Genomic DNA, 52327 nt, shown 5'->3' with positions numbered 1-52327 from the left:
TGTTGTCTGTTGTATTTTCTTTTTTCAAATCCGACTTTCCTATGATATACAGTAAGTAGCCACATCCTTCATATACAACAACATTAATCTTTGACAATATGAACATAAAGGCTTTCTATAATAACAACATAACAGCTGGAAAGCATTATAATAAACTACAGTAGTGAAAGCGAATCCAAGATTATGTTAGTTTTTGTTCATTGCTGTTTTTGTAAACCCATAACTTGCAACAGATACTACTAAACTAAAGTCTTATGGGGAAAAATAATTGCACTTATGATGACAAACTCAGGTTATGTCTAAAGAGAATAACAGAATGTTCACCAGAATCTACTGAGCACTTTTCTAAATTCATTTTTGAAATACATTGATTAAGTGAATGTTACATATACAAGATTAAATCAATAATTAAAGCAAATCTGCTTTGGGTTCATGTAATATTTATGTTAAATGACAGAGATTCGCAAAACAAAAAAGTCTCTTGGGTATTAATGCTTCTGTATTTCTATGATGACTAAGGCTTCTAAATCTCTTGTAGCTTCTTCTAAGACCTAGATCACCTGTCATTTGTCTTCAGCCCACACCGTTTCTCCGCCTCAGCCTTTGTAGCAGACTGGGCTAATGGGCTAACATAATTCACTTCATTGCACAGGCTCCATGCCGATGAATATAACCAAGTGGGTTGAAGAAAAGGGGGTGGAATTCCTTAGCCTGCCCAGCATCTGTAGCAATCCCCAAATGGCACTTTCACTTTGGTATGATGTTGTTCACTGGTTAGAAGTAATTCAAACGGGGAAAGGGGGGGGGGAGGAATGTTGTTTTGTCATCTGAATTGTAAGTCTGTCTTTGAAATAACCTCAGTCATGTCATGCATTGACCTCCTGATGTTGCTGAATGTGTTTCACTTTGGACAATCTAACCTGCTGGTATCAGCCTACATATAGGAGATAGCCATGACGTTTGTCAAAATGCTGTGAACATGTAATACTTTGTTGGAGCTTGTTAAATATTCCTGTGTCCCATACATTATCAGAAAATGTTGATGAAATGTTAATTTCTCAGTTTGCCCATCATCTTTTGGCCAGAAAAGGGTGCCATTGTTATTTATAAAAAAATTAAGACATCCGATGTTGGCTGCTAAGTTGCAATGTTACTTGTTAACACATATATGGTAATACCACAGTGGATGGGTCAGAGATGTTTAAAACACATCTACATGTGTATTACAAATAATCTGTTGAAAGACTACATTATAGTTGATGGGGGAAAAAATATGATAAATGCAGCTTGGTTGACATGAGGTTTGTGTAATCGAGGCTGTGTCTTGATTTTTTTTAAACTTTTGACTGTATGTCTGATATTCATTGAATGAAAAGTGTTTGTTAGTGGGAAGACTGGGTGATGCTGTAAGATGCTGTACAAATCAATGCTGTAAGACTTGAAATGACAGGTTTTCTGTAACTCAAAGGCAAATGCATTTCCAATATACATGTGTCTGTTCTGAAGCAGCCCGAGCGCACCGGCCCATAGAGCATGACTGCTTCCGACTCTCTTTAACAGCATGCATGCTGTAGTAGGTAATCGTGCTCGATGGTGCAATGGGAAGAGCTTGTTCAACACAAGTCCACATCATTTATGCTGCACTCATAGCAGTATGTAACATTTCTCCGAAAGCCTGTTATTAATACAGATTATTTTTGTAACCTGAAAGCCTAGAGATAACATACCAATGTTGTTATCATTAAAACAATCGCCTCACAATTTATTCTGTACTCTAGATGAAATCTGTATTATTTCTGTACATTTCTGAATAAAAATCCTATGTATCTTTTTTGTGTAACTGCTAGAAATCCTTCATCAAGTATCCCTGTGCAGTTTCTAACAACCACTACCGCAACTGCTGTTGTTGCAAGTGCCAGTATGCTGTTGTAGCAAGTGCCAGTATGATTATAATGTTGTTAGCGCGAGCTGCCAACTCCTCTCAGCCGCCGGCCTAAGGGCTTATCACACCTTATCACCGAGAGTAGCACTAAGCCAGGGGAAGGCTTTTAATGAGCGAGGCTCCTCCTTCCGCCTGATAAGCAAAAGGCACAGGCGCCCCCCGCCAGCTTGCCTGCTTCATTAAGTTTGGGACACGTTTTAATTAAAACATGCACTTTGCCCAGGCACTGGTGCAAAGTGTCCAGAATATTACTCGGCGGGAGGGCCAGTGGTTCAGCGGAAATCTCCTGAGGAGGTGAGACATTTTTTGGGAGGGCGGCGGCAGTGTTTCAAACCGGAGACAGGAAATGAGCGACGGGAGTGACCTTGACACAGGTGAGCGGGGAGGCAGTGAGCCAGAGAGGGGGGAGGCTGGTGCCTCTGCGGCCGAGTCCCCTGCCTCTGAGGTCTGTCAGACTGGCCACCCACCACTACCTGAGCGCCAAACGTACTGCAAAGCATCGCAGGCGTCCTCTGGCGGAAGTCAGCCTGACCTGGATAGCAGGCCCAAAGAGGACACCTCCGATCAGAGAAGCTTGTTGCAAGGAGTGGGCTCCGGCCTGGAGTGTCCTCTTTTGACGGTCAAACTGGGGCACCCAGACGCAAGCTCCCAGTCTCTGCAGTGCTTAGTCACGGCTAGCCTACTTTCGGGGTGCCACATCTCGACAGAGGACGCTGAACCGGTGGAGTCATCAATTAAGGTGACAGATGAGGTCCAACAGAGTCCCGTACATCTTGTCTCAGGCATGTCTGGAGAAGATAATTGGGGGGGTGGTTGTGATGGGGACGATGTCCGGACAGATGAGTGTCCAGTCTGCAACGAGTTGTACTGGTCTACGGCCAAGCACCGGGCAGCTTTGCTCAACTGCGACCACACGTTATGTGAAGACTGCCTATCCAAGATGGTGCGGCACGCAGCCGACCCGAGCCGAGTCCGGTGCCCGCTCTGTCGCCAGAGGACCCCACTCCTCCGCTGGGAGATCCGGCGCATGCAGGAGGAAACTATGTCCCACGGAGCCGTCATGGCGGCTGTAGACCTCACTGACCCCTTCCTTGGCTCGTCATCGTCACCGCCGCCCAGCTCCAGATTCTGCACAGCTTTAGAATGGCGGCTGAGAGCCTGTGCCGAGTCGGAGGTGGTGTGCGGGTGCTTCCAGCGGCCTCGCTGGCTGGCGCGGGCCGTGGGGCGATCGCGGCGCTGCCACTGCTGCTACGTGGCATTGCTCCTGGCACTGGGTGCATCCGAGCTGTGCCTTCTCCTGCTGGTCTTTCTCCCGGTCGTTACGCTCGTGCTTCTCGTTACGCTTGTTGGCAGATAGAGGCCGGTTTCCGTCATGTTCTGCGTGCCACGTCAAAACAAAGGGAAATGCAGATGAAAACAGAAAGGGCAAAACATAGGAAAGTGGGCTTAATTATGCGTTTCGGGAGTTAATTAGGACACTCCACAGACAGACTGGTGGGAGACAAATGTTGTCATTATCATTAAAACGAAAGACTACAATTTATTATATATGGATGAAATTCTAAGGTCTCTAAATAAACCTTTATCCAAAGTGAGCCACACCGAGGTTAAATACTCCTAGTTGCTCATCTGTCTCATCCATATTACTACACTGCCATCCCTTTTACATTTTTGAATGTCATCAGTCTAACACGGTCATGTCACTTCAAATGAAAAACATCTAAATATGGCTGTGTTAGGTCAAGAGCCCATTTAATAGCCCACCATATTTTGCGGCAGACAGCAAAACACTTGAGCAGCTTTGGCAGCTGCCGGTATTGTGCCACTCTTACTGTATTCTCTTTCAGTGCACCAGTTTCCAGATCCTCAGATCTTTGCTGCTCATTTTTTTTCCCCTCAGTCTTTCTGTGGCCTAGTTCAAAGCGGAGTTGTTGCAGCTTTATAAATATCCAGAGCAACCTTAAGAAACGATCCAGCTATTTCTGTGTGGAAGACGCGCTCTTGTGCTGCAAAAAAAAAAAAAAGCATTTGGAGCCACTGGCCTCTGAGTTGGTTGGCCTTGTTTGAGCACTGAGCAGTTCCCTCTCTCTCCCAGCTTTGAGTTGGACGCACGAAACCAACATCCTCATACCCCGGGCTTCAATTCACCCTTCAGAAAGAGAACTGTATAAATGCAGGTTTAAAAAAAAAAAAATTCAAATGATTATCTCTCTTTCTGGTGACTAATGATAAACAGAGATGTTTGCTGCTGGACTGTAACATGGCATGCGAATCACTGACTGTGTTACTGGTGAGGACGGATATTCTGATGTGATGTAAGGATCAGACCATCAATAATGCATGTTCACTTCGCACACTACATGAGAGACATCAGCCCACATGCAGCCATGGGAAAGGCTCTCATCCATGCCTTTATCACTTATGTTGCATGCAATAACTCCCCCTCCCCCGCAATCAGACACATATTATTTTAGACATACACTACTACTAGGAGGCTTCTAAACTGGCAAATAAAGCAGAATGTGTTGTGCAGTGCAGAGTTAGCTCTTGCGTGCTTGACTACAAGGCAAGTGTTACAAAGAATGTCAGGATCTCAATTTCTGACCACCTCTATTAGGCTTAACTCTTTCATTCTACTCTGACATGCCAATAGTTTTGAGATACAGTGGACTGTAGTGTAGGTCAGTAGTCATTGCCCTTGGGGGATTTGTATGTATAGTGTGTATCTTTGACCTACTGTGTGTGTGTGTGTGCGTGTGTGTGTGTGTGTGTGTGTGTGTGTGTGTGTGTGTGTGTGTGTGTTTGTGTTAACTGTCTGATGGCTCCCATATGTTTCAACAACAATCAACACAACTCTCTCCCATTATTCACTGTTTTTGGCTTCTCTTTGCATGTTTTCACCATTTTTACACTTGAAGTGTTTTGTTGTGATACAGTGTCTCTTCTTGGCTAGGGATTGTGTTATATAATGGCTGCATTGCAGGCAACCCCAGATGTATTGATGTGTGGAGTGTTTGGGGAGGCGTGGTGCAGTTGAACCGAACACAAATCAGGCCAACAAGAACCTTGTAGTGTGGCCAGCCCTTTGTGTGGTTCACACAGCAAGCAAGGCCCCACTTATACACAACAATTTATATGAGCCGTGAGAGAGCACTCCTGGACTCAACGATGATCCCAACCCAGACTGCCAGCTCAAATGCACAACCCAGCTCAGTTGGATTGGTTCTGTGACAGTTATAGGCTTTGTGACACTTTAACTGCGCGTTTGCAATCTGATCTGTGTGAAAATCACAACCAGTCACCAAATTCCACGTAGTGTCTAGGCTTTAAATGTGGTTCTGGATAAACGTTTAATTTAAAGAACAAAAAATAATTTAATTTAGAAAGCGCTTACGTCAATAAATAAATGTTAGCATACCCATCACAGAAAGAAGGTATGACAACGCATCGTTTCCTCTATGAACCATATCTCTGTACTGAAAATATGGCCTATTTCATGCGGGGGCTAATTTATAATTTAACATGCTGTAGATCAATTGTGACCTAATTTCTTAAATCCTCTTTCATTTCGATTTCATCGTGTTCTTGACATTCACATAATCGGGCGCCCATAAGAGCCCGTGGCAGGGGGGTTATGATTATTTCCCGCTAAATGAAATATTCATCAGATATTGATTAGCATATGTGTATAATGCCAATATTTGCCATTGCACATTGGACATGGAATGCCCACACACGTTTCCTCAGGATTAGATTGAATCCATAGGATCCAAAGGTTCTTTCATAATAAACTAGTTTTGTGAGGGAGGACGAGAGTTCGCATGTGTGTGTGTGTGTGTGTGTGTGTGTACGTGTGTGTTTGTGAGGGGTTGTGTGGGTGGGATAACCCACACTCTGGCGCTGTCACTGAGCTATACGGTTGTTTTACTGCCTGGATGGGTGTTTATTTTGGCAGCTGATATGCGCTACCTTTAACGGAGGCATTTCACACGTCAACAGGAATGTCAAATTATCTTATTAATATTCCTTGTCGCCGGTAGCCACAGATTCGGAATTCTCAGCAACCTCACACTCACGGGAGGGATGCTTGTTTCCTTGGTAACCACTGCTTTTTTGCCACCGCCACTGATTTTTTTTGCCCTTTACTTATTTATATGTTAAACTTTGACTCTTACCTCAGTCATCAGTTAACTCAAGGTACGTTTCTATGGATACATTCATATGTCGCCTATACTGTCAACATCTAAATATATAAAAACTCCGTTTTCCCAAGGATTGTTCAACAAGGCATCTGCAAATGCTTTAAAAGGAAGCGCTGCGAAATTATTCAAGCATTTTCCACTCTATTCTTTTCCTCTATATAACTTCTTTTGTCAGTCTGGAGAGAGGACATTCAGTGAAGTAAGGACTTGCAAGTTTGTGCATGATTGAGAAGGTTTAAATATGAATGACGTGGTTGCATAATTGATCTGCCTTGAGGATGTGGAGACGCTTCGCACCAGTGGCGGCAACAGCGGACTGAAGGTGTTTAGCCTTTGCCTGTGTGTGTGTGTGTGTGTGTGTGTGTGTGTGTGTGTGTGTGTGTGTGTGTGTGTGTGTAAAAACGTAGAGTGAGTAAGTAGAGGCCTATATAGCCTACTGTACTACAAGTAATCAAACAATTCGTCCTTCGTTTTACTCATAAATATAAATAAAGAAGTAAAATGTCTCTCTGTCTTCGTCACACACACACACCCACAGAGAGAGAGAGAGAGAGAGTAAGAAAGAGAGAGAGAGAAACTAAGCATTGGATTTACACTAGCTTCCAAGGCTCGGGAACAGTATGTCCATGTTGGTGTTTTTGGCAATGCTATGGGGTAGAAATAAATCACTCATTGGTTTCTTCTGGTCCATGTTTAAGAACATTTTACATCATATTGCCAGTTGATCTAATTGGTTACATCATGCCATTTAATTTAAGCGTTCTTCAGTTTGATTTTAAAATACTTATGATTTTATAGAACTAGAGTAGCTGCATGTATTAATGTTACATTCTACATATGAGCATTAGCTATAGATTTTTATTGGAAACAATATGTTCTGATGCAATCCCTTTGTAATCACCAACATTTTGTAATTTAATTACATCTAGTTTCTCAAACTATAACAGATTACAATTACATTTACCTAACTCTGTTACATGTAACTAATTACTCCCCAACTCAGTTGGCAAATCAGTCCTTGATGCTGAAGACATTGGACCTCCCTGATTTTGCATCTGAATAGGACGATACTCGCCCTTTTGCAATAATATGCTTCATTTACTGAATATAATGAGCATTCCAGCCGAACGCCAACGTGAAAAACGGAGGAGGAGTTGAGGGGTCGGTTTGAACACGGTTACGCGCATTTGTCGGCGCGGGCACAGCTGTCAGCACCAAGGACAGCAGCTGAGCCCGGAGCACCGCATCAGTAAATGTGATCTCCTCTCTGCCGAGCATACGCATTCAGGCAGCGGACAGAGAAGCGGGCTATACCGCCGGCCGGAGGCGCATACCATGCGAAGACACTGACTTGAAAAAGCATGTAACTTGTCTGAGCAACTTAAGAAGGGATATGCAGGAGGAAACAAACGTCAGAGACTATCAGGATGTTGAAAACGCGAAGATGCAGCCAGTTTGCGCATAGGCAGTGGTTTGACGTCCAGGACCATGCACATTCCACCGCAAACGGAATAGCTTAATTGTATTGTATTAACGTTTTCTATAATTTTTGTTACGTTCTTGTGCGAGCATATGGACGGCTTGCAATTACGGTTTATGTAGGATAAACCGTGCCTTCTAAAGGCTATTCCCATATACCCACCGACAGTAGTGGGCGAAGCAACCGGGGTGCACTCTGCGCGCTGCTCGCTCACACAATGCGTCTGTTTCTGCTAGCCGTTTTCTTCTCGTGCTCCTGTGTGCGGGGCGGCTGCGAACCAAAGATTGTGAACATCGGAGCCGTGCTCAGCCAAAAACGGTACGAGCAGGTGTTCAAGGATGCGGTCACGCAAGCTAACCAGGTCTGGGGCAGGGACAAATTCAAGCTGACTGCAATCTCTGTCACCCACAAACCCAATGCGATTCAAATGGCGCTTTCCGTCTGTGAGGACCTCATATCAAGCCAGGTGAGAATGTGCCTAGAGTCGGTTTGAGTTACGTTCAAGATTTTTTCACTGATGTGTTCTTATAAACGCCAACTCGCCATTCTTGACGAAACAGATTGTCATGGCAAAAGTAATAGTCAATTAGTTGGTGTGATAGGCTAATGTGGTATCCTAGTTACCGTCCTGAAAGTGTTAGAACAATGTCCTCACTCATGCGTAAAGTAGCGTGGTGTAACAGAGAAGGTGATATCAGTTGGGGGTGAAATACCTATGACAGTGTGATGAGATTCATTACGCGTGTCGTTCGAATGCTGCTGCGGGGGAGAGAAGGGCAGCTGAGGTCGGTGCGATTCCAGAAGCGCCAATGAAAAACAGACACACACAGACACACACGTCTTCAAGCGTGTGTGAGTGAGAGATCGTTAAACAGCCGTATCTATTTTTTTTTAGGCGTTATAGTTTACGCCTCCTACAACTACTATGACGAGACGCATTTGCCCCAAATTACCATATCGATTATGAGGTACTCTCAATAAACCGAGAAATGCTTTGTTTTACTGGACTAACAGCAAGTCAGTAAATGATAGTTCCCTGCTAATAAGGCAAATCCGAATTTAAGTATGAGAAACTGAGATGGGGTTGAAAGAACTCTTCCACTACTAATGATGTGCTTAAGTAATGTCTGACATAACAATTGCATTGTGAGTAAGATTGAGATACAGTTTAGAGGACTGAAAAGAATCAGTGAAAATAGTTCCATACGGAGCAGGAGGCTTGAGGCGGGTTGCCACATGCCACACAGCCATACTTCTTTGCGAGCAGCTGTAGACTCGATGGAGCGCGAGGAGCAAGCTAACTGTGAAGTGATTGACGCACTCGCAATTACAGCTTTACGCCGCAGTTGCTACCTCCACAGCCCGTGCCATACTGTATTGCGGCGCCAAAAAAAAGAGGCCAATATGGCCGCATCTGCAGTGATAGGAATTTCAAGAGGTAGGAGTGAGTTAGGGCGCTAGAGGCTGAGGTAGGCTGCATTTAAAACGCTATGTAGGTGACAACAACATCCCAACATGATATCAGGTTGTGTAACACAATGAGACAAGACAGCGGGCTGAGCTGTACACTTTTGTACTGAGCTTTGAGGCAAACAAAATTTTAATGGACTAGATGCTTTGCTGACAAATTCTTCAATATGTATATGAGTCACTGTCTCTGGTTCTATTTAGCCAGGGAAACATGAGAGTGCATATATGTAGGGAGTACCTCTTGCATGATCTGTTTGAAGCATTCCTTCATTAGAAGCCTGCCTCCACCAAATCAAATTAAGTGCTACATTTTAAGTGTTCCTTACAGCAGTGATCTCATTTAGAAAGTGCTGAGAGGAACAATTCTCTCTCTCCCTCCTTCTCTCTTCTCTCTCTCGTTCTCTCTCCCTCTCTCTCTCTCTTGCCCCAATCATCCATCACATCACCTATTACTTAAAGCTGTCAGCAGACCATGGCCTTTGAGTGGTGGATAGTAGTAGTTACTCATGGTCATATCTCCCATTTTGTGTGTGTGTGTGTGAGAGAGAGAGATACCAGTGTTGAGACTCAAGAGTGGTGTGTGCGGTGGTATCTCTTGGCTCAGCAGTGGGTTTGCTGTACTGTGTGTGTTGGGATGGCTTCTTCATGGCAGATGGTGGATGCCCGTAAGCTCTCCCTGGATGAGGAACTGTGTTTGAGGCCCAACCATACGGCCCGGCTTGCTTACAATGCCATCATGGCTTCACACCATGCCAGTGTATCCCACCCCCACACAATTTTTTGGTGCTTGTTTTTCAACTTTGTTCTATGATTGAGATCGAATTTCAGTCTCTACTGTTTACAGAGAGCCATTGTCCAGATTACCCTGGTTTCCTAAATGTTGGCCCATCGGTGCATATTCACCATCTGTAACCGAATGTAGAAGCCCAATGCAATTGGCAACTATGTTCTTCAGTGGTTTTAATCTTGTTTGTTGGCATGATGGCTAGTTATTGGCTCAGTTTGCCTCTATTACCAAAGAGAACAGAAAACAGCGTACCACCGAAAGCTAGCGCTTCTGTCAGTCTATGCTCGGCGGGTGGCCAATATTGACTGGTTGGCTGCTGAAGCCTCCTCGTTTGTCTGCGTCAGTCCTAGCCTGAGGGGGCTCTTGGCGCTGTGCCGACACGGTGGCTTGACAGAGGTCGTGTCGGAAGGTGTTTACGTCTGTCTAACCGGTGTCCACAGGTGTACGCCATCCTGGTGAGTCATCCTCCACAGTCCAACGATCACCTCACCCCGACGCCCGTCTCCTACACGGCCGGCTTCTACCGCATCCCCGTGGTGGGCCTCACCACTCGCATGTCCATCTACTCCGACAAGGTGAGTCACAGAGGAGAGCGGGGGAGGGAGAGGAGAGGGGGGAAAAAGGATTGCTGAAGAAAAGAGAATAAAAGGGGATTTGAGAGAAACAGGAGGTAATGGGCTGGGAATTAGCAAAAGTGCAAAAAAATGAATTGAAAAACATTATTACTCACTAGAAAGGCTTGGTTGGCTTGAAAATAGGGAGTATTAAGCTACCAAATAATGGAGAGATGAAAGAAGGAGACAACGGATAACTGAAGGACAGAAGCTTATTAAAGCACAGAAGTGGCGGGGAATGGACAGAACTGAAATTCAAGTCTGTTTGAGAGTTTCACGTAGAAATCAGCCCTCTCAGAGATAAGACTGTTCAAGGACATTTTGTTTGTGAAATAGAAAAGGCCCTCTGCTGAGTAAAATTCTATTGGGCACGTCTCTCTCGGAGCCCTCGCTATTCTCTACTTTACCCGAAAATTACTACCTTTGTTTCTAATCACATTTTTCCTTTTTCCTATCTCTCTCTCTCTCTCTGTCTCTCTCTCTCTCTCTCTGTCTCTCTCTCTCTTTCTGTCTCCCTGTCACCATTTCTCTCATCAGAGCATCCATCTGTCATTCTTGCGAACTGTACCTCCCTATTCCCATCAAGCTCACGTTTGGTTTGACATGATGCGCGAGTTCCACTGGAATCACATCATCCTGATCGTCAGCGATGACCACGAGGGCCGAGCTGCCCAGAAGAGGCTAGAGACTCTGCTCGAGGAGCGTGAGACCAAGGTGAGACATAATGAGACATAGCGAGCGATGGGCTGAATATGTGTGTGTGGGCGCATGCGCCTGTGTTCGTGTGTGTGTTGATGTAACTATCTCAAAGGTCTTCTCTGTTACGTAGTTATTTTCTTTTCTGTTCTGTGGCCACATCTTTCTTCTTCTCCTTCTTCTCCTATTCTCTCTCTCTCTCATCGTTTTGTAACTGTTGGCTAACCCTCTAATGCTAGAGGCATCAACAGCGTCTAATGTGGTTGTAATCTGACAAGAGTCTGTACATTTTTACCCATTTCACATTGCTTTCTGCCATAGTCAAATTCTCCTGTGTCTTTCCACTATGGGAGCAGTAAGAAAGAGTTACTTAACCTGGGGCTCTGCAAACCATCAATGACTCCCAAAACAGTTTCAAAAACATCTCAATCTTTCTACACATCTATATGGCATTGAAGGCGAGTTAGTTTATGGACCGCTTATTTCCAGAGTCATGTCATAGCAAAATATAAAGTGAATCAATTAATCGCAACTTATATAGCAAACTAAATTCTGTATCAAACAGCTGCTGTTTCTCATGTGGAGTAGCTGTCGTGAGTAGAGTGTGTATGTGTGTGAGCAGGGTGTGTGTAAGCAGGGTGTGTGTGTGTGTTGGGGGGGGGGGGGGGGGGGGCGATGGAGCAATGTTTTGCCTCAACGGCGAGCTGACAGTCATGACTTGAGGTTATCTGACATCATGTCATCTCCCAGCTCCCCCAGGATTAGCTAGAATAAGTTTCATCAAGAAGCACAAGTGAGGGCCGTCGTTAATTACAGTCTGCCCCATCCTCCAACTCTGATGGTTATTTATGTCATTAATAGGATGACGTATTGGGTTTTATTCAAAGACTTTGCGCCTCTCCCCGGAGATGTTTTCAGATGGAGCCTGGCCTGGTTGAGATGTGAAGCATAGATGAAGGGCAAACTCATAAAATATAAAGAGCCACTTTCAGAAGCAGCACTCTCTGCCTCCATGCAAGATGCTGCCCTGAATCAGAGTATCAAAATTGCCTTTTTTGGGGCTTTTTTTTTATTTCTGGGGCATCTTGCCATTTGATATCTTGTATGAAGAGGGGTGGGGGTCACATAGTGTTTATATCGGTTCACTTCACTTTCCAGTGATCTGTGAATGAAAAATAAATCATGCGATTTCAGGAGCCAAGTGGGTATAGGATGTATGCATGTGGCTAGGATAAGGTGTGCAGGGACGGCTGAAAAGAGAAGCAGGACTATGAAAACATCCCAGTTCTACTCCAACCTTTTTTTTGTTCTTCATGCAAGAGCTCCCCAAATCAGGTTTTTAAGACCAAGTTCAGTGCATGTTGTGTAAGGCTTTGTGCCATTCCGCTCGGGTGAGTCACTGTCTGTCAGTTAAGAAAGGTTTGCCCCCAGATTTTATCCTCCTACCCCTGCCACTGATGCAGCAAGATCAGCCCCAGATCAGATGGGTGATTCACATATTATGTAAGGGAGTGGTGAAAACACTGCATATGTTTATATAAACAGTGACCTTTTATATTCCTACAAAGGTTTTTTTTAGAGAAAACATCTTCCTACTAGACGCCAGGAAAGAGTACACAGATGTTTGCAGGTTCAGGGCTTAATTTTGTAGTGCACTCTAACTGTGTGAGTTATCCCAAGCAAATCACCATAAATGAAGGCACACATTTCAACACCATATGTGGGCCCTGGGGCTTTTACCCAGAAACAGAAACAGTTACACACATTCTGTACTTGCTGCTCTGAGCTTCTATGGGCTTGAAAGATTGCATTTTCCATTGAGTTCTTGTACAGGTTGTGGAAGTCACATTTAGTGCTGAAATCTGCATGAACTGCGTTTTGCATGGATGCAGACGAGTTATGCGACATGATTTATTCAGGGATGTATAAGCTCTGTACGTGCAAGCCCTCCTTTTCTTCTGGGACTGTAGTCCTCTTCATGGGATGCTGTTCAATCCTGTCTGCTGGCTGCACTCTTTGCATCTCTTTGAATTATAAGAGAGCCCCAAAAGTGCCTCATCCAGGCTGACAGACAATGGGTTAGCACATCGCACAGCCTTAATATAGATTTCAATGTTTACATGAGATGTCGAGTTGAATAGCTGCTTGCACCTTCAGGAAAATTATCGAAATACATAACTGAACTAAGGTAAAATGAAGTGCAGCTCTGCTAAATTATTCTAATCAGAATAATTTCAGGAAGTTAGGTAATTCAGAAAGTCAGATTAGCAAAGCAAAGCCATCTATAATGAGGTCAAAAGAAGGAGATTAATATTAATTTCAGGCAAAATTAGTATATTTTACATTCTCATTGCACTAATCTGTGATTATGATGTTGAAGTGTTTCGTTGTTTTTTTAAATTGTATACGTGGCAGCATAAAATGAGAGCGAAACCGACATTTCAGATTTTCCTGAAAACAGGGCCTAGCCATCGTCCGATGTTGTTACAACTGAAGTGCGCTCATGTTTCCTGACAGCACCCCTCCCCCTCCCCAAAAAAATAAACTGTTTTGTAATCCAGCGCAGCGCAGAATCTAAGAGCCTCTGGCAGGCGTCATATCAGCCCACCACAGCCGTATGCACACCATTTTCAGAAAGTGTAGCCAGAGACGGCGGCGTCTGCCATGTCAGGGGTGGAGGTGGTTGAGTGAGGGAGTAGCTCATGGCTCTGGGAGCAGGGCGGACGAGATGATTTATCCCCTCCACAAAATGGTCACTCTGCTACTTTGAGATTTCCCCAGAGGCCATGACGTCACAACTCAGCTGCCTCAGGATGGGACAAGATGGTGCCGCGGGAGGCACTTAGCATCATAGCACACTTGCATACACACACACACACACACACACACACACACACACACACACACACCCACACTGGAGCCTGTGTTGTAGGCACACACGTGTACACACACACACACACAAGCACACACACACACACACACACACACACACACACACACGCACACACACAGACACACAACCACAAATACACCCATACACATACAGACACACACTTGCACCACTATGCTCACATTCTTGGCAGTCTGCCCGACTTGTGACAGGCCATTACTTTGTTGATTCATCTCTGCGTATCCAGCGTCCAACATGCGCCGTATTGATAGAGCTACGTTTGAACCAAGGCCTCCTTTATCAATTTCCCTTTGATATTTTATTACTGTCATCACAAATGACAAACGCACTGCTCGAGAGCCTTTCACCTTGAGATACTTTTCGCTTCCCTTCCACCTTATCTGCACAGTGCCATTCTGCAGGGGACATTGTCACAAACGCAGTTTCATAAAGATCCCAGCCCCCCCCCCGAGAGACAATTAACGTGATCGATACCGAATTCACTCAACTGGAACAGCATCATAACTCAGAAGTGGCATCATATCAAATGGTATCTGCAGACCTGTGGCAGTCTTTGATGTCTTTTGCAAGCCCCAACGTTAGGAATTCCAATTTAGCACAGAACAATGGGAGATTTTGTTGGATGCTTTGCTGCTCTTCATTTCAACTGTTTATAATACTCTTCTGTGTCTGCATATTTTCTCTGTGCACATTACTCATCAGAATAAAAAAAGGAACTATGAAAACCTCGACCAACTGTCCTATGACAACAAGCGAGGACCAAAGGTATATTTGCATGGTCACCATCGCACGCCGCCCACCAACTTTGTAAAAGTAGCAACTAGAATCCAGCCCCCAACCAGTCACTGGCCAACCCACAACTGCCCCTTCTCACTGCCCTAATCTTGGTAGCACGTTTTTTTTTTCTCTCTCTCGTTTCTTCCCAACTCTTATGATTTCAATGAAGAATGGATTGGTTTTGAACGATGATTATGATTTCGGTTTCAAAAGAAAAAAAAAAAAAGGAAGCTACACTCCGCTTTGGTCATTATCATTTTTTTTTTGTTCCTTTGATGAAGGAATGCATGTCCTCCAGCTCACCCCAGAGAAGAAAAAAGTTTGCAAGCCTTCTGGAGATCCGGTAGTGTTAGGATCCAGTATTTTCCCAGATACTACCGCCTCCCCCCCCCCCCCCCCCTCCTTTTTTTTTTTATTGTAGCACTTCCTGATTTTTTTTTAGTTTGGGGAAATGCAGTCCCCTCACTTACTCCTCTCTCAGCACCCCTTTCACCTGGTTTCCTTTCCGATTGCATCGGTCTTATTTTGACTCCCGGCCTCTAACTTGCACGTCCTTCTCTGGAGCCTTGACAACCTTCAGTTTGCATGCAAACAAGAAATAAATTGCAGATTTTTTTCTCTCTCAACCCTCTAAAGCTTTTAGGTTTTTTTTAGTTCTTTTTTTTTTTGGTTTTCCGTTGAACTGATTCCCTTGGAACTCTGTCCCATTTTTTCCTCTCCCCCCCTTTTTCAACACCCCCAAAAAAAAAAAAAAAAAAAGCAAAAGTGGTTCAGAGGTCTCGGTTCTGAGGTGGTAGGTAAGTAGACCTGCTTGACTGATTCTGTGCCCCAATCACAGGCAGAGAAAGTCCTCCAATTCAGCCAGGAGACTAACTTAACTGCTCTGCTGCTGGAGGCCAAGGAACTGGAGGCACGTGTCATCATCCTGTCAGCCAGGTGAGGACCATGGTTTGTGGGGACCATAAGACACTGCTCTGCCTTTGAGGCTTTATGGGGACCCAGTAAATCACTTCACCTTTCACACACTTACATGACACCTATGAAATGGATCACTCTTTTTCTAAGGTCCACACACACTAATTTTATGATGACCCCTATAAAACACATAGCCTCACACTGACTTTAAACACACACACACACACACACACACATGCATGTCTAGTAGGGATGCAACGGTACAGTGTGGCCACGGTTCGGTTTGTATCACGGTTTTTGGGCCACGGTAACGGTTCGGTTTCGATATATCAATGTTATCCTGCCGCTAACACGCATTAGGTTATATTTGTCTTTTCTATTTTAAGTCAACAAGGTGCTTCTACTCACACTTGCAGAGACAATGCAAGATGCAATTAAATGTAAAAAGGGCACATATTAAGTCAAATCACAAAATGTATTTTAAACAATGAACACTATTCTGGCCTTCTGTCAAAAACAGGCAATATTAAAAATAGTAAAGTGCAGTATACTGTAAAGTAATGTGAAATGTAAACATTGACATTATTCAATAAACTCAAACAACAAACATTGTCATTCACACACTTAAACCCTAGAAAATACTTAACTGTTATAAATACACCCTTAAAGAACAACAGAACAAACCTCCTCTCTCCTAGTCACTTCATACAGTTCTGGAATTATTTTGCTGCTGAAATGCGTGCGGGAGAGGATATTAAAACGAGGATCAATGGTCTTTATCATTTGACGGAATCCCGTGCCTAAAACTACTGAATAGGGCTGCATGTCTTTCCCTATGAAGACGCCCATTGAGTTGGATATTGCCTTGTGTTTTTCGGAATTATAAGCATATTGTTGCTGAAATGCTGCAGCAATGGATGGTTGTGTTTTCGGCGACAAACCGTGCTGCTCCACTTAGAGTTACAGCCGGGTGATGACGGGTCAAGTGGCAACATGTTGGATGTATTACCTGTGGAGTAGGCGATCGTAGTAAAGCAATGCTTGCACACCGTGCCTCGCTTGCTGACGATCTTTTTCCCTTTGTCATCATACTCCACACTGAACCCAAAATGTTCCCATACAGCTGATTTGTAAGATGACGATGCCTTCAAATTTCCTTCTCTCCGTTTCTTGATGACTCGCCATGATCGTGCTGCAACAGGGAAAGTTTCGTTTCTCCTCATATGGATCTCCAGCGTCTGCATTCAGAGCGCTGATTGGCTCTTGGGCAATTCTGATTGGTTGTTGCATGGTTGTGGAGCGCAGAACTCAGTCCCCTGGGTCCCAAGCAGTCATGGCTATCGCCCAATACATGCGTGCATTCATTATAACCACATATTAAATTAAAAGTTTAATGTCACCCATACCGTAATATCGCGGTTCACCTGGGTCAACCGAACCGAACAGGGCGAACCGAACGGTTCGATAAAATACCGAAAACCGTTGCATCCCTAATGTCTAGTGAGGACTATGAATTATATTCTTTGTTGTGTTGGTCTTGTGAAGACAGAAACAATGGATATATGTAGCAGAGCTCTCAAAAAGACATAAAATCACAATAGCACTTCCCAAATGACTCCTGACTTGTTCTACTTATGAAATACTTGTCTGTCTGCCTCCAGCGAAGAGGAAGCCGCCTCAGTATACAAAGCTGCACGCTTTCTGAACATGACGGGCTCTGGCTACGTGTGGTTGGTTGGAGAGCGAGAGATGTCCGGTAAAGCACTAAGCGAAGCGCCAGACGGTACGTATAGCCATCCCTCTCAAGCAGTCCTCGGCGACTACGGATGACATCAGAAAAATAAGCCTGGAGAGAGAAAAAACAAACAAAATAAGAACACAAATGCTGGGCCTTTTTCTGATGTCACTTCATTGTCAGCATCACACTGAGAGACATCATGGCAGAGAGCATTAGTCCACATGGCGTGAGTGGGTGTCTGTTGTATGTGTTTAGCGTTTAAACGTTTAAACATTGGATATGTTTAAAGGTTTTAAACGAGCCCTTGTTGAAGACACTGTAAAAGCTCTGACAGAGTGTTGTGTGATGTAGTGTGTTTTGTGTGTGTAAGGTTTTCAAAGAACTGTTCTTTGACTCAGCGTCCTTGCTGGTTGAAAAAACCCTGCATATGTTTTATTTCAATTCAAAACATATGCACGGGGAGGTCTGTCAGTGTGAGCTTTGAGAACATTACTGTATGTGTATGAAATATTAATAGAGTGGCTCTCATGAATTTATGAAGGGTCTTTGTCAGTCCTCTTCTTTGAAGTTCTGTGGTAAGCTATAACTGTCCTTTCTCTGTCCTCGGATACTACACAAGTCTGTGTTACGTCTGCACTTTTGTGGTCACTGTCTCTCCCAAGCACCCAGTCACTTCAAAAAACCCTCAGTCCGAGTCTCCTGTCACATCCTTGTTCAAGCACCTATGGTATCTAACCGTTCACTGTGCAGATTTTATTTGATAATATGAATATGTTGGTGTTTACAAATTGAGACACTGCTGGGGCCATTTGCAATAAAAAACTCAGCTGAAGTTGGATTTAAATATGAAGTATATATCGCTTCAGATATATTTCATAGATAAATGTGTTGGTCTCTCACTGATGCACTGCGAGGTGTTGACCCTCCAGATATATCTGTTCCTGTGATTAAATCCAACCTCAAGGGTCCGTGGTAGCCATTCTGGACAAAATCAATTGCAAACATGACCTTTCTCTGATGGTCTAGCGAGTTTTCATCTGGTTGTCTTTCCAATTCCCTGTGAATTTGAAAAACAGCTTATAAAAAGACTCACCAAATCACAAAATGGAGGTCAACCCTTTGTCCTGTAATGGTTTTTACAAGAGACCCTATGAGTTTTTTTCCTAACACTTCCCCCCATGTCATTGCAAAGGGGTGCCTGATGTTCAGCCAAGAGGAATTGTGGGTAATTGGCTTGTTTTCTGGTGTGGGTGTATGGCAGGTCTCATTGGCCTGCAGCTGATCAACGGGAAGAATGAGTCGGCACACATCAACGATGCGGTCGCTGTGGTAGCACAGTCCATCCAGGAGCTGTTCGAGAAGGAGAACATCACGGAACCCCCGCGGGGATGTGTGGGCAACACCAACATCTGGAAGACAGGGCCACTCTTCAAAAGGTCAGGCCACGAGCACAGTGAAATGTCAGCCTTATTATGAGCACACATGAACACGTCTATCACAGGCCATCCTTGGAGGAGTAAAGCTATTTTTAAACCCTGTACACCGCATGGGTCATAGGCCGAATACTATATCTGTTACTCTATCTGTGTGTTTGTGTATGCGTGTGTGTGTGTGTAAGGGAGACAGAGATAGATAGAGCGACTGTGTGTGTGTGTGTGTGTGTGTGTGTGTGTGTGTGTGTGTGTGTGTGTGTGTGTGTGTGTGTGTGTGTGAGTGTGTGTGTGTGTGTGTGTGTGTGCACTTCTAGTTACGAGTGATTTATAACCCAGTTGTATGGCTGTGGCTAAAAGGTGAAGGATATTCATTAGTCTCAGTCAGTTATGTCCTCACCAACACACACACACACACACACACACACACACACACACACACACACACACATACACAAACCCACACGTGTGTGCACACTTACAGATATTGAGCAATTATTTTCTGTCAGGGTGCTGATGTCATCAAAATACCCAGAAGGCCTCACAGGGCGGGTGGAGTTTAATGATGATGGAGACAGGAAGTTTGCTCACTACAGTATCCTCAACTACCAGAAGAGCAGACTTATTCAAGTTGGCATTTACAATGGAACACAGGTAAGCAGTAATGGAGATTCCGAATATGCTCTATTCTACATGCATTTCAAATATTAGCGACCACCTTAATTTGTAATTGCAAAGTTTATCAATCTCTAAACTTCCAGCTGTTCATTCTCAAATCTGACGTTGAATGCTGAATACATTGCCTGCATAGATTAGAGACGTTTGTTGTACCATAATAACAACTTTTTGCTAATTGAAGCTAATATGGTTCTCCTGGGTCTTTAGGTGGTGTTGAACAAGCAGAGGAAGATTATTTGGCCCGGAGGACAGACAGACACACCAAGGGGTTTTCAAATGTCAACTCGACTTAAGGTAGCTATAGTATTTTACTGTGGGTTCTTACCACCATTCAGTCACGATTACAAAAAAACATGCAATTATTTGGAATAATCCAAGATACTATCCCTGTTGGCATGTCATTGAATTGAATTGAATTGAATTGAATTGAATTGAATTGAATTGAATTGAATTGAATTGAATTGAATTGAATTGAATTGAATTGAATTGAATTGAATTGAATTGAATTGAATTGAATTTAATACCCCACAAAATGATTGACCACACTGTATGTTTGGAATGTTATGCACCGTGACCCCTTTGCTTTTGATGGTTTGATGAGATCCTGTGTCAACAATAGGAATCATGACCACAATATTACAACATAATCTCAGAAATATATCACAGTTAAGGGACATCTGTGGACTGAAGTGTTATCTTTGCAGCCTTCCGCTGCCGATGGGGATGTAGGTCATGTTGGGTGGAGAGAATGATACAGCGGCAAGGGAACAGCATTTCACAAATACCTAATCACTTCATCTAACGTAATTCACATTCCTGACGTCACTTGCATGAAGCAGACCAGTAGCCAGCACGTCTGATGCTTCATATTCTTTACTGAGCTGTAGCCGTACACAGGCCTTGCTGTGAGGAGCATCCATCATGTTCTGTGTATGCAGCAGAGTGCAGAGTTGATGCCTGAAGGTCAATTTAAATTGCACTGCCCGCGTGCAAACAATTGATGTCATCCTCCTTCACTCTTTTTCTCTATCCCTATCCCCTCTCTCTCTCTCTCTCCTTCTCCTCTTTCTGTCTCTCTCTCTCTTCCTCTGCTCTCTCCCTCTTTATCTCTCTCCCTCCCTCTCTCACCCTCTCCTCTCTGTCTCTCCCTCTCTCTTCCTCTCCTCCTCTTTATCTCTGTCCCTCTGCTCTCTCCCTCCCTCTCTCTCCCTCTCCTCACTCTGTCTCTCCCTCTCTCTCTCCGAGCAGATAGTTACTATCCACCAGGAGCCTTTTGTGTATGTAAAACCCACCTCTCTGGAGGGAACATGTGATGAAGAGTATACACCTAATGGAGTCTTAATAAAAAAGGTGATCTGCACTGGGCCGAATGAGACCATCCCAGGTAACATAACAGGGACGTTTATGATATCACTGTGCTTTTACTACGCCCACCATTCCAACTGGAGATGCATACATATATATGCAGTAGGTATTTATATATGTATGCATGCAGCAGCGTGTTCCATGTGCTGTGTGTGAGTGTGTGTGTGTGTGTGTGTGTGTGTGTCGCGGTGGTGCTGGTGGTGCGCATGTTGTATGTTCATGGGTGCATCTTTTCATCAGGGGAGGTGTGTGTGTGTGTGTGTGTGTGTGTGTGTGTGTGTGCGCCATGGAGAGAGAGAGTGTGTTTGAGTGATATTTTGGTTGCTCTCTTGCAAACCGTGTGCTCATTTGCTTTGCTGTGTTTGCTATACATCATAGGTTTGTATAGGTATGTTTGCGTGCGTGTGCGTGTGCGTGTGTGTATGTGCGTGTGTGTGCCTCCTGTGTGTACGTGTGCGTTTGCCTGTGCGTGTGTGTGTGTGTGCGTGTGATAAGGAAAGGTAAGTGCTTGTGTGAACTCTGTGGGTTGTACGTTAAAGATAGAGACAAGATTTATTTCTCAATTTGCCCCCGAGAGGCAGAATGTGAATTTGAGAAAAACAATTGCCTCTATTTATAAAGCGTGTGTTCCTGCTTAAACCTTTCTGCACGACTGGGTATACGGTTGTTTGTGTGTGTGTGTGTGTGTGTGTGTGTGTGTGTGTGTGTGTGTGTGTGTGTGTGTGTGTGTGTGTGTGTGTGTGTGTGTGTGTGTGTGTGTGTGAGGGTGTGTATATGTGAGCGTGTGTGTGTGTGTTTGTTCATCCAATCATTATACCATTCCACATTTAACCTTAGGACTGATGTTAACTGCAATCCTTCTCTGGTTTCATTATAGGACGCCCAATTGTACCTCAGTGTTGCTATGGTTTCTGCGTTGACCTTCTGATTAAGCTGGCAATGACCATGAACTTTACCTATGAGGTGCACCTAGTAGCAGATGGTAAATTTGGAACACAGGAGAGGGTGAGTCACCAGGAAGGACAGGGTATTAAGGATTTAAACAATTTTGACAAGAAGACTGTTAAGCACTGAAATTAAATTTTTTATGGTTGATGTTGAGTAGATGAGGAAAATCGTATTTGACAATTTGTAAACGTACTGATAATGTTGACTCTCGAATAACTGCCATGAGCTTTTAGTATAGATTGTTCTGGAATATTATGACAGCTGTTTGCTTTCGACTTTGAAACGCTGCTCAAAATCAATTACCTCTGATGGTGGCTGCTAACTGCCTGCTGTATTGAAGTGCAACTCCATCTTTGAGAGAGGACACTCCTAGCACATAGGCATGGCGTTTTTTTTTAAACCTTGAGAGCCATGGGAAAATAGTGATCAGTGCTCCTGCCATGGTGTGGAGGAAATGGAAAGGAAATGAAAAAGAGATTTGCTCCATCCATCCATCCTGGAGTGGCTTGGGGGTGAGCTCCCAGTGTAAGCCGACCCGTTTGGAGATCCCTGAGATCTTCCAAACAAGCAAGACGGGCTGCATGCAGCTTTTCCTGACACCTAGAGCCCATACTGTGAAAAGCGCATTCATCCCGTTTGTGCTTGTTTGAGTGTAGAGGAACTAAAAAGATTTCTGCTGAGAGGTTCAGGAAATACATGTATGTAACACTTGACATTCCTTACATGGACATCTTAACTAACATATTTATTATATTAATTACTATAATAAGTCATTAGTAAATGACAGGACATCGGTTCAAAAAAGAAAATCCTTCTCTTGTCATGGTAGCCTAATGTAGTCTATTAGACCTGAAAGGTTTTAGCTTCCCTTTTTGATAGCTCCCCTGAATAAAAGACCCCTGTCAGGCCAAATGTAGTGTTTGGTCTGGGACTATAAAACTTGTCTTTGTGTGTAGGTCAACAACAGCAACAAGAAAGAGTGGAATGGAATGATGGGTGAGCTTCTGGGTGGTCTGGCGGACATGATTGTTGCTCCGCTCACAATAAACAATGAACGAGCCCAGTATATAGAGTTCTCCAAGCCGTTTAAATACCAGGGCCTCACCATCCTCGTCAAAAAGGTATCAGTTATTCTCTTTGAATTCATCCTTCTCTCTGTGTGTCTTTAGTAAACATGTCTTAAAGAGATAGGAGCCAATAGGAGGCAGTGATGCATCATTTAAATGTGGTTTGTCTGAATGGATGGCATTTTTCCATATTATATTGGATAAAAGCAAAAAACCTAATGAATACTGTTAAAGAAATATATAATTTAACTTGAACTGTCATGTCAATAACAACAGGATGTATAATTAATCAGCACATTATTTAAAAATGTAAAGCCTTTGAAAGTCTTTGGCAATGTTTAGCTTCAATATTTAATGTGAACATAATGAGCGGTTTTCACGTATGCATTGCCTAGCTGAGGAACAACCTTGTGTGTAAGTACATTGAGAGCCACTTAACCCGGAGTCAAATTCCTTGTATGTGTAAACTTGCTTGGCCAATAAACATGATTCAGAATAGCCCTTGCCACTGCCCCATCATGCTCTTTACAGCCAGAGCAGCTTACTACACTCCTGCCACTTGCCCTATCCTCTGTGTGTCCAGTAGGGGGCGGCATGCGCGGGCGGAGGCCTGACTTTGTGTTCTGTGTGTTGCAGGAAATTCCTCGAAGTACGCTGGACTCGTTCATGCAGCCCTTTCAGAGCACACTGTGGCTGTTGGTGGGTCTATCGGTGCATGTGGTGGCGGTGATGCTTTACCTACTAGACCGGTTCAGGTACAAGGGGAACATTATGTGTGCGGATGCATGTGTCTGTGTGTGTGTGTATGTGTGTGTGTAAGAGAGTGTCTGTTTGTCTGTCTGAGTCTGTATGTGTGTGTGTGTGTGTGTGTGTGTGTGTGTGTGTGTGTGTGTGTGTGTGTGTGTGTGTGTGTGTGTGTATGCTTGTATGGGGCTGAATGTGTTTGTGAGTGAGTGAGTGTGTGTGTGTGAGTGTGTGCATGTGTGAGTGTATGAGTGTGTGAGTGTGTGAGTGTTTATAAGTGTCTGCACATGTGTGTGTGTGTGTGTGTGTGTGTGCTTAGGGGGGGGTGAAAAATGTCTTTGTTTTTGCTAAGCCTCAGGACCAGAGGTGGCCATGCATCATTGTCACTATCGGCGTGGAAATGAGGGTGGTTGGTAGACTGCATTCTGTGAGGCCATTCAGTTTATTTCCTCTTCACCTTGCACATATATCTGTCTTTTATTCTCTTTCATCCCCCCCTCTCTGTCTCTCTGTCTTGCGCTCGCGCTTTTGACTTCTGCCTCTTCATCTGTGTTGTTCTCCTCCTCCCTCTCTGTTTGAAGGGTCAAACGTCATGATGATTGGCGTCTGACAGTCTCTTGTGTTGTTGTTAGTGTATCGTTTTTCTTGAGTCATGTTGTTAGAGTTGTCCTCACATGATGTTACCTGTGTTCTTTTAACCCCAATCCCCCCTCAGCCCATTCGGAAGGTTTAAAGTAAATAGTGAAGAGGAAGAAGAAGATGCCCTAACGTTATCATCAGCCATGTGGTTCTCCTGGGGAGTACTACTGAATTCTGGGATTGGAGAAGGTAGCCAGACAGAAATGGCACGGCAGTAAAAAGACTGTTTACCCGATAATGATCTTGTCTGTGTTTTGCTGTTGAGAATACCACCTCCCCAAATGTATGTTTACTCAGAAAGGTACTGTTATTGTTGTCTTCATTGACATTTCTAGACACAGGGTACAGACATGTTTATAGACAGCACTTTACAAGAGCTTAGAGAGCCCATATGTCACAGATAACAGTTTAAATGCCCTTTTCAGTCGGGCAACCCCCCCTCCCTTTAATGTGCTCAAGTGTGTTGGCTGAGGTTTGCCTGGGCATCCGCATGCTTCTCAGTGTGCCACTCTTGTCTGCCCAGGTGCTCCCCGCAGCTTCTCCGCGCGAATCCTGGGCATGGTGTGGGCAGGCTTTGCCATGATCATTGTGGCATCGTACACAGCCAACCTGGCTGCCTTCCTAGTGCTGGATCGGCCTGAGGAGCGCATCACCGGCATCAATGACCCAAGGGTGCGCACTCCCCAGCCGCGTCGCCCCGTTATCCACTTAAGTCATCTGCACTGTCAGCGGCACAGTAGCCCTCCTCGTTAGCACAATCAGGACGATAAGCAAATGCGATCTTGTAAAGTGAGCAGCATGCGGTGCTCTGGGCGCAGCTCCTTATCAGTGATATGAGCAGGAGGATGAAAGTGTCATCGCTTCAGTTAGCTTCCTGGCGCTTTAGTCAATGCAACATCTAGCCATCTACCTACTTTGAGACACATATCTGATCATATTTTTCATATACTCTATAATATGATAGTACTACTGCACTCAGTACATTCTATATACTGTATACTATACCTATCACACTATATATAGAATAGGATAGACTTAATCATAATCATATCATTCGTCATCTGCTGAGAGGTAACCATAGTTGTGAATCCTAAATAATTGTTTCTTGCTGTTTTTCCCCCCCCCCCCGATCCTTAAATACATACACCATCCAAAACAATACCGAACCGCAGCTGAGGAACCCGTCGGACAAGTTCATCTACGCCACAGTGAAACAGAGCTCGGTGGACATCTACTTTCGGCGGCAGGTGGAGCTTAGCACCATGTACCGCCACATGGAGAAGCACAACTATGAGAGCGCCGCCGAAGCCATCCAGGCTGTGCGGGACAAGTGAGTCACCGCTGGGTCGACCGTGGCAGTCTGGCCGCACCGCCCGGCCCGGTCAGTCGGTCAGTCGAGGGTCCTGAGCCTCCCTAGGATCGCAGGGTGCAGCGGCGGCACTTACTGCTCGCTAACCTACAATCCAGGCTCACGACTCAAGCCCAGGAGAGGCCTACCTATGTCTCACTCATACTAACCCGAAATTTAGAACAACTGTCAAAGCTGGGCGACTACCAGATTTTCAAGGTTTTCAGTCCCAGCTTAATGACAATAACAGAGCAAAAAAGAAATAACAATTGGATGGAATCCAATGGGGGACGACACATCGGCGATACGCCCTTCCTCGTCCAACATTGGATTTTTCAAAACATTTCTTTCATTTGAAATTGAAATTAAATTGTTTAAAAAAACCTATTGAGACGGTGGAGGCGGACCCCAAATTGGGTAGCACACACACATGCACATACACACAAACAACAACAACATCATCGGCGTGCCAACCCAAAGGCTGCGGTGACAGGGTGGGAGCGGGGGTAAGCCGCGAGGCCGTAAGTGTGTCTTCTTCTTCTATTTCCTTGTTACTCACTGTACTGTTGCATCGTAACTCCCCCTCCTCCTCCTCCTCCTCCTCCCATTCCCTCCAACCCCCCCACCCCCCTCCCCCTGCCCCACAGCAAGCTGCATGCTTTCATCTGGGACTCTGCGGTGCTGGAGTTTGAAGCCTCGCAGAAGTGCGACCTGGTGACCACGGGAGAGCTGTTTTTCCGTTCGGGCTTTGGCATAGGCATGCGCAAGGACAGCCCTTGGAAACAGAATGTGTCCCTGGCAATCCTCAGGTCTGTCCCAGCCGAAGCTGCAAAAAAGTACACTCCGCAAATACCCACTGTTGAATTCCATTTTTTCGTTTCTCTCTGTTGTTTTCTTTTCTTCCTTTTCCCCTCACCTCTCTTCCTCATCTCTCTCTCTCACTCATCTTCTCTCTCTCTCTCTCTCTCTCTCTATCTCTCTTTGCACCGCCCCCGTTCCTCCCTCTCCCCTCCCATCCCACTCTGTCTGCCTCTGAATGTTTTTTGAGCATTTGTGTGTGTGTGTGTGTGTGTGTGTGTCCCTAAGTGTATCATCTGGTGGATGTCGTGTGTGTTTAGTGACTGGTCGGAGTGAAAGAGCATCTCATGGCTACTCCTACGTACCTTCTGGACCTTGAAAGTAACTTCTGACTCTTTTCCCCTCATCCCCCCACCCCCTACAGTTCCCATGAAAATGGCTTTATGGAAGACCTAGATAAAACCTGGGTGAGATACCAGGAGTGTGACTCTCGGAGCAATGCACCAGCCACACTCACCTTTGAGAATATGGCAGGTATGGTCCTCCTCTCGCGAGACAAAGTAATCTAAAAGAGATTGGACAAAAACTGCAGTGGTAAGGTACTGTAGCCTTTTTTTGTCCAATTCCTTTTTCCCTTTTTCTGTGGTTGTTTTTTTTGTCGCCGTGGGTGTTGTAACCTTCTCGTGATCTACTTCGAGTCGTATTTTCATGTCAGTGCGAAAATATGCCAAACTTGCATGGCTTAACAACCGTTTTGGACTGTGAACGTGGCAATCGATAAAGACGCACCAGTGCCCGGGTGGCGCAAACTAACAATTGTTTTCTCGATGTGTGTGTTTGTGTGTCATGCCACGTCGGTGTGTACATGTGTTGTGTGTCCTAGTTTGACGGTGTCACCTCCTTCTCTCTCATCCAGGCGTATTCATGTTGGTGGCTGGTGGCATTGCGGCGGGGATCTTCCTCATCTTCATAGAGATCGCTTACAAGCGCCACAAAGACGCCCGCAGGAAGCAGATGCAGCTGGCCTTCACGGCCGTCAATGTGTGGAGGAAGAACCTGCAGGTAGGGCGCTCTCCCTCTCACCCCCTTGGAGGTGGCCCTCTAGACTGCGACCGCTCTAGCAGGGCCCCTCCACTTCCGTTTTCTTCCTGTCCCTTCCTGAGGTCCGGGTATCCTCAAGTTCTGCTGTTTGGTTCCACCACGCTGGCCAGCCTGTGTGGAGAGAGTCCCCCAGGGATTATCCCTGCTTTCTAAATCCCTACTGGGGCACGACCAGTTCTGGAAACAGTAGGGTGGGCATGGCTGCTCTGGTTCTGACAGACCAAAACAGTGGCAGTTGCAAAGCCTGAGGCAGCCTCGGAATTATTTAGGTACCAGTCGAGTCCAGTCCAAATCCTGCAGTAATTGAGAACTGGAGCTCTGTCTCTTGTCTGTCCCAACAGGACAAGGAACCTTCTGGAAGTCAAGTTTTTGGTGGAGCTGCAACGCCATCTTTAGTATGTAAAACAAAAGCAAGCTAAGCTACGCTATCCCGTTGCCATATCACCTAGAGAGCACAAGGTTCAATATGAAATGAATGAAGCTATACTAAAAGTAAATAGCTCATGGAACCATCATATCAAAAATTGCTTCTTCAAATTCATTGCTATTCATTTTGTTTTTGTTATTCTCGTTTTGAACTATGAGGCGAAACAGACCATCATTGAATAAATATAACATGGAGTACAGTGGGTGTCACCCTAACTGTTACAGCAGTTATGAAGTGGGTGACCTGCAATTTAAACCAAGTTTCATGTCAGTTTACAGAAATAATTGGCCAAACTATTTCTTCACACATCATTATTCTGAGAGATACATGTCAAAAAACAAGATCACAGACATTGACATATTTGACAGAGAGAAAGTGACAGCAATATTAAGTTCAGGCATCTATCAGTTGTAATCCAGAGACTTCAGTTTGCTTTGATCAGTCAGATTCTTCGGAGCAAAGTGAATAAACCTCGGTCCCATATGAATAGACAGCTTAAGCTCACATCCCACTTGCGCCTCAGGTAGTCTGACAGCCTGCCATCAGAGACGAGTTAAAAATAGAAAACCAGACAAAGGAAGTATTTCAAACGCACTGGCAACATTACGAAAGCCTATCTATATTTCACAGAAAATCCATTAAAAACAGACATGGCTTCTGGCTCACTAAGCATGTAAAAAGAAAAGAGAAGAAAGACGTTATAGCCACGGCTGATGTATGTGCCCGGCGACCTCTGCTTTATCTGCCCCCGACTCCAATCGCTCCATCAGGGGGAGGAATTGGAGGTCTCTTCCCTCCTCTCCATCCCGGTGCTATTTTTGGCAACTCTCACTCCTTTTCTCTGCAGCAGCAGGAGAGAGGAGGGGAGGATGCAGGGATGGTGGAGGCAGGAGGTAGGGGGGTGGAGGTCTGAGAGGAAGCAAGCCTAGTTGCGTTTACTTTGAGACTGTGATACCAGTTGGGGGTGGGGGGGGGGCGGGAGTCAAGCAGCCACACGCTGGATCTTTTGTGCACGTTTGACAAAAGGGGCTCCATCACTGCCATTGTTGAGCAGGCAGTGGGGGCCATGGCAGGTAAGGCGATCACAGTCTCTTGGCTGTCTCTGGGCCGAGCGAGGTCTCCACTGGAAAGCGTCTGTCTGTCTGTCTGCTGCCTCCAGTCCAGCACATACTCTATGTCTCTCTCTCTCTCTCTCTCTTTGTGTATATTATCTATGTGTAGACAGACACACCATAGTCAACTGACAAATGCATGTAGCCTCATAACCTGGGAGGAGAAACGCACACAAACTGCTGACCTGTGTGACATTGCATGCTTCTGAGGTAGTTTAACAAATCCCTATTTTGTATGCCATTACGGGAAGACACAGTGCGGATACGATTGCAGATGCATCTATAGCTGGGATGCAATGTAGCGAGCAGATCAGCAGTTTGCATGGTCTCTACTGTATGTGTCTCTGGGAATTCCCCAGTCAGTCTACAGCTGTCTCTTTGACTGCTTGCGTCTCAGTGTCTATGTATGTGTATATATATTTGTCGGTACACTTCTGCAAATGTGGGCTCATTTGCACATGTGCACCTTGAATTGAGCGCTAATGGTAACTCCAGAACTGGGTACACTTCTGAATAACCCAACTCTAACCTCTACACATTAAAGCAACACGCAGGCCATGTTTGCTTTGCTTTACTGTGGAGAGGTCTTAACGTGCATGTGTGTTTCTCGGCCATTGTTGTCCCCTGTCTCACCATCGCCCTCGCTATAACTAGCGTCTTGTCCTGAGCTGCAGTTATTCAGAAGTGTACCACCTGGAGGGGTGGGAGTGGGGAAACGAGAAATGAAACAATGAAGTAATGATATTTCTGAACTGAAAGTGTCCAAAGGGCTACAGTACACCTTACCAGCACGCCTTACACAATAGCTGTCGTGCTAATGTGACTTGCACAGAAAAGGAAAGGTGTGAAACGTTTGGACATTTTGAACATTCCTTTTAGACTGTCATTAACTGGTGATATGAGAGGCTTATCCAAGTCCTCAGTAACTCCTCTGATGCATCTATGAAGGGCTCCCAGCTCTAGGATACATCATAACTAAGCTATCATGAATAAGATGCACAATTATAAGGGCATTGTCCAAATTCTCTAAATTTACTAATTAGTTTCCTGTGGTTCCTTCTTCCTTTAAACAACTTGAGCTACATAGTAGCTGTTTCTGTACCAGCTGTATGGATCACAACCACATTATGACTTATCATTTTGCTAAGATGAAGGACAGAGGTAGACAAAGGAGGAAAGAAAATAAGGAAGCTAATTTTGAGGATTGGAACCAAAGCCCAGAGTTCTAATGGATGTCAATCAGTGTACTTGTGTCACAGTGTGCAGCTTCCTATTGGTCTAGCATGCGTGGCAGAGCCGAGACTGTGCTGATGCAGCACTTCGCCATTGGTCAGGGTAACACATCAATCAAACCAGCAGATGCGTACATGACATCTGAAAAATATCAACAGGATTAGGAACTCTCAGATACAATAACATTCATCTTTCCAATAAAAAGCAAATGTGAAAGTCAGTTTATGAGCAGAGAAACAGGACTAAGTTAGAGGTACGTACAGATCAGTTTACTCAGTTTATTTTTTCATGAACATTTCTTTCAGATATTCCTTTGATTTCTCTCTTTTTTACTTACCATACATGTCTTTCTCTCATGGGTTATAATTTACGCACAGACCCATGAGTGCAGTAGAGTGGTGTGTCTGCCCCTCTACTGTGGTCTGTAGTAATATAATTTGCCACCATCAAGATTGTGCTTTGCCACTACCTCCATGAGCCGCACCTCATGGCATTCCCTCCCTAAAAAACACTCAGGACGTGGATTGATTGGGAAGAGAACACTGATCATGTGACCTGACGTAAGGGGATGTCCTGCTGGTCCAGTGCTGGCCTGGGGTCAAAGTTCACACAATGTTCATTTTCGCTTCTATTCATTCCCCCCTTTTGCTGCATGTGCTCATCAGAAATTCAAACCTCACTGCTGGCTAGTTGTAAGCTGTTACATATACAGTTACATTTAGAACTTTTAGGTACACACACATCCTTTCAGGTATGCATTATTATTTAGTTATTATATTATATTATATTAAATGATATGTACAGTATATTATTAAGTATATAGTTATTTAGTCACCCATACTCATAAGTCAGTTATAATCAGCTTAGTTATAAAGAGCAAATAAGACCACACATCAGCTTTAAAATTATAATTTGATTGAAATAATTGATTATTAACTGCTAAACAAACCTTTACCCTACAAAAGGTTAACCCTAAATGTAATCCCAGTCTAGTGCTCTGTGTCCAGTGTGTAAGGTGAATTTCTGTTATACCCCACTAGTGGTATAACGAATAAAGGGGGCTTATATATTTCTCCATTTTGATATTAATCTGATTATTTGTCTTGCAGTTATTCATTCATGCTATTTATATCTGCCAATGTGGTTTATATATTATAAGTGCTTGGCTTTTGATGTTTCTGCGGCAAGCTGCTTTCCTTTTTATTACTACTATTTTTTTTTTCGTTCCTTCAGCTTTCGCTTCTGAATCTTAGAGTATAACGATCTTATAGTAAATAAGATGATTATTCATTTATTTTCTTTTTTCCCCCCAATGCAGCCCTCTTCTTCTGTAGAGACACAGGATGTAAGGATACCTTAATATGACCTTTATTTCACACAAACACACTCAGTCTTGGTTCGTTTCATGCGCGTCATAAGGAGAGGTCTGAGAGTAGCCGTGGGGCACTTTTACGCTTGAAGGGAGAGAGGGGTCGAAATAGACCAAATCGCTCTGAGCATGATTTTTTCTTTTCCTTGTTTTTAATCACTGTTATACTGTTGAGTGGAAAGTGCCATAGCTGCAGATGAATATCTAGGACAGTTAAGAGGAGCTCTTCCCACTGGTTGAAGTGAATCTTTGTTTATTTTGTCTTGTTTGTGTTGATCTAGGGCAAGGTTTGCTCACTAGAAACGTAGATGCCTTAGCAGTGGCCTTTGATAATGAGGATGCTGGTAGTGATTGGGTGTTCAGAGCCCAAACACACATCCATCAATTGACAAATGTACCTCTCTGATAAACAAGCCCCTCTCCTCCCATCTCTAAGTATATTGGAGACATCCAGTGTCCCATACATCAGATAGCATCAGATAGTATCTTCCATCTGTTGAATGGGATCATCACAATGGAATGGTCCGCAATAAAGCGTCTTTCCAGAGATGGGCCTCATTAATGGTATGGTCCCCATCTGCCAGGTCACCTCTGTGAGATGACAGAGACAACAGTGATTGTATGTGCGCTCTTACGCATTAATGCAGTGGATGGGAAATGGGGACGGAAGGTGCGGTGTGATGGGGCTGATGGGGGGTGGAGTTGGGCGAGTGGGGGTGGGGTGGGGTGGTGGGTGTGGGGGGTGTCAGAAGGGTGTAGGTGGACTGACACTAGCCTTGTGGCACAGCCCTGGAACATGAATAATTCCTCTACATATATTTATTTTAGGATAGACAAAGTGGTAGAGCAGAGCCCGAGCCCAAAGAGAAAGCCTCTTTTAGGTCCATCAGTACGTCCCTGGCTTCCAGCATCAAGAGACGTAGGGCCTCCAAAGATACGGTAAGGAGAAGACAAAACAGAACCTTCCCCTCTTTTTCTCTACCACTCTACCTATCTCCCTCTGTCTCCGTATCCTCTTCATCCCTCTCCTCTTTCTTTCTCTCGCTCTTTCTCTCTATCCTTCGTCTTCTCTTCCTGTCCCATCTCCACTGGGGCGTTGTCCCTCACGCATCACACATGGCGACTGTTGCCATGGCCACGTGTCTGTCAGTCAGCCATCGTTTCGCCATTCAGACACCATCTGTCAGGACACGCCCCCAAGAGGATCCTAGACAGGCAGGCAGGAGGGTTAGGTCTCAGGGTTCAACAGGTCCACCAGGATTCAGGTGGGGGATTCTGGGATGCTGGAGGGTTTGTGGAGTAGGACAGGGAATGGACACATGAACTCCATTTTCTGTTTTTCAGGGATATTTCCTTTCTTTTCTTCTCTTCTTTCCTTTTCTTTATTTCTTTTTTGAGGAAGGGGCAGCCAAGGAATGTTCGGGCTGCTGTTTGCCCCCAGTGCTGACAAGTGATCTTTGTGTTGTGGTTTGTTTTCGTATTGTTTCGTCATGTTTTTTCTTTTTCCTTTTGGTTGTGGTTATGTTTCTTGTTCTCTTGAATCTGCTTGATCCTGGTACATATCAACTTGTCTTTATGTCACTCGAATCTTGCATTTAGTTTTGTGGTGCATTTGTTGTCTGGAGATGCATGCTTCGATGTTGTGGCATTCTGCCTGACTTGAACGTTTCGTCCCTGACATTATCCAAGATAGAAATCAACATGCCTGGTAAAACTAACCTCCTTGTTTTAACAGGAGACCGGCATTTCCAGTGCTCTACTATTCAAAATCACAATTTTTATTTTGTTATTTTGCATGTGATGAAATTAGGAGTAATCTTTTTGGAGGATCCAACATCGCAATTGTTAGTTTCTCTTGTTCTCTTATTATACATCTTACTGATCATTTCAGGATCCCACGGTGTCAGGTGCAAATCGGTTTGCTGGGACCCAAAAGGAACTTATTTGTTATACTTTGGCCATATTGTTCAGTTCTTATTTTAGTCTAGCATATGCATATATGGTCATCATGTACATTAAGATAAGGAGCATCATTTCTGTTTTATCTCAGAAATACCACACTTTTGGAGCCCCTTGTTTCTTCTGCAATCATACATAGCTGGCCCAGCCTGGTTTTACATAACTAACCTAAATACCAGTTGCCATTAGAAAAGCTTGCTAAGCGACGTCTGAGTACCCAGCAGTATTTTTTATTTATTTCATTAATTCTCTTTCTTATCACTCACTGGCGTTGGTTCTGAAAACACAGAGGTGCCGGTGTGGACTCCATGATTTCGATTCCTCTCTTTAGTTGTTAAGTTCTGTGTGTTATTTCTTCCCTGATGTGACACAGGTGTGTGAGCCTCCAGCCGCGTGTAGGAGTCAGTTGTATGAGTGTGGGAGATTTGTGGATGCAGGGTGGGAGGGAGGTAGAGGGAGACAAAACCCAAATCAAACTACGGTGAGAGGAGGCGTCCAAACCAGGTGACCAAAGACAGAAGACAATCGACAACAACAACGACAGCAACAAACGCACTAACCCCTATTGCAGCCATCCTTTTTTTTCGACCCATCGTTTTTCTTTTGATATCAATGTTGTTTATTTCCTATATAAATGGATATCTATGGATTTGTTGAGTGTCAGTGTCTCTACCCCCTCCACTCACATGCCACACAGCTCCTCTCCTCTTCTGAAAGCATGCCAATTTTTTTTCTCTATTCGTAGAAGTAGTTAATTGTGGTTGGTCATTAGTAACAGTAGTAGAAACGATGTGTGGTGGTAGTAGTGGTAGTCGAAGTGTTGTGTCTTCTCTTGCTGATACACTGTCTCTCGGCAGGGGGCGCTGTGGGCAATGATTGGGAATGCTAACAGCGAACCTCCGCAGTGATAATGAGCCCCTTATTGACAGCGGTATTGAAAGCATTCGGATGATGATGCAACTCCACGGTGCTGCGAGACGAGCATTTTGGCGCCAGCCAGTATTGCTGACGAACGCACCTGAGAAGTAGTTTCTCAGCAATATCGGAATGGCACTGAACACCATGCTCAGAGTGTAGCAGTTGCATCATAAGTTTCTCTTTTTTTTAAAGATAAAAAAAGTGAATGCAGTGTAAGCTTGTCCTGTGACGATGCTTTGCCCTGATGGAGAACTCCATCACCGATTTAAACACAGAACAAAATTAATTATGCAATGTGCAAAAAATACATGCAATAGAAAAAAAAAGATCTCCGCTATTCTAAGTAGTTATTGCTTCTTAAACGAGAATCCCTCTAAGAATCAAAATTAATTTCATTAGAAATTATATTTTGGATTTTTGTGAAGGACGTAAGTGATTATAAAGATCTGTTTTAACAGGTCATTTTAGTATGGAGAAATTATTTGATTACAGGTAAAAGGCTTCCAGCATATGTTTCACCATACACTCACTAATCCAAGTCCGTTGATAATAGTATCACTTCAGTGAGTTTGATTATTCTGGAAACATTTGAAACGCACACCACTAATATGGAGTGCCAGTACTAGCAAGGTGGTAAAACCATTCTGCACTTTTGGTAGCTTCACAAAAACCTGTTGTAATAAAGTGCTTACAGGTGATGTACCACATTTACAATAGATAAGAAGAAGATTAGTCACCTTCCAAATTATGTGTTTTACTGTGGAGGAAGTACCCTTACTTATTGTAACATGTGGTCGCTGCCATAACTGGTATCCAATTTTATGGCTCACTGCGTCAGTTGAATTTCTCAAAGCACTAGAAGCACTCTGAGATACTCACCCAGTGAACAGATTCTCTGCATCATGCATCTGGGTTTTAGGGAGGCCCAGCATTGCAGAGATCCTCGTGTGAGAATTTACGGTAGCCCTTCAGAGCAGGTTGCTTCAGGAACAGAAAGAAGGACTCCATTGGTAAAGCTAAGGATCGAACTTAATATGTCAGTAACTTTTACGTTACGTGCAACTCACTGTTGATTACTTGTGATCACATCAATCTGCCAGTTATAATGACTGGTCGATATACCTTGCTTTACACAATGGACGTCACTTTTCCCTTCCTGAATGTGCTCCTGCCGTCCCCCTCAGGTATTGCCTAGAAACGTGGCCCGAAATTTCAGAATCACACAGGATTAAAAAGGCAGATATCCGACGCATTGCACACAAGGTCATATGGCAACATGCTATTTTTACAATCATGACGACTGATTGGATTATGATTGCCAAACTATGCTCTAAAAAAGTCCTTGTTTCAAGACTAAGAATTTGAGCAGCTGGCGCTACCTCTGGTGGGATTTGAAGGGCCCTTGAATTAGTTTGTTCAAGTATGTGTCCAGTGGTTACCTTGCATAGCTTGTGAACTGACAGCATCTTTTTTTGTTTTTTTCCTACCTTCTCTATTTCCCTTGTTCGCAGCAGTACCCACCCACAGACATCACTGGGCAGCTCAACCTGTCCGACCCGTCTGTGAGCACGGTGGTGTAAGATCGAGAGTGAAAGACAGAGAGAGAGGAGAGGGAGGAAACCTCCACTCCTAACCGACAGAGAGAGAGAGAGAGAGAGAGAGAGCGAGAGCGACAGGAAGTGGAAAGGGGTGAGATGAGGACCCACGCCCAACTCCCCCCTTGTCGTCTCATGGATCCATCACGACTTGAACATTGACCCGAAACCTCAGCCCCCATGTCTGACGTCCCCCCGGGACTTTCCAGTGGAGCCAAGAGAAGATACACCCCCTGCAGGGGCGGAATGTCTCATCAGAACACTAAAGCTGTCAGAAACAACGCTTGACATTGCACTAGGCCTCTAAGTTCGAATAGATTAGAGCCTTGTCAAAGACACACATATTTACATACATGCACACACACAAACATGAACACATACACATAAACATGTTGGAAACGTTAACACAGTGCACTTTCAATCACAGTTTATTTAGTCTGTAGATATTTTTTTTCTCTTTTACTTTTTCTTAATATGTACAATCAATTGAATTAGTCTAATAGGTTATGTTAATATACAGGTGATTAATATCAGACTTACAGCATTGTACATATCAAATCCATATTGTAGCCATTATTGTTCTTATTTCTCCAAGACAGTATAATCTGTATTATTTTATGTGTAGTATTTATCGTATTTTTTGCAGACAATATTGTTTCTCAGATTAATCTATCTTCATTTTAACAATTCAAACATATTTGCATTTATTTAGAGCTAGGCGAGTTTTAATTCTATCACATACAGAATTGCTATCTCAATATGTAATCAATCAATTATAGCAGATAGAACTGCATGTAAACACTTCCATGGTGCGAAATTAATTTTTGTGCATTCGTTGTTGACAATACCTGATATTTTGAACAACTAGTTAGAAATGATCTCTTCCCGTGCAAAGACTCTTCATAGCTTATTGGGATGTTTTTGCACCGCACAGACTTGCACAGAACGCATGGTCCCCCAGTTAGGACCCATGATTTTGCCCCCCCCCCCCCCCCCCATCAAAAACAAACTGAGCTAGCTTGCAGATTTCAACAAAGGGGATGGTTAGGCAGGCCCGAGTGATGTGTCACAGTATTTGCATGGCGACATACATCACTAAACATGTCTCTTTTTTTATTTAACTGCCAGTTTAATAGTAGACTTCCAATACTTCATAGCCACATCTACATACTCTCTCTCCTATACGTTCTATAAGTCCCAGTGTGCTTTGCTGTCTGAAATGATACCCTCTCTCTCTGCCTGTGATCTTCTGCATAGTATTTCTCAGCCTCACTTTCTTCTGGGGTGCATCAAATGTGTCAGGATTAGCATCCAACCAGCTCTTGGTCCTTCATGTGAAACCCTACGCATGTGCAGTCACCCCCAGGGGTGATCTGCCCTTGTACTGGCTTTTGCATGAACTCCACCAAGAGAGTGTCTCCATCTTCGGAGAGATAATTCTGGGGACTGTTGCCTTCTTTAAAATAATTCTGCCGGTCCACTTTGGTTTGGTGTTGAAACGGGCCGTTTCCCGAAGACTGAGACGGAGAAAATCCCCTGCTTTGTCAGAACACACAGATTAGACGCACACAGACTACCCCCAAGTCCCACCACCCCCCTCACCCCCACCCCAAAAAAAGATGTGCAATTTGCAATACAGCACTTTAATGGGAAGTCTTTTTCTATACCATCCCCACACATGACTCCAAAAAGATATCTGTATAGACATATATGTGCATACATTTTATGCTATTAGTTCAGTATATTTAATCTTCATGTCACATGAACGAAAATGTCCAATGAAAGATACCAGTCTGAACAATGGACATGGTTTAGTTGTTATTTTTATTTGCTATTTATTACTTTGAAGCTTTGGGTGTTTTTCATCATTTCAGATGTGTTGTCCTTGAGCGACTCACTGATTAGTTAAATACATACAGGACAGACATTTGATTTGTCATTACATCTATGAATTTGTGTTAGTATTTCTATTGTTTTGGGCCATTTTTTTCTCATACAGGCCTATGCATGAGTGTTTTGAGAAAGTTTTCTATCCTCTGTGGATATGTAATGATGATGCACGTGATGAATTAATACACAGTGTTCCACTTTTCACCCTGTTGTCAAAACACATGTATTCTGAATGCACTGTACATAGTAGTTAACTTGGTCATGCTATTGAGGAGAATGACAGTGTTGAGGAGCTGGCAGTATGTTAAGATGCTACATGCATTCACAAAAGCTCCCACATGCCATGCCATACACCCTGGCAAAGGGATTGTTTGTTTATTGAAGAAAAAAAAACACATAGATCAAACAAAAAGATTATTTACTTTGTAGTTTGGATAAGACAGATCTTCTAATGGAACACATATGGTTTGTAACAATACAATTGTAAATAAAATCTATTTATATGTGCCGAATTAAAAAGCGATTTACCTCACTTAGACTTTTTTGTTACTCTGTTATTTGTATGATGTAGAGCTCTCCATGTCACAGTGAATTCCTTTAGTTTGTTTTGGATGTACTGCATCTACAGTATAACCTGATGTCATGAAGTGAAAAATAGGAGCATTTCGAATAACTAGATTGTTTTCATCAGGAGGTACAAACCCTTTTTAAAATACCCTTTTGTGTTCTCAAGCACCTTAGAACTGCTGTAAGCGATGTTAAACATTTCTTGCAAACCATCCTGTCTACGAGTTTGCTGTACATTACTAACAAGGAGGCAGGGATACTTATCTCCAGATTGGTCAATAGTGGGAGATTTTTGTTGTTGATTATAGAGCTGAGAAAATCCCAAAGATCATTATATGCTAATTTAAAATGGTAATTTTCCCATACAAATGACACTACGGTAACAAATGTGGGTATAATTTCGAATTACAAAACATCTTGAGTTAAATCATTCATTCATATAATAAATTCATTCATACAAAACATTTGCATCATTTAATTCTGGAGCTGGTGAACCTGCAAAGATTTTTTTTGTTTCAATCACCCTGCTAGAACTCAGGCCTAGAATGACAGTTATATTTGACACCTCATACTGACACATACTTTATTGCAATTGACTATTTAGTGCAACTTTTTAGGGCACTTGTGGTATGTAACCTATCATATCTATGTAACACATTAACATTGCCAATTAATGGTGAGTAGAAAAGCTGTCAGAACTGTCAGAACCAATTTCTTATTCCTGAGTATTTCATGAATATAAACCTAGGGTAAGATTCATGTTATTAGCATGGCTTTTCAATAAATTCATCACGACTTTTTATGTACGTTGCCTATGATATATTCTGATGATGATGCCCCATGAATCCTTGACCCTGTACCATTCACTAGAGGAAGGGACCTCTTTGGCACATAATGCCTTTATTTGTTGACTCAGTGATAAAGGTTTACTCCTCATGTTGTGTTCTGGTAAGAAGTGACCGCTTTGAAACTTAAGTTAAACTTAAAGGGTTAAACTTAAACTTATTTAACTTAAAGGGTTAAATAATTGCCAACAGGGAGAGACAAGCCAGTAACATCAATGCAGGGGACACTCAGGTGACAAAGGTGAAAGAACACCACCCATGGTGCTAGATGGAGTACAGCCTCCTGGGGGTGGATGGCCACCCCTACAGCTGGCCTCCATGAGGCTACCTTGGGCCCCAGGGTGGGTGTTAATTATGCAGTTTGACAAATGATTAGACTGAACACATCTTGGAATATTTAACGAATGTTGAGTTCTGAGAAATTAGTTAATATCTCAGTCTTCTGCTCAAGTTACCACACGTTCCTCTGTTCTGTGTCATAGCTCTATATAATTATCTAAATCCCTGTGGAGTGTGAGCCTATGGCATTTAAGGACACTGCAGACATGCTGGTGCAAAGGTATGTGGCACTAATGCAAGCTACAGTTATGCAGTCACAGGTAGATCACTCAGTCATTGCAAAGACAGCAGATACACCCCCAGTGCGAACTAGAATATGCTAAATGCAAAATGTAGTTTATGCATTCACAGGGCCTCAGCTGATAATATTTAAACTGTGCCAAGTCCAACTGAAGGTGAGGTGAATCTCAATAAGTAGGCACCAGATACAAGGTCTGAAAATTATGACACCTTAATGCTTCGCCTCACCTTACTCCCAGGGGTTTGGGAGTGGGAGTGAATGTGATGTTTAAACTTCATTGCAGTGCAAACCTTTCTATAATGTTTGACCTGAAAAGCATTCAGGTCACAAGTATAGCCTTTGTGTTGTAGTGTGACATTGATGTTTCATAATCCACAGCTTGACAAGCAGTTTAAAAGACACGTTACATTTCAGACACCTGTCCGCAACGAGTGACAAAGAGTGAGACATATTTGAAAGATGAGGCTGGAACAGGCCAAGCTGGTTTAATAGGAAATCACATCACATTCACATTGCATCTTCTGTCCTCCAATATCCGCCTCAAGTTCAGGTACAGGTGGAAAACAATCCTAGGTGTAAAATGCTTCTAGCCAGTGCTTCTTGTTGAGTTCCAGCTGGGTCCATGTGAGGGGATAGTGATGGGAGATCACCTGTGGATGGCTTGGTTCCTGCTGCACCATGTGTGAGGACTTTGGGGTGGTGGAGGTTTTGAGTTTTTTTTTCCTTGTGGTTTTGTTTTTATCTTGAGGTCAAAGCAGTGTGGGTATTCAGAAACCCAAAACAACAACTGTTTACAAGAGTATGACTAAGATCTTTGAGATGACATCCGACAGGCTAAAATCTGCCGTACCACTACTGACAACGCTGGGGTCCTGTTGTCTTCCTATTCAGTGTGTTTTGCCACTCCCAGGGTCTTGTATTGTATGGGGCACTGGAGGTACACTAATAAAGTTTAATTTCCCAGGATTGTGCAGTGTATGTGGAACGGGACTTGCCTTTAAACCTGAGATCTCTGAGTCTGCCTCGATTCTTCTGGGTAAGCTCACCCCAATATTTATTCACAGCCTAAATATAGGCTTATCGTACAATAATGAGCATAAATTGGTAGCCTGACGTTGTCATACTCATAATTCTAGTCAGAATGTGAGTCTGATACTGCTCCATTAGGCTGTGATTTATGGGGCGCCGTTTGTAAAATGTTGCACGTTCTAAAATTCTGCTCAGTTTTGGCACATTTAGCATTATAATATGGGAAAAATAGCACGACAAAATTCATATGTCACTTTTTCAAACATTTAGAGAGAAATTCATGTAAATTCATGCAATGACTCTTCCAAGGATAATTTTTGGCAGTAGCCTAACACAAAGTTGTAAAGTAAAATAAATCTTTCATCTAAATGTTACTGTTTACACCCACCTACAATGTATCTCATGACCCTCAGTGATTACATATTTCCAGAACCCCCTCTATAACAGCAGCCTACCCGTATAATTTCTACGATGAGCCTGACATAAACCAACTAACTCGACTTCGCACTACGTTACCCATGAATCATCGCACACACATGTATACCAAACAAGCAACGTATTTCAAAACAGCTCTCGGTCTCATATAAAACTGGCAAGTGAAAGCGAAAACAGAGACGCAGACTCAGCGAATTCATCCGATCCACCTTATTATTATGTGCTGTGTTTACTTGTATGAACTGAACTTTGATCTAGTTCATGAGAAGTGTGAACTTGCTCAACATTGTTGACATCACAATCGGCTAAGTAACACCGTAGGTCTGAACTCACATCAAACGCCTGTAGAACCTGATAATGTAATAATTTCCTGATAACGTAATAACCCTGATAATGTAATAAAAAATCCCTCATAAGTCCCTAAAAGATGTAATAAAACCTGATAATGTAATAATATCCCAATAATGTAATAAAGTGCATTTCCCAATAATGTAACAATCGCCATACCAATAATGTAATAAAATGTTACATTAATTGGAAGTTATTACATTATCAGGTTAGCCTCAATTTTGCAGAACCTGATAATGTAATAAATTCCTGATATTGTAAAAACGTTGGTCAGTGCATGATGTTTTGCAGTATATAGTGCTTAGTAATTTTTAAGGGACATTGCCACACAAAATCAAAAGAGAATTTGATATAAATCAAATAGCGAAATGTCAGCTATTGATGATCAATGAGGACTTAGAAACTCAATGTTCTATGTGCCCATTAGCTGCCAGTCTATAACATACCAAAACGTTCTTATTTTTTCTCTATTAGTTGATTACCACTGAATATCCCTTTCACCATTGTACAAATTGTGCATTCGCAATCATATAAAATATATACTGTATCTGCTAATAGTGAAGCAGCAGGTCTCTGGACAGCTTCACTGTTTGGACCTCTGAAACTGGAGACCTGATGCTACAGCACCAACCAAAGTTATTACAATATCAGGTAATTATTACATTATCAGGTTCTGCAAAATTGAGGCTAACCTGCACTTTATTACATTGTCGGGGTATTATTACATTATCAGGTTTTATTACATGTTTTAGGGACTTATGAAGGAATTTGTATTACATTATCGGGAGTTATTACATTATCGGGAAATTATTACATTATCAGGTTCTACAAACGCCTCTACACCTCTCGTCGTGCAACCGTCTTCGACATTTGATTGACATGTAAGTCGCATTTCAGCTTAATTCACCTTAAAATAAATAACAATTTCAGTCAATATTACAGTGCCGAAAAATGTTCCAAGCATTAAGTGTGTGTTTTTTTGCCTTATCGCTCAGCTAATTAAACAGTCCTTCTTAAGACTGAGGAATGGACACCACCAGTGAGCCTTTTCTTAAGAGCCTTTTCAGCAACTCCTGTTCCTTGGTGAAATCATGCATTTGGCACGAAGGGGAATGTAGGCAATCCGAAGAAAATGCAGGATTGGTTCCAGACGCACAAGGAATGCGTTGCAGCGCACCTCACCTGTGCTCACGAAGACGTTTGCTGGTGGCCGTCCTTGTTTCTTTGGCTTTAGGTGTCATGATTTTGCTGCTAATTTTGAACTACAAATGTGTAGTGGTCTTGCGCACCTGTTCCCGAAATGACGACCCCTACGTGCCTAGAATTTTGAAGTGAAAAACTGAGAAACAATCTGGACGAAGAGGAGTATCACTCAGAATGATAAATAACCCGTTTCTCTTGCGGAGAATCATTCAAATTGCTTCCCATTTGTTCTAGAAACGTTCCGTGTAAATCTGTAATTTCATAATAAGTCTTACTACAGCCACTGCGTCTTTATGTATGTCTTCATAGGCTATAATAGATATAGATAGTGTTGTGGAGACTCTTATTTTCTGGTAAGGAATCTGTAGAAGCCGCTGTGGTGCATCTAATTAAAATGCCTGAGAATGATGTTGACTCCAGTTTGATATTTATTAATAAATTGAATTGAATGGAATGGATATAGGGTGTGTTGGTGTGTGTCTGTATGTGTGTTTAGGTCATGTATATGTATGTGTTTGTGTGTGTGTATGTGTGGTTCTGCAAAGAAACAGAATACAAACTACTTAGCAATAATACTATATGAATCTCTCAATATACAGCTAGTCACAACCTAACATTCACAATAGCATTAATCAACAAGTTTGTCATCTAACTAAATTCACACTACTACCTCCATTAATCACTTACTATTACACTTATAATTGCATTATATCTGCTAAACAGCACAAGTTACACTAAACATATCCCTAACTCGCTAACGAAGATTATATACATTTATAATGTAACCGCGACCGGCATTAATTAAATATACACCCGCGATCGTACAACGGATTTAAATATCGATGCTCGGTTATCTAAACACATACTGTAAGCAGAATAAACTAAGCATAATAAAGGAACATTATTAATACTTACAAGTATCTGAACGCACACGATTTAAATGATAAAACTTAAATGGTAACTTTATGCAAACCAACTGCCTTCACACCAACTTCACAACTGCCTTCACTGTTCTCCTCTTCCCGCGACTGGGTACCTTAAGTGCAAACATCTTCCTGACTCCACTCTGATTGGGTGCACGAGTGGAGCCATGAGTATGCACGCACTACAGGAATGACCCAACAACAGCGAGAAGGCTGTTCATGTGAACAATCTAAGGGCAGATCATCAGTCCTTTGTAACAGATTTTTTTGTTATCTGCGTTGTTTTATTTTTGTGTGAATCATAAAGTTGTTAATTGGTAAAGGTGTTGAGCAATTCACCACAAGGTGGAGCTGTGTACTACTACTATTATTCAAGACAAGAAATCTGACGATGTAATTTCGGCATGAACAGAAATACAAGTAGGCCCAGGGGAGGCTGGGGTAAGATGAGCTAGTGGGTTGGCCCATCACCAGTATCTGAGCAGCTATTTTCATTCTTGTACAGCTTGCTGTCACAACTTATTGTGCAGGCCCTGGTGATGTCTAAACAATACTATTGACATGCAGTTTTGACAAGCATGCCAGCATGTGTAGTGAGACGTTGCAGATGATTCCGAATCCTCTGTTGGTCACCCTTTCACTGGCTCCCTGTAGCTGCTAGAATTAGGTTTAAATCATTCACTTCCTTTAAACCCCCCCCCCCCCCCCCCTTAATCCCTATAGGTTAGCCACTGGATTGGCACCTGCCAATTTAAATGTGATTGAGCTTTACTCCTCCTCTCGACCCCTTCGCTCCTGTGATGAGCGTTTATTGTCTTCTCTCAGCAGCAAGAAATTGCAGTAAAAAAAAAATTAGTTTGCGGTACCTTGGTGTTGGAATGACTTAATTAGTGCTGTCTGATCCAGTAACAGCCTGAGTTCATTTAAAAAGGGCTTCAAAACTTTTAAAATTATCATCTGTCATGAGTTAATTTGCTTGAGGCCTACTCAATAGGCATATTTTTGGTATTATTGTCATAATTAATAATAGCTAGTGCAGTGCCCGTAGGAATTATGCATTCTGTAGTGCAGTGGTTCCCAAACTTTTCTGGCTCACGGCACCTCTAAACATATCTCTCTCCATCCACGGCACCCTATTTTTTATGTCATATTTGTACTTTAGGCCATTTGATTTAACCTTGTGATGTGTTGAATAGGCTATAACTGCTTTTATTAAAGGCATTACATTAAGAAGGTGAGGTTTATCTCATTTTTGTTGTATTCACTTTTGAATAAATAGTGAACAGAATATGAACAGACAACGTCTGTCCCTCTCACAACTATATCACAGCCAAAACGTATGGGTAATAATCGAGAAATTAGCTGGCAGTAACAAATCATAGCAGGAACAAACCTTCAGACAACTTATCAACTTAGTGGGACACATGTGCCTGTCTCTGACTGCATAGTTTGTTAATGCAAGGAGGGATTGTTGACAGTTCAACACGGACGTCCTGTTCAACTGACAGCCTTTGCCTCAGGTGTTGCACTGTCCACAATCCCTCCTCCCATTAACAAACTCTGCAGTCAAAGACGGGCACATGTGTCCCATTAAGTTTAGCATGGTTGTCCAGTTCTTTGCAAAATAAAGTTCTCTGTAAATTTGTCCTCATCCACATACTGTATCTCACGTTAACGATCATCTGGCAAAGGCCACTAACATCAGTGGACTTGTCTATTTTAAGCGCAAATGTCCCCCTTAGCCATAGTTTCTCACTCAGTACAGATTCCATGTTCCCCGACATATCATCAATGCAACGTTTGATCGTGTTATCAGAGAGGGGGATTTTTTTCTGAAGTGTGTGCATTTTAGATTTGGCAAGCAACTCGGCAAGTAAAAAAATAGTCTTTTGTGCCTTATCAGACACACGCACGGTAGAAAGCATTCGCTCTGTGTGGTATTCTGTGTTTTAAGTCTTTCAAAATATTCTAGTCTTTGTTGTGGTGTGTCGGGTGCTTGGTCTCCAGGTGCCTTGCCAACTTGCTAGGCACTATGGCTGCATTAGCCAACGTCTCCCTGCAGAACTCGCAACATACTGGAGGTACAGGTCATTATAATGGCTCACTTTTCTATTTGCTAAATTCAATTCCGATGTTTGTTACTGTGGAGATGGATGCACTCTCTTTAAAAGTGTATCCATTGCGCCTACCTTCACTGCTGTCAATACGGAATAACAAACAAAGTCAACTAGAGAGCTGTTGTTGATGTTACGCCCTGAATCAACTGTAAACTGTAGCCTATTGTTGTTTGTGCTGCAAATACATTTTTTAATTTATATAATTACAATAAAATTAATTTTGAAATTGATATATATTAAATGATCAAGCCTTGGGCCATTCCACGGCACCCCTGAGCATGTGTCACGGCACCCACTTTGAAAACCCCTGCTATAGTGTTAGCAGACGTAGGTGTAGCTGTTGGGTAGTGTAATAGCAAGACATATTTGCACTCCACATAGGTAGGCTACAGGTTACACTGAAGTGTTATTGTGATGCATGTTTCCTTTTCATTAAGAAATGTTTTAATGTTAGCCTTTTTGGAGATATACCAACAAATAAAGTTTGAGATTATGTAGTGGATGCAGTTGAATATAGATGTCAACGTTGCTGTCTAAACTATAAACTAAATGTCATAAAGTGTCATGAAATAGGATCACTTCTTTATTGTAAGGGTAAGTGTAGGGTAAGAATGGTCATGCAGTTGGACTCAAATGTAGGTTAATTTTATTGAATGTATGTAGCCTACTGTACTGTATGACATAACAACATAATTTACAGCGAGATTTGCGCTGACTGGAGATGGCGTTACTATCCCCCACCCGAATTCAGTGCACAGTGCACGTTCGATGCACGTCAATAGGCTAGCTAATTTCACAGCAATTAACGTGAACAGGTTAAATTTACTTACAGATGAGCAGGCCTACTCCAGACGTCGAAGTGTGTGTTCATCGAAGTGTGTGTTCCTCATGAATAGCCTACACACTATAGGACATTTTACGCCAAAATCGCTGGTCTATGTCACAATGTATTGGCTCCCGTTGAAATGCATTGGGTTTAGAAATCGCGTCGCTAAACCCAATGCATTTCAATGCACGGCAAACGGCAAACGGTATACTAATAAACAATATGAATATTTTTGATGGATTACGATTCCCTGTCTGTTAGATGACTGTACAACAGTTTAATAACGCTACACGTTTGATTGTGACGTCACTACCCATAATGCCGACGGGAGGGGAAACGATAACCCATTGTTTCCTACGGGAAACGGTAAAATACAAATATCTCGAAAACTATCATTTCAAAAATCTTCAAAATCAAGGATGCACAGGTTCATGACATGCGTAAGCTACATGCGAAATCTCATAACTAACGTAACTACCGTCAGTGAGATACGCCCTAGACTGACAGACTGACAGACACACAGAGATTCCTGGATTTATAGATAGACTAGTGCAGTGCCCGTAGGGGGTAACATCTATGACGACGACTGTTCTATGACTATGACATCATTCACAAAAAAGTGTCCCGATGTATCTGTTGTAATTCGTTTGTACTTTGTTTTCTCATTATTGCAATATTATAAACCTCAGTCTGCATTTACCCTGGCTGGGAGAGGCTGTCATTCGGAAGATACTGTGTGTGATCGCCTTTGCTCTGTGTTCATTAAACCTGTCAGAGTGTATGAATAAAAGGCTGGGTTCCAATCAAAATCACAACGCAAGAGTGGAGTACTACACCGCTAATACGGTGACATGGGTTTGCACCGTACGGCAAACGGTAAAATACAAATATCTCGCGAACTATGAATTCAAACATCTTCAAAATCAACGATGCACAGGTTCATGACATGCGTTAGCTACATTACTTTAAACTTAACATAAAGAAGCTTAAAAATAAACGAATAGATCAAATCAATCACTGTCTTAAGATTACCTGAGCAAAAGTCTGTATCTGTTCACCAAGAAGAATTTGAATGCGGACCTCCTCGTATCCAACGCTATTCTGAACTTTGAGTGAAGGCAGGATAGTTTAATATTGCTAGGCGTATATTGTTTGATTGTGACGTCACTACCCATAGTGCCGACGGGACGGGAAACGATAACCCATTAGTGGCTACGGGAAACGGTAAAATACAAATATCTCGCAAACTATAATTTCAAAAATCTTCAAAATCAAGGATGCACAGGTTCATGACATGCGTAAGCTACATGCGAAATCTCATAACTAACGTAACTACCGTCAGTGAGATACGCCCTAGACTGACAGACTGACAGACACACAGAGATTCCTGGATTTATAGATAGATAATAATTATTATTGGTACCTCACATTGTTTCTTATTTTTCATTACGCTTATTTCTATTACTGCCCTTTTTGTTTTTATTGTATCTGTTCTCTAATGTCTTTTTTAATGTTTGTATATTGCTCTGTACCTGTACCGTATTGCATTTATCAACCATACATAGCACCTTGGTAGTGCAATTTGAATGATACTGTACATTTTTCAAGATGGCAGGCATGATTGGTATAAAATTTGAATTTCAAAAAAGTTTGTAGATTAGTTTTATAATCTCAGTGTTAAATCATATTTTTTTTAAGATGGAGAATTTCAATTTAGAACTTAAGAATTGAATAGAAAATGTTGTAGAAAGTGTCAAAGAACTTCAAACTTGTGCATCTTGATGGTCAAGGATCATCATCTTCTTGCACAAGACTGACTGGAAGCTCTGCATTATATGCCAAGAAGACAAGGCAGAGGCATTGACATGTCCTTTGCGGTCCAAGCAAACAGACAAGGGATGTGGATTAGGGGTGGGAAAAAAAAAACCTGCAATTAAAAAAAACATCCATTTTATGTTGAAATGCAAGCTGCATCGATTATTGCATTGCTCATAGAAAGTAAAAATTGTGACAAGAAAAAGCTTTTTCTCTAATAAAGCAAATAGAGAAGGTAATTCATCTGTAGATTTTCTTTAATTCTCAAACACAAAGTAGGAAGTGATTTTAGACTCTGAGTTGCAAACTCAAATGATTTAATAGTCGAAATGCATCAATCGTTTTATCGGTTTCAAATTGATAATCAATCGATAATTGCATTTCAACATAAAATGGATGTGTAAAAAAAACGATTATCGATTATCAATTCTAAAACGATAAAACGATTATCAATCCATTTCGACTTTTAAAACATTCGAGTTTGCTACTCAGAGTCTTTGCTACACTTCCTACTTTGTGTTTGATAATTAAAGAAAATCAACAGATGAATAACCTTCTCTATCTTTTATTAGAGAAAAAGCTTTTCCTTGTCACAATTTTGACTTTCTATGAACAATCCAATAATCGATGCAGCTTGCATTTCAACATAAAATGGATGTGTAAAAAAAAAAAAATTACAAAATTACAAAATCGATTATAAACTTTTCTGAATCGAGAGAGAATCATTTTAGGGAGAATCGAGAAAAATCGAATAATCGATTTTTTTCCCCCACCCCTAATGTGGATACAGTTCACTTGCAGAGCATTTGATTCAGTTCAATGAACTTGCCCATCTCCCTTTAACACTCACACTTGAAAGACTGGATGAGGGCCACTGTATTGAAGCAGCCATGATTGCGAACAAAGCTTAATACCATAAAAAATGCAGGCTGAAGTACAATAAAGTTTAGCTGCAAACACTGGGAACAGGCAGTGAAAGGCATGACCAACAGACAGAATACAAGCACACACAGTCCAAGTCACCAAGTCAGGAAGACCAACCTAGAAGGTCTTGATGATAATGGTCAGGGAAATGCAGCATCAGTGTCCGACATTGTGTTTGCTGAGCTGGTCCTTTACATAGAAGAGACCAGGCAAGATGAGGAGACAGCACCAATCTTCAAGCTATCTGAACTTGCCCAGCTCTAAAAGACACAAATTGAACAGGTTGGAGTAAAGGTTGATACCAGACTTAACTCTGCATGACTGAGGGAGAGGATTAACCATACAACAAGGGAAGATGGCCTGATGGCCTTTGCAGATGTTGGTGCTGCTCTTGCCAAAGCCTGAGCAGGACAGTGACAAAGATGCTGTGCACATCGCACATGCTGCACAAATTGTCCGCCATCAGATATTTGACGAGGCTAAACTATTCTATGGTTTCTCTGAAAGATGCCAAGAGTACTCTGTGTCTCTGTGTCTAAATTGTAAATAGTTGTTTTACTCTTGTGATCAAAATCTTTTATCTGAAGCTATCCATTCAAGTTTCAAGTTTATATAAAACAGTTTATAAATTGTAAATAGTTATTTTACTTGTGTGATCAGATCAGAAACATTGGGCCTCGATCATTTTCTGAAATTCTTCTGAAATGCTTCTTACACGACTTTGTAAGAACGTCGTAAGGAAACACTTTTGAATGAAATTGCAAAAATAAAACAATTCCTGTTTTAAATCACACCCACTTTTGATCTAAGACATGCCCACTTCCTCTCTAAACCCCGCCCCTCCGAGGTTATGGTACACAAATTAAACTAATAAGGTCCTCAATAAATTCCCTGTGGAATTTCTAGCTACGCTGCCCCACTAAAATGTTATCCCTTACAGGCCTTCATTTTGAACATTTTTGAATGAGAGTCAAGTTGACGCAACAATATAGGGTTTCTACCTTTTCCTCATATAATTATATTAGTTAATTAAGGAGACTGTATGCTGTTATCCAGATAACTTGCTATCATTTTGTACCCTTTGTACTTCCATTCCCACACAACACTGTAACAGTTAAATAGCGAAAAATTAATGGCTGTCAGTGTGTGTGGGAATGACAAATAATATTCACTTAAATGAATATAAAAATGAAAACACTAACTCTGTGACATAATTGGATATCACAAGTGGTTGTCTAGTTATATGTAGCTGTGGGGCAGACAATGAGACACAGGTGGACTAAACAAGGGAATTAACAGGACACAGGAGAAACCAATAAGACAAACAAACCAGGTGATGATTGGGAACAGGTGAGGGGTGGAGACACGGACAACAACAAGAGGGCACATGGCATACACAAACAAACACAGGAAAGCACATGGCACGAACAGGGAAACACAAGAACTAGATAAAGGAACAAAGATCACATGACAACACAAGGGAGACAAACTAATAAACAAACAAGGACAGAGCACAGACCTAACATTAATTCAGTTCCCAGCCTGTGAAGAGGGGGACCTGAGGTTTTCTCAGGCCAAGGTCTCATGTGCTTTGGATTCATCCCAGACACACACAGAGAGGGAGAGAGAGAGAGGGAGAGAGAGACTTTTTCAGAACACTTTCAGTTAAGTAAGACTCTACGTCTTATAGATTCTAAGACTATTTCTTAATGCAGGGAAGTGGAGTGGAGAGTCTTTTGAAAGGCAGTAACTTCTCAAAAAGAAACGGTGCGGTCCAGATATCCAGAAGAAGGGAAGCTTGTTCCTGAAAAAGGGGTAAATCTGCCAAAGCAGTTAAATGTGTTACAATACAAGCATGCTGTGCTTTTATTTCCAAGATATGCTGGATAATCAGAACAAGCAACAGTCCTTTCTTCCTTGATCTCATTTTGACATTCTGACATTTAGATGTCCGCAGCATTGAATATATAGTCTTGTCAAATCTATAGAGAGGCCTAGACTGAGTCATCGGGACACAGGCACCCACTTCTATGGCTGAGCTAAACTTACCAACAAGGTGTGGATGTGTATACTGCAACCCAAAGCCAATATTCGGCTGTGACATAGTTCAGTTCATTAGTCAACACTCCCCAGATCCGTGTGCATTGGGGCCCCCTGTATTGCTGAGCAGGAATTAGGCCAGGTACAGCATGGCAACAGTTTTGGAGTTGGATTTGGAGTTACCGTTTTTCTCGATTTTATTTTCTTTTTCTTTCTTTTTATTTTGATGGTTTTGTTAGTTTTTTAACACAACACACAATTGGTACAACCACACACCCAATTAGAAAAACATTTCAGATCCTTTGCTAAATGAAACACTCTTGTAAAAACGAATTTATCAAAACATATTTTATTACCATATGAAACACACACATTGCATATGACTTCATTCTATTTGTACCAGTTATACACTGCTGTTGCAAACTTAAAACACATTTAGCAATTCTTCTTCTCAGTGATTAGAGTAGTGTAGGTGAAGTATACAGAGAAATTGCAAATAAAATTTACAATACATTCACCAAA

At 42.6% G+C, this 52327-nt stretch overlaps 1 protein-coding gene across 5 annotated transcripts; it reads left to right on the top strand.

The window, feature by feature from the left end:
• Positions 1 to 7841: 7841 nt before the first annotated feature.
• Positions 7842 to 36248, top strand: grin1a (glutamate receptor, ionotropic, N-methyl D-aspartate 1a; the record flags this gene model as incomplete). Of its 5 annotated transcripts, none has more annotated exons than XM_080848139.1 (21): positions 7842 to 8090; positions 10322 to 10456; positions 11033 to 11209; positions 15718 to 15815; positions 17456 to 17577; positions 18794 to 18968; positions 19472 to 19616; positions 19848 to 19934; positions 20889 to 21024; positions 21883 to 22010; positions 22910 to 23074; positions 23657 to 23775; positions 24480 to 24592; positions 24927 to 25075; positions 25576 to 25733; positions 26399 to 26560; positions 26974 to 27083; positions 27466 to 27611; positions 31741 to 31767; positions 32620 to 32730; positions 36180 to 36248. In XM_080848139.1, 21 exons carry the CDS (start codon positions 7842 to 7844, stop codon positions 36246 to 36248), a joined length of 2781 nt encoding a protein of 926 aa, XP_080704265.1. The 5 variants fall into 5 exon arrangements, with proteins under 5 accessions (XP_080704265.1, XP_080704264.1, XP_080704263.1 ...); XM_080848138.1 differs by lacking the exon at positions 31741 to 31767 and adding an exon at positions 14805 to 14867 and having other exon boundaries at positions 36183 to 36248; XM_080848137.1 differs by lacking the exon at positions 31741 to 31767 and adding an exon at positions 14805 to 14867.
• Positions 36249 to 52327: the final 16079 nt, after the last annotated feature.

Source organism: Sprattus sprattus (assembly GCF_963457725.1).
Source record: "Sprattus sprattus genome assembly, chromosome: 11".
NCBI lineage: Eukaryota > Metazoa > Chordata > Actinopteri > Clupeiformes > Clupeidae > Sprattus > Sprattus sprattus.
The sequence above is the reverse complement of the archived record's forward strand: the minus strand, read 5'-3'. Positions and strand labels throughout refer to the sequence as shown.